Below are 61,026 nucleotides of genomic sequence, written 5' to 3'. Positions count from 1 at the left end.
AAACAACTCTACCTTACATTTATTAAATTACAGGTGGTTTTATAGCTGGAAAATACCTAGAAAAACAGACATTCTGACTGTGAGCAGAGTTGCCGCTTCACAGATCTGACCTGTAACTTGGTCTGGTTTGGTCTTCATGAAGATAGAATGTCATACTGTGAAATGTTCCAAACAAAGTGATAATGTCTCCATGGTGACAGACCCTCCACCAGAAAAGTTACAAAATGCAAGATTAAACTTTTTAAAATGTCTTAATGATTTAAAAATAAAAGTGAAAAATAAAGCTATATCAGATAAACAAAAATGTCATATACTTTCAGGAATTACCCTTGTGTTTGTCTCATATAACAAACAGTCTGTATGAGCTACATTATGCTATTATTTCTGTCTGATTTCCTATAAGGATCCGCCCTGTGCCAGAAAACCAGGGGTACAGTCTGGAGCTTGGAGCAGCCAGTGAGCTGTGTGGAGGGGAGGACTGTTTGTCAAAGCGGCCTCTGATGTTAATGAAGACATTCTGGTACCTGGGTGAGACATAGCTGTCAGCTGAGCAGACTGTGCCTTCTCCGTGCCCTCAGCCTCAGTCATAGTGCGGCCCCACCCATCTGCAAACACCAGCCACAGAAGCACGGCTCTCAAATCAAAGTAGTTTCTTAGAGGCTTTCAAACAATGAACAGTGATACAATGCTAATGTAAAAATCACAAAATCTTTCTAAAGGATGAATTCAGATGATAATAGGATGTCACCAAAAGTAGCTATTTTTTTTTTTTTTAATAAAAAGCTCTTCAAATTGTCTAATAATAATAATTGAAAAATTACTTTGTTTAGATATTTGATTAAGCTTAAACCTGCCTTTACATGCCCCTTTTTGAGTTTAGATATGTGTTAAATATACCTGTGAAGGCAGAATGTAATCAGTAAATTTGTCTCACTACCTATCATTAAACATCAATATGTATCCTACTTTTTAAAGGGCCCGCATTATGCTATTTCATGTTCTGTTTTAATGTTTCCTAGTCAAAAACATATCTAGCGTTGCGTTTTGTTTCATTCACACATATTTAGGCTGAGTTTCTCTCTCGAACTGAAAACACTGTTCCACCTTGTGATGTCATGTGGTAATACAGGAAGAGCTCCACTGTGAGCTCCATATGCCTTCACTGGTTGAATGATTTAGATGGTTTCAGCTCTGGATTTGCCAATCTCTACTAAACTGAAAATAAAAGGTAACATTACAAAGTGGAACAGAACATTTTGTGTGATATAGGACCTTTAAATTACAGACTCCACTGCCTAACAAATTGTTAGATTGAAAGGCCTAGAGTTGGTATTCAAGAAAGAAAAAAAAATCGATTTAAAAAAATAGAACAGCTACTTGAATTATAACAAGCCCTTTTTTTGACACGCTGCTTGAGTGTATATGCATGTGCAAAAATCACTAGTGCCTAGATGAGACAGATGAGTGAGCGGTGTTTTTGAACTACATGAGCCATTTCACACATTAGCAGCACTCACTAGTCTACAGAAGCTAATGCATGTCGGGCCTGGTCTGCACAGTGATGCCGACAGCCTCTCACCAGCCTGACAGGCCAGTCCAGTCAGATGTGGACACTCACGCCAGCCCAAAAGCCTTGTTAGCAAACTGCTCTGCACTGAGGGAGCATTTAGCAGAGGTCCATGAGATCAGTGTGGTCTCAGTGAGAAACAGCCCCTTCCACTCATTGGTAGAAATGTGATGATTGTCTTCAACATTTATCCAACATCCAGAGCGCTGCTGCTCAGATCCTGACTCAAACCAGGAAGCACAAACACATAAGTCCTGTGCTCAGGTCTCTGCACTGACTTCCTGTGTCTCAGTGAATAGACTATAAAGTGGCTCTGCTTGTGTTCATGTCTCTGCATGGCCTAGCAGGTACATCTCTGAGATTTTAGTGCCACATGAACCATGTGGCATGAAGACCTCAGAAACTGGCCTCCTGCTGGTGCCCAGAATCAGAACTACTCAGAGAATCAGGATTTCTGTTTTAAGCAGCTAAAATCTGGAACAGTCTTTAAGTCCAGGCTCAAGATGGTTCTGTTTAGCTGTGCATAACTGATTAATTTACCATTTACCAAGCTTTAATTTTGCACTCTTCTCGTTTAATGTTTATTTTCATAATTACTTGTTTTTATTTGTTTATATTGTGATTTTAATGTCTTTATTATTCTGTTAAGCATTTTAATTAATACAAGTACAACTTGCCTTGCCTTCATACTTAAGTGGAGAGAAGTTGAAAATTTTAAGAATTGATCTGCAATGAATACTGACCAAAATAAATGTAAGCCATTTCAAGCTCTCTCACTGTAAGTGAAATAAAATATGGTTACCATTTACATTTAGCTATCTGAAAAATGTTGTGCTTTCAAATCTGAAAATCAATAACTTAAAAGGCAATAGTGACCCCCAGTGTGCAAAGCCAATCACTGACAGAGATGTGTGAGTTCTAATTTGAATAGACAAAGCCTAATTTAATAATCTTATGAGGATAAAGACTTTAAATCTAACACAAACTTTTTCTCTAAATACAATGACTGATTTAATATTCTTTTATTTAAAAAATCTTTTCAAATATTTAACAGACATGCAAAAGAATATGTTACCACAGTTCTTGGACTAACAATAATAAAGAAATATTAAACTACTCAAGATTAAAGAAATGTGTATGAAGGAGCTAAACCTAAATGTTGGTTTGAATTGAATCTTTGATTTCTAAGCAGCAGAACCGTGAACCTCAGCTGAACTTGGCTTTAGAGAAATCCATCTCAGGGTGCTGCGCCATGAATCTGCATAAGACAAAATATGACTCATAAGTTAGTTAGAAAAATAAAAATTGTTAACCACAAATTAAAGTAACATGAGAACTAACTTTTTGAGGATGTCTTGTTTCTTTTGCTCTTCAGATGTGGGCAGCCCCATTGATTTCTGCCGTTGATCATACATCATTTTCTCTACCATGCCACGTGTCTCTCCATCCAAGTCTGACAGCTGGGCAAAGACCAAAGACAACATGTCAAAAATAAACACTGAACTGATAAAACCACCTTCTATAACAGTAACTAGTTTGCAACAAAATGTTATGCAATGATCTACAACATTCTGAAATTTTTAATTTTTTATTTCAATTTTACACTTGCTTTCTTATACAACCTTGAATCTTATATATCCTATCACAAAAAGAGGCCAGTGATAAACTGTGTTATAAATTTGGACATTTACCTTCGAATTTTCAGGACAGATTTTCTTGGTGTTTATTTCTGGGTCTGTAGTTACCAACTTGCTCCACCATTCCATTGTGTTTATCTGAAACCAGCAGACACACAATTGACAAACTCCAAAATGTAATTAAAAGATCTTCACATGACACTAAAATGTACCTTTTCCAAATGCACACAAACTATTTTCCCGTCATCAAGAAGCCAGGAGCTTTCTTCCACCTTCACCTCATTGTACAACTGCCCTTCGATAATAGGCGGGTGTCCTTTCAGTCCCACCTTAAGGCTACGCCGCTGGATATCCACAACCACGTCGCGACCCTTGATGCGGAACTTCACATCAAAAGGAATGGATATCTATAGAAAACAAGTTATAGACAAAATTTAGATCCAGCTTAAGATGAAATGGTTTATAGGATGCATATGAGACAGCCACTTACGTCCACTTCTGAGAGAGACTGTGTCCACTTGTAGTTAGAAAGGTCTGCTCCATTCCCTGAATTAGGTTTCAATTTATCTTTATCCTTCTCATCCTCTTCTCCTTCTGAGTCAGACTGACAGTAAAGTAAAAGAACAAGATTTCATTACTATCACAGATCTTTCTAAACCATAAAACTTAGTAATGCAAATATCTTATAGGGGTTTCTGCTTTGTTCTCTGGGAGATAACATTTGACATTCCTGGTCATTTTTAATGGTTTGTTATAAATAATATACTTAATAAATAAATCTCTTATCGCTAATTAGATTTTTTATTCTATTAATGACCATTAGACCACGGTCAGTGAGAAATCCAATGGTTAACTGCTATGTGTTAATATGGCATAACGCATAAATCGTTAAATGTGTATGTTACTGCTCTGTGACCATCGCTATGACATCACCATAGCAACAGATAAACAAATGCTCAACTGCTTTTAAATTGAGGATCTAGATTCATTAAAACACAGAAATAAGTGATATTTTAGAGGTTTACACACAGGGAACAGACTTTACAGATTCACTGGTGAGACATTTCAGTTTGTAGCTATAGTATAAGTGCATGAAACAACTTGGAGCTCTGTGCAGCTTTAATGACTCCGTGGTGTGAGTTAAAACTGCATAATGCACGGCTCCTTGTGTAATGCTTACTAAATCTATAATCATTCCACCAATATTTCTGACTCAGTGTAATGAGAAAGTTTAGATTTAGAATTGTTAATACATTTGAATAGACTGGCACACAGGTGTCAACTGCTGGATTAGTACATTATGTTTTCTTGAATCATACACACCTCCTTTTCTTTTTCAGTTTTGTCTAAGGGTTTTGCTTCAACTCCAGCTTGCATCCTCTCCTCCTCCTTTTTTTTCTAAAAAATACAAAGAAAAATGCACGGATTATGAATCATTTTTTAAAACAGAGCAACTACACATGTGTTTAGTGAATACCTTGTCCAGTTCAGACTGAAGCTTCTCTGCCTCTTCATCTGTCAGTTCCTGAATTTTAGGTCCATCATCTTTCTTCTTCTTCAACTCCTCTTCGGCTTTCAACTTGGCAGTTCTCTCTGCCTTTTCCTTCTTTTCCATCTCCTGTTTCTTCAGCTTTTCTTTGTGAGCTTTTAATGCTAACTTGCTATGACGATCAAATGCATCTTTGACCAGCTAATCAAAAAAAGAAAAAAGTATAACATAACAATAAATATAATGTAGAATAAAGGGTGTGCCTTGTCTTGTGTGTCTTGAAATGAATGAAACGGTACCCACCTTCTCTGGCGCTCCTTCTTCACCACCAGTGAAGAAATCTGTTTTCCGTCGAAGGAAGCTGAAAAATGTGTTTACTAGCTGTTTGAAAATCAAGACAGGAAAGCAATCCAGTTACATTTAGTACATGAGTATGATACAGTCTAATGAACCAGGCCATTCTAGAAATTTCTTCAACATGCTAATCAAAGTAAAAGACTTGTACGGGCATAGCTAATTAATGATTCTATTAGAGTTGCCTCATTTCTCATCCATAACACAACGCACATGGACACACAAGATAGCCCAGTCACGTTAGAGCTTTAATACAAATGATAGCTTTAGCATGTTAGCATCATATTTAACATTACCTCGTGTACTCCTCCGTCGTGTTGCTGGGCCATGACAAGCAACATTCCGTCATACTTTTCTTCATCGTCACCCATGTTGTTTAACAAAATGGTTTAATACGCTGTCCGTTAGATAAATATTTTTAATAATGGCAATACAAGTTTATAATATCGGAGATGGAGTAGAGTCGGTGGTGGTGCACTAGTCACGTTAGTCACTTCCGGGAAATACACTCCGCCTTCTTTTGAGTATACCAATAGAAGACGTGTATTTTTAATGTTTTTTTTTCACCAGAAATGATGATCACAAATGAATGTTGTTCTAACCTTTTTTAAAATAAGAACATAACAATATAATAAAATAAAATACATTACATAAACAATTTATTCATCTTTGCAGTGACATCATGCTGGGAGTGTTCTACATGTACCTCTAATGGTGGAACGTTTAGGAGTTACCATGGTGAGACAATGCACACATTTGCAAACAGTCAAGAACGCTTTGAGATTCTATGAAAACTCACGAAAAATCCAAAATTGATTTAAAGGTGTATTGTGGAACTTTTCTAGTGGAGGGTCTGTCAAAAGTTTTGTTTTTTTCATAGAGATGTTATTGTTTTGTCCGGAATCCTTTGCAGTATGGCATTAAACCTTTCAATGTTCATGTAAACCAAATCAGACTAAGCTACAGGTCAGATATGTGGAGAGGCAACATCGCTCATAATCAGAATGCCTGTTTTTCTAGGTATTTTTGAGCTATAAAGCCACCTGTAATTGAATAAATGTAAGGTAGATCAATTTAATGTCATTCTGTAGAACATTCTAAGCAGAGCAACGACATTTTCAGCAGGCTGTGATCAATACAAATGGCCCTACTCACCAAAAATGGTGAGTGTGAGTAATTAAAAAACTGTTGACTAGTTTGTGACTAATTTTATGTGTGAACGACTTTAACAGCATAAGTAAATTCGTTCTGGTCAGATTGTGTTAAAATAAACATCAGATTAAAGTCTAATAAAGCCTCAGACAGACTAGAGCCTAGAGGTCACATCACACCACCAGGGAATGTTGATGAAATCAGCTGCAAAGCATCAATATAAAAAAATCCAACCCTTTCATTTAAATATTTAGTGCATGGTAGCATGTGGGACTAAACCCGTTGATGCTCCCATGCTAAAATGACATTCATAAGCATGGAAAACATATTTCTATTATGTAGGCTGTAGGATAAAAGATAAGATAAAAGCCTTATTCCTAATCATGTCACAAAAATGATCCACAAGGCATACAATATTGTAAGGTTAAACAAACCAAATTAGTAAGGTATCAAGTTGGCTATATAATTTCTAAGTAAAATAAATCTGAAAGCTACAAAGAGTTTATAAAAAAATAAGGAATACAAACTAACTCTAATAGAAGATAAAACATGCAGTCTTTTGTTCCTACAAGCTAGTTTCCAAAATTTGACTCTCACGATATTCAGTTACCATGGCTTTCATGTGAGGACAGGGTTTCCAGTCAGTCCTTCTCAGCAGCTTTTGAGACTTGTCAAGTGGATCAAATCTCGACCTGAAGCCAGAAAGGAACCGTAAGTGTTAGCTACATATAAATATTAAAAATCAATCAATCAATCAATCAGTAAATAAAGCACTTACTTTTTAAGATGTTTTTCAATTGCTTTCCGTTCATAAACATCTTTATATTTTGTTATCACTGGATCAACATAGAGTTTCTTGGTGAGTGGACAGGTGAGTTTTTCTGGTAAAGGCTTCACAGTTTCAACCAATGTCTGTTATCATGAAAAAATATCATATACTACCAGCAATGGAAAGCGTTCTGAAAATTTGTATTCAAGCAAAAGTACAGTTACAGTTACTTGGCTATACTCACTTAGTAAGTTTATGCAAGTAAACATGAAAAATAGTACACATGAAAAATACTACATAATAGTTATGCAATTTTAAAACCATGCTTTAATGCAAAAAAAACAAAACTTCATAGCGCAACCTGTGAACGCTCAATGGAGCCTTGATTAGGTGATCTCCTGAATATTTTTTAGAATTATCCTGTTTGAACTTTAAAACTCCACAAAAAAGTACAACTACCTCCAGACCACACTATCTACATCAGTTACTGGTAATAAGTGGTAAGTTACTGGTAAGTTAGTAAGTTCTTTCCACCTCTGTAAACTACAGAACAATTACAGACAAATAAATCAAGACCATAACATTATAAAGTGTCAAGCAGAAGCTCTTATTACTCCTTTCATTTGCAATTAATATTTTTGTACCTTTTCCATTTCATCCAGTGATTTCCCAGCACTCTTTTGAGTGTGTTTTTTGGCTTCTTCGTCATACTTCTTGGGACTTGTCAGGTACTCCTCAGCCAATATGCTAAAATTTTTTATTGTTGTTATTAGACAAGCTTACATATATTTCTATTTACATCTAACAATGACATATATTATAGTCATTAAATATAGTTAACTTTTTATAGAATATTGATGTTGCTAATGATTCACACCATACCTGTCCAGTGGATCTTGAGGTTCTGGAGCAATCAACAGTCCGTAAACAGCATTAAGGATCTCTCTCATCGTGATGTGTGCGTTGTATCCACGGTCAAATATGTTGTGGCAAATGCGACCCACATTGTTGATATTGCAGTGATATATCTTTGTTCATGTTGAGAAAGTAATTTGAAATCAGACAATTCTAGAAAGTACAGATGGATAACTATGTGTAATAAAGTTTATTTTCAGGATACAGAAGTGATGAAGCGGACTGTTGGTGGTTTCACTGGGTAGTCAGGACCAAATTGACAGAAGAGCTCAAACACTCCAGTCTCATAAGGTGTATCCGGAGGGCCTTCCATAAGAAGTTTCCAAAATGCTGTATGTGAATTATTTAAAGGATTATTGAAAAGTACAGTGTATAAATCTGTGCACATGCCAAATGCATCTTGACTTACTAAAGTCTGTTTCTGATGGGAAGATTTGAAAGAAAGGATGTGGATGACAATGCAGGTTCTTCAGCTCCTCCAAGATCCTTCTGTCCCTCTCCATGAAACGTCCATCTTTGGCCTCATGAATTTTCTTTTTCAGTGCACTATGTCAAAGCTTAAAGTTTACAGCCCTGCACATTCTCATTATAATGGTTAATAAGTTGAAGCTTGAGTATGCTTACTCTTCTGTCACAGTGACTTTATTGGTCACCTCACTGGGCAGAACAGCCTCTGGGATGCCATCATATCCACGAACTGCAAAAAGTCCTTTTAGAAAATCCTATTGAACAAATTATGCTATTATTTTACATTTTAAGAAATATGGTACTTTTAAGTAGATAAAATTTATTAAAGCACCACCACGTGACATTTCATATCCATGAAATGCAAAAAGTCCTTTTAGAAAATCCTATTGAACAAATTATGCTATTATTTTAAATTTTAAGAAGTATGGTATTTTTAAGTAGATAAAATGTATTAAAGCACCACCACGTGACATTTCTGGTGGCGAGTATACCCTCTGTAGTACTTCATGGAGATAGGAACTTAAAGCCATACTTTACAATCTCTGTGGATATTGATACATTTTATGTCATACTGTGGATTGTCCCAGGCAAAGCAATAAACATTTCCATGGAGACAAACAGGTGATGTGCCCACGTCCAGGCAAAACCACTCATAATAAGGATGTATGTTTTTCCATTTTTTAAAGGCAATAAAACACTCACAGTGAAATTAATGCTTTTAATTTTAACTTACATTTTGGAGTAAAATGTTCTGTGGTGGAGCCTAAATATTTTATTACCATGGTAACAGAGGTGATATCTGCTTTGTTCTTCATCTTTCGAATGCTATAAGACAGAACAGTTTCTGTCTCAAATAATTTGAGACCATCTTTGCTTGTGTCAGGTTTAAAACAACAGCCACCTAACAGAAGAAAAGAAAACTATATAGTTAAATGCTGTTGTTTATTTAACTCATAGGTAGAGTTTATTTATGATCAAGGGTACACATAACATATAACATATTTATTGTTTTTGAAAGAAAAAATCTTCCCATAATTGAATCTTATCATTATTTGTAATAATAATTTGCTCCAGAAACGTAATCATCTGGATTGTTGTTCATTACAAAATATTCAAACTGAAGGCGAGCTTACCAGTTGCAATGCTGATTCCGTGAAGCATATGGTTCTCTACTTTTCCAAGAAGAACTGAATCCAGAGTGATGTCACATTTGATCAGACTGACAGCAACATCATCTGGCTTATATTTGGATCTATTTACAAAATATAGCAGAAGAATAGAATATCATATTCTTAATGAAAAAAATTAATATTAAAGCACATCTGATATTATCTGATACATTTGCACCAATGGCAGTAGTTGGCTGCACTTTGCCTATCTGGCTGACACACTGAGCAGCTTTTGAAACAATTTTTTTTTTTTTTTTTTTTTTTAGCTTTTAAGCTGTTTTAACATCATATCCATCTTTATACATTACATTCATTACCCAACATCATTCCCGTCTGTGAGGCACAGAATGCGCAGGACACAATCTGGAAATTTTGCCTTGACTTTTTCTAACTCGAGTCTCCCATGCTCAAGAGCATCATAAAGCAGTGTGCGTCCACTTGGCTGAAGATTCTGAACACTATCCTGAAAACACAAACAACCTTTAGTGCAATCACAGCAGAAAGACAGAATGCAGCTTCATATTATTAACCTTAAATGTTTCAAGTGTTTCTGTGAAGGTCTGAAGAGTTTTCACTGCAGAATCAAATTTCACAAGGCCAATGATGTGATGGAAATCATACGCCATGCTCCGATTGGCAAAGTTATTGAAGAGTTCTTTGACAGCATGAATCTTTTGGATATCCACACTTCCATAGCACTTCTCATTCATAGATGAGCTTGTATCTATTAGCACCTGTCACAAAAACCAAATATTACATATGCATTACAGAGTTCATTTGGTGAATATTCTTGGCCAATCAGTCAATACTATGTTAAAACATTGTGTATGAAGAAAATATAAATAACTTTTAATTTATTTTTTAAAATAGTTGTTTTATATGAATGTGGACATTTAATGTACAGTATACAGAAACATGTACTGTAAAATCACAAGCAAGACATGAAGTAAAGTTCTGATTTTAGCTGTACTTTTTCACATTTTACATCAATAAATAAATTAACAATACAATAAAACAAATACCAAAATAGCTTCTTTTGGGATTCTGATTGTGGCCAGAGATTGATCTTTTCTGTGATCTCCAGATCTGCAAAGAACAAAATTTAAAGGAATATGGTAATTACCAGCTTTAATTTTACAGTCATTGCAATTTATTTACATTTACATTTCATTGCAATCACTGTATCAACTATTATTATGTTTATGTTTACTCACTGTGCAGCCAAAACATCTACATCCACATTTTGTGTTTTGCCAGACAGACAATCATACACAGTTATTATTTCAGGCTTCAACTTGTCTTTGTGCAAATAAACACCAAGGTTATCTGCAAATGAAATAATTCCTTTCTTATAAGTTACAAAAGATGCACAGTTTGTAGGAGTATTTATTATGTAGTCTGCATTATATTTTAATAATCTTCTAAAGTTACCATGACTGATCTAGCCAGCCAATGACAAACAGAGTAAAGAACATAATATTTGTACCTTTGCTAAGGTACACCAAGCGTGTATCTTGTTGTCCCAGATCCTTCAGCAGAAGTGGAGGAGTCACATGGAGCAACGGAAAAGCCTTCATTTCCTCAGTCATAACTTCAAGAGTCTTTTTTGCTTCCAGCTGAAAGCTAGAGTTAAACAGAATAGAATATACATCTTTAACTAAATTATTCTATTCAGAAAGCATTCTTTTTTAGCAAATGACATTCAACATACTTCTGACCAGACACACTGTCATGAGAAATCCACAAGTGATATGTTCGTATTGATGGATGAACACTGAGCAGGATTTTCTCAATGTCAGTGCATCTCTTCAGTGAGGTGGACATCAGTACCTGCTCAGTGCAGAGTGGGATAGTTTCATTGTCTGAAAACAGTAAAAATCATTGATGACTTTGTATGGCTAGAAACGATGCAATCTTCTCTCTAACCCAGTCTCTAACCCAGATGGCTGTGGAGGATGAGATAAATGAATGCCAGACAAACTGTACCTCTGATTATTTGCAGTACATCTGCCCTCTCCATGGTCCCTGGCAGCCCAGGTACAGTGACTGGTTCACAGAAATGCCTGCCATTCTCCGAAAATAGTGACACTGGTGCATAGATTTCATGATGAGAGTGACCTTTCTATTCAACAAAAAGTGTACAAGTTGAAAGAAAACACAAATCCTTTGCTTCAATGATAAGTAATATGTTCCAGTCTTAGACCTTGGTTTCTGACATAATATAAGACCAGCAGAACAGTGAATGCTCAAAGACTTCTTGGTCCTCTATGATCCTGCCTCCATCACAGGATTCCAGTTTTGGGAGGATCTCCCGAAACAGTGTGTACAAGCCTTCAATCACTGCAATCTTATGTATACAAATTGGATGAACATGCATTATGTACTGTGCATTTCAAACAGTGGATCAAACAATTACATTATCTACCTTTTGAGACCTGGACAAACTTTGATTCTTCTGCAGAATCTGATGCAGACTTTGGGCAAGGGGGTTGCATCCAGTCACCTTTCGAATGTAGCCAATGAGGTCGCCATGTTGGACAACAGGAGCATTATTTTTCTAGAAACAAAGAAAGAAAGTGTATATATGCACTTACATATATCATTAGAGGACTTCATAGTGATTAAAACTGTGATATTTACAATGACATAAAGAGAAGCAAAGAAAACACTGATTCCTTTTTTGGTTTGCTGAACCGAGGGTGTAATGTCATTTAAAAATAATGTATTTGGCTCCAGGGGATCCTCAGTAAAGGAGGACAGAGAGAAATTCAGTGTTGCCCCCTCTGTGATGCCAAGTCCAAACAGAGTACTGCCAGAGCCATTGTCACCCCTGTAATCAAAATCCAAAAATGCTTGAGTTTGCTATTGCTACCTACAACTAGTAGATACTCACCTGTAATGAAGAACATTACTTGGAATTCCACTTATCCCACTAAGCTTGTTCTTCAGGTTTGCAACTGTGTCAGATGCCAAATCCACATTAACTTCAAAGTCTCCCTGTAAAATAAAAGTGACAAAATTTTTACTACATTAATTTAGAATTAAATGTTTTCACCAATTAGGCTATATAAAGCAGAATATGAGCATACCTTTAGCATAACATGACAGCGGACAGTATCAGTTCCCAACACTTGGTCCGGACTCTTCAAACTTTTTGTTGATGTCAGTAGATTTTCTTTGGAAGTAAATATGGCATAGATGACATCTCCACCCTTGATATGTCTGTCCTCCAAAGACCCTGTGAGTGATAAAATATAGTATGAGGAATCTAGGCCAAATACAGTTGATCTTTCTAAACAGCTTTACTCACATGTGTTGAAAAAGGGGTCGTCAGTCAGGGGCATTCCATCCACTGTGTAGAGGCAGACTCCTTTAGAAGAACCAATATTCTCTGCATGCCCAATCCTCAGCATCAGATCTTCCACTGTGTTCTGAGCAGGATCCATATCTGCAAGATAAAGAGAAATAGTTGAGTGTCAGTAGCCTCTTTTTATTAGACCTTTGCCACAATTTACAGCACTAAATATTTAGTCGTAGTAGTGACATGTGCTGTGCTTATCTTTATCTGCCGTCCCTATGCAACTTTGCAGTCAACTACAGACTAAGCCAAAGGTAGCCTAATTAAGGACCAACCCCTCCCATCTGATAGGAACTGAATTTTCTCTGGCCCATTTTTATATTAAAGTGACTTGTTTTAATATTTTAAGTAGTATATTTCTTTTTAAGTATCTCTTTTATCAAATAATTGTTAATAAAGTCTAATTCCTGATTTTAGTCTAATTATGTAACAATAGTAAACAATTATGAGTTGTTTTTAGAATACTTTTACATCTTATTTGACATAAGTATATATGTCTATAGAAGTTCTTGTTATTGTTGTCATATAAAAATAATAGAACTCACTCTTGGGTGCAGTATCAACAGTATCAACACACTTCAGGCTATAGATTTTATGGGTAAGTCCGTTAAAAATTATGAAGACACAAACCATAGTTATTTCATACCTGAGATGATCTTTATCTCTGGACACAAGGGATAAGTGTACTTTAAAGAGAATGCTTTCATGGACTTGTGCACACGTAAAGATGTATCTGGTACAGGAGCTCTGAGTCTGCCAATGAACCTCTGCATCTCTCTGAAACGATTCTTCTCCACATGAGTCAGCCCTGCTCACAAATAACACAATGGGTAAACCTGCTGTTAGGTTTATCTAGACATTTAAAACAAATGAACATTTTCATAAAAAATAATAATAAGTAGTTACCAAGGCTGGTCAGGTCTTCTTCAGTGACACTGTCAATAAAATCTTGTTCATCTTTCACTCCTAATTTTTGAAATGATGAATAGTAGGATTCCAGCCTGTGCTTCTCCAGCAAACTGTAAATCTTGTCCATCTGAAACCCCCCCCCCCCAAAAAAAAAAACCACTGTTGTGGTAAAATAAAATGTAACTTAACAGTAATAACTACTAGTAGCAGCTACTTGTAAGAACTTAGTTGAAATGAAAACTTACCTTAGCATTACAGACATAAATTGGGTCATTTGCTTTCTGTTTGTTTAAAGTGTGTCATTTAAGGAAAGTGAAAGTTAAGCAGACCCACGAAAACTACTTTCGAATTAACTATGATAGACTTATTGTTTAAAAGGAAACAACTTACTAAATGTTCAGGTAAGAAGTTTAAGTTAAAGTTAACTTGGTGTGCCAATTTTATATATATATATATATATATATATATATATATATATATATATATATATATATATATATATATATATATATAATATATATATATATATATATATATATATATATATACATACACATACATACACACACACACACACACACACAGTTTTTTAGCACAAAGCTACGCATGAATGAAACTTGGAACATGTTCAGGGCAAAAAGACTTACCTCAAACCTGGACGATGATTCCTGATGACAGACCACGGCCACACCGTTTAAGTAGTAGTAATAGTTGCACTGCACGGGCACTCCCGTTTAAAGTTCCTTATATACAACCTGTTGACTTGCTCAGCCAAAGTGAAAATGAAACTTAAGACTACTTGGACAAGGAAACCACCATGATTTTTTATATTATAATATAAACAAACAACAATACATTAATACAAACAGACAACAACATATGTTTTTATGTTAAAATTCTATTTTGCCATAGAAGTACACCTGAAGTGAAAAACTGAAATGAAAAAGTCTTCCCCTCCAGTGTGAACACATAACTATCAACTGCCCAGGTTTGAGGAGGCTCTTGATGCAGTTGTACAGCTGATTAAGGAATGGACCTCAGCAGTCAAATTGAGGATGAAAGCTCAAATTATGGAGTATCCCAGCAGAAATATGAAGAGGGTGTGAGAATAGACCATAGAAATAAGTTGGAGGCTAAGGAGGGGTAGGGAAGAGGGGGGAAAAGGACAAAAGCAGAGCATGACAAAGAGAAGAGTGATTATGAGTAAGACGAAGAGGAACAGGAGGACAAATACAAGGAAAAAGAAATGAAGAGAAAAGAGGATGGACAGAAGGAGAGTGAAGTGGAAAAAAGGAAGAACTATCTAGGGAAACTACATTATGAAATTACCAAGTCATCAAAACACTGTTTGTACCCCACCTGTTCTAATTCCTGGGGTAAGGAGTTATGGTTTAATCAGAATTAGTTTGCCTGGGTTGATGTGGAGTTTTTTTTTTTTTTTTTTTGGAACTTTATTTTTAAGAAGGTTTTAGGGCATACAAAGAATAATGAAGAAACTTTACAAATCAAGCAAGATTACATGTACAATCAACAGCTCACATATCACGATTCATTGTTCATGGATTGTATGTAACAGTCCCATCTTTTCCAATGTTTTTCTCCCTTGTGTCGTTGTAGGCGAAGACCGAATGTCATGGTTTCCATTGTTCTGATTTGTCCGATAATTTGTCTCAGAAGTCCCATTGTAAGTGCCTCCTTTTTCAGCCAGCATTTTGTAATTGCCTTTTTCCCTGAAACAAGAATTACTCTAAATAGATATGCATCAGATTTACTTAAGATGTGGAGGAGTTTGATGGTCTCTAGGGTTTGTCTGCCAGTGCTTCAGTGTACGTAGTGTTTTCCCATTCAAAACACAATGTAGCCTAAGTGACTGTAGGCCTATTGGTTAAGAGGAGCTGTGGATCTATGCAAAGAGGCTGCATGATCTGTGCAGCCTACAGGCTATAGGACTACTGTCTATCCCCAGCTCTATCAAAGTGGTTATGAATGTATGTATGATAATGAATGAATGAACAAATAAATTTTATTATTGTGTTGTAAGCGAAAGTTAGTTTAGAGTAGTAGAAGTTCAACAGGTAGAGAGATGTTAAGTGATTCAGTGATTACATAAAGTTGGGAAATATCACACAACAAAAGTAACTAAAAAGTAACAGTAACATTTTCTAGACATTATTGTAATACTAACATAAATTTGACATTTTTAGCACTGCATCCAGTAATATATAATACATAAAACATAATGTATTACAATTTTAGAGTAACTTGCTCAACACTACAAGAAATTGCTTGAATATGCATAAGAGAAAAAAAGGCTTTTTTTTTTTTTGGACATTTCAAGAAGCAATGATCACCAACTGTACAAGACTTTACCAAGTAACTAAAACTTCCTTTTTAGAGTCCATTTCTACAAAAGCTTCAAATTATAAACTTTTATAATAAATGTGCACGAATGGTGCCAATACCAAGTAAAACTAAAATGTAATGACGTGTTGACACTAGAGAGTGAAACACAAGATAAGCAAGGCAGGGCTAAACTTTGAAAAGAGCCAAACTATTAAATGAACATTCTACAAAGGAAGAAATGTAGGAATGTGCACTATTTTTTTCCCCTACAAGGTAGTTTCCAAAATTTGACTGCTGCGATACTCCGTAACCATGGCTTTCATGTGAGGACAGGGTTTCCAGTCAGTCCTTCTTAGCAGTTGTTGAGGCTTGGCAAATGGATCATATTTTGATCTGAATCCACAAAGTAAAATATTAAGTGTAGGTTATACAACGAGGCATTAGATTTTAAATTAAAATGGGTACTTACGTTTTGAGATGTTTTTCTATTGCTTTCCGTTCATAAACATTGTTATATTTCGTTATCACTGGATCAACATAGATTTTCTTGGTGAGTGGACAGATAAGTTTTTCTGGTAACAACTTCACATTTTTAACCAGTTTCTGTTGAAAAAGAAAGCAAAATATAATACTATCATATACTATTCAAACACTTAATGATTTCCACCAAATGTAACTACTAACTACTAACTCTAGCACTAAATAACTTTTTGCAGTGAACCTTTTCCATTTCATCCAGTGATTGCCCAGCACTCTTTTCTGTGTGATTTTTTGCCTCTTCTGCATACTTCTGGGGATTTGTCAGGTACTCCTCAGCCAGAATGCTGCAGCAAGTACATTTGTATTTTACCGACTTATTTTTACAAAATGTTGTTGCTAATGATTTACTCTATACCTGTCCAGTGGATCTTGAGGTTCTGGAGCAATCAACAGTCCATAAACAGCATTAAGGATCTCTCTCATCGTGACGTGTGCGTTGTATCCACGGTCAAATATGTTGTGGCAAATGCGACCCACATTGTTGATATTGCAGTGATATATCTTTGTTCATGTTAAGAAAAATACTTAAAACAGACCAAATAAAAACATTAACCACACTAAGTACAGATGAAGAACTATGTGTAATATTAGTCTAATATTAAGTCTATTTTCAGGATACAGAAGTGATGAAGCGGACTGTTGGTGGTTTCACTGGGTAGTCAGGACCAAATTGACAGAAGAGCTCAAACACCCCAGTGTCATAAGGTGTATCCGGAGGGCCTTCCATAAGAAGTTTCCAAAATGCTGTATGTGAATTAGTTACAGGATTAATGAAAAGTACAATGCATAAATCTGTACACATGCTAAATGCATCTTGACTTACTAAAGTCAGTTTCTGATGGGAAGATTTGAAAGAAAGGATGTGGATGACAATGCAGGTTCTTCAGCTCCTCCAAGATTCTTCTGTCCCTCTCCATGAAACGTCCATCTTTGGCCTCACGGATTTTTATTTTCAAAGCACTGCATGAAATATGAGCAAGTTTATTGTTTGGTTCAGCACATTGGATGTAATATATATATATTTTTTTTTAAATAGTCCATCTCCAATTACTACAATCTCTTGAAAAAGTTAAATATGTTTTGTCTCTTGTTCCAGAAAGTCAAAGCTATATATTATATAGACTGAAGAGCCTTTTTGATGATTATGGATACAGATAATGAAAACCCAAAATTCAGTGACACAGAAAATTTGAATATTACATAATATAAATAAAAAAGGATATTTTAAACATAAATGTCAGGCTTATGAAAAGTATGTGAATTTCTATGCACTTAGGGTTAGAGCAATGCCACACGGTGATTGCCTCCATGCCATACTGCACTCGTAGTAATTCATGCCAAAGTAGGCCCAACTAAATACTAAGCGCAGGTTGCTTTGATAGCGGCATTCAGGTCCGCTTTTGGAGACTTTGGCTGTGTGGGCAGGTGCCAAGTCGTGCTGGAAAATGAAATCAGCATCTCCATAAAGCTTGTCAGCAGAAGGAAGCATAAGGTGCTCTAAAATGTCCTGGTAGAGGGCTGTGTTGACTGTGGACTTCAGTAGTACCAGCAGCCAAATCATCACTGACTGAAAACTTCAAACTGAACATCAAGCAACATGGATTCTGTGTCTCTCCACTCTATCTTCTTTTAGATGACATTCTTCTGACATCATAACATGTCCCATATAAGGCTTTGTCTGTGCATAGTGGCTCTTGATGCACTGACTCCAGCCTCAGTCCACTCTTTATGATGCTCCCCAGAACTTCTTGAGAGGACTTGGCTTGACAATCCTCTCAAGGCTACTCAAGGTCTTTCCTTTTGCTATTGTACCCATTTCTACCAGTTTTTTCTTCCACTCAAGTTATTACGAATGTTTGGATATTGCACGCTGTGAACAACCAGCTTCTTTAGCAATGGCCTTCTGTGACCGTTGTCCGGACATCTGTCAAGTCAGCAGCCTTCCCCATGATTGTGTAGCCCCTTGATCCAGACTGAGAGACTTTTAAAGGTTCAGGAAACCTTTGCAGGTGCTTTCAGTTAATTAGCTGATTAAGGTGTGACCCCATGACTTCCCAATATTATGCTTTTTCACAATATTCAAATTTTCAGAGACACAGACTTCTGTATTTTCATTATCTGTAAGGCACAATCATAACAATTCAAGAAATAAACTCTTGAAATGTTTCACTCTGTTTGTTGTAAGTCTATGTAATATATGGGGTTGACTTTCTGAAATGAGTGACAAATATACATTTTTCATGATATTCTGATAATTGGAAATGAAATGTGGTCTTACTCTTCCGTTACAGTCACTTTATCGGACATCTCAGTGGGCAAGACAGCTTCTGGAAGGTCATCATATCCATGAAGTGCAAATAATCCAGTTAAAAAATTCTACAACAAATTAATTTATCAATTTACATTGTATAAGAAATTGTTTTACAATAATTTTTTTATCACCTTAGTAACAGAAGAGGTGTCAGCTTTGTTTTTGGGTTTTCGCATTCCTAAAGACAAAACCGTTTCTGCCTCAAACAGTTTGAGACCGTCTTTGCTTGTCTCAGGTTTGAAACAGCAGCCACCTTAAACATTAATACATGTCTCATTCACAAAGCCTTTCCTTCTACATTAAAACATCGCATTGTATCTTACCAGAGGCAATGCTAATGCCATGGAGCATATTGTTCTCTACTGTTCCAAGAAGAACTGAATCCACAATGATGTCAGATTGGATCAGATTGACAGCAACAACATCTGGTTCAATGGTGGAACTATTTACAAAATATAGCATAAAGCAAATATTTCCTAGTCTTCAAAATTTAAGAATATCAAAGCACATTCTAATCTGATCATCCTAAACAAATAGTCATTGTTACGACCCAGGTGGATCAAACATATTAAGGAGGACACAGGAGGCGAAAAGTATATTTGTTATAAATTATGTTTACCCATCATCATTCCCATCAGTGAGGCACAGAATGCGCAGTACACAGTCTGGAAATTCTGTCTTGACTTTTTTAAACCTGCGTCTTCCAAGCTCAAGAGCATCATAAAGCGTTGTGCATCCATTTGGCTCAAGACTTTGCACACTATCCTAAAAACACAAATAACATCAAATATATTTACAAGCATAAGTACACCCTTGATTTGACATTCATCTCGTTTTTCCAGGGAAGTGCTCTGACTACTTATCCCAGTCTAAATGCAAGTTAAAAAGCCAAATAGCATATGTTCAGGTGCGTCCAGCAATTTTGCATTAGCATTAAAACTTTGAAGCCATAACGGCTAATAAAAACTGCAATGCAACTACAAAAACATGCAATAAGAATTAGGTAGAAAACAATATGATTTATTATAAAAGCCAAACCAATGACCAATTACCTTGAATGTTTCAAGTGTCTCTGTGAAGGTCTGAAGAGTTTTCACTGTAGAATCAAACTTCACAAGGCCAATGATGTGATGGAAATCATATGCCATGGTCCGATTAGCAAAGCTGTTGAAGAGTTCTTTGACAGCATGGATCTTCTGGATATCCACACTTCCATAGCACTTCTCATTCATAGATGAGCTTGTATCTACAAGCACCTGTTAGAAAAAAGATGTGTATCACCAATACTTGGTAATACATTGCAGTAATACACAATGCAAATTTGGTGAATATTCTTGGCCAATCCATACTTGGTTAAACTCTATATAAGGACTCCTTTTGAAAGTTTGCTTGTCCCTAACATATTGTAAAATTTCAATTAATAGTGCACATTTTAAATTACGGCATCTTCAAATACACAATATATAACTACTATGTCACCAGCTAAGAATAGCTCAAGTGCTTGTCCACCAACCTGAAGTGTTGTGACATTTGGCATTTCCAAGACACTTTACTAACCTTGTTTCTGTCTGTCCAGCCCAGGGCAGATCTGGCTGATCTGGTCACCATCCAAATGTGAAGTGAGTGCATAAAGCACAAAATTATGATGAAACTTTAAGTTTAACTTACTAATATAATATAATAATAATAATAATAATAATCATAATCATAATCATAATCATAAGTAAGTAAGTATTCGTCCAATCTGCCCCTGCTCCCAATCATTCACACCACATTATACATAAGCAATGTGGGTGAATTGTCTTGCCCAAGAACACAACAATGGTTGAATGCTCTTTAACCACTAATCCACTGATGAATTCATAAATTTATAGTACCAGGACAGCTTCTTTTGGAGTTCTGGTTGTGGCTACAGATTGGCTGTTTCTGTCATCTCCAGTCCTGCACAGAATAACCCACAAGGCATAAACATTATTGTCCACATTGCATTTTGAATAATCTCAACATGTGGATACAACCACTAAATCAATTACTTTTTGTCAGTACTTTTTGTTTACTCACCGCGCAGCCAAAACATCTACATCAACAGTTTCGGTTTCTCCAGACAGACAGTCATACACATGTATTTTTTTGGGGCTCCCCTTGTCTTTATGAAAGTAAACACCAAGGTTATCTGCAAATGAAATAGAAAAGGCACATTCAAAAGGACAAGTTATTACATTATTGGATTGTTGTTACATTTAAAGTTTGCATTATTGGATGTTATTACAGACAATAGGCGAGTTGTTTTAACATTTTGATTACCATTTTTTGTATGTTTAAGCATCAGATGTAGGGAAAAACTACCTGCTGTGGTAGTGATGGGGAATGTAAACGGATTTTAATTATTCTATGGTGTGGACCACTAGTGAGGAAGCCTCAAGAAGAAGTGCCAGAAAGGCAACCCCCTGTCCATTATAGACCACCCCTGGCTCCTCCTGCACTGCACCTTCACCAGACTTAGACTTAGATAACCTTTATTGATCCACAAGGGAAATTATTTGGATACAGTAGCTCACATATCACAATATAATATAATGATCTAATAACAAACAGAAGAAATATAAATGGTAATAATAAATCCTAAGTAGCAAAAAGAGCAAGAAAACTGGTGTCAAATAAGGTATAATTATATAAATCTATATGTACAAGTAAAGTAAAAAATAGAAAATATAGTATAATCTAAATTCTCTACTCCAAACTCCTCCCATGTGACTGAGCTCCTCACCCTATTTAAGGGAGGGCCCAGCCACTCTGCAGAGCAAACTCATTTTGACCACTTGTATCCACAATCTTGTTCTTTCGGTCATTACCCAAAGCTCATGACATAGGTGAGGGTAGGAACTCTATCAGTTAATCATACACAAAAATGTGAATAGGAAAATTTAATGAGAATTTCCAAGGTTCTTAACTCTGCCTCTACCTCATTTTAATATCTTCTAATTTTTGTTAGCATTACATAACTGATATGACATTTGTACCTTCAGTAAGGTAAACCAAGCATATATCTTGATGTCCCAGGTTCTTCAGCAACAGAGGAGGAGTCACAATGAGCAATGGGAAAGCCTTCATTTCCTCAGTCATAACTTCAAGAGTCTTCTTTGTTTCCAACTGAAAGCTTAAGTTAAAAAGATAAAAGAGTAAAAGCATACCATATTTCAAGTTCTGGACACCACTGCCCCAATGAAGGTTAAAATAGTTCCAACTCTGCTGCTGGCAGAACTAATTGCCACATTTCCACATCAAGTGCAATGTGTTTGGGTTTAGGGCATTAAAAAAAGCTATCAATTGCACAGGGCAAATAATAGCCTTGCACCTGTAACTGACAAAACTGTCCTAAACATGTCAGTGTCAATCCTGGGACCCCTTGGTTAATGAGTCCACAACTATGTAGACAACACTGGGATCTATGTCTCACTGTCAGGTAAATATGGACCAGTGGATTCACTCTGACACTGCATCAAAACAGATGTCAAACAACTTACTCCAGCTAAATTCAGACAAGGCTGGATTCATCGTCTTTGGCCCATCTCTCTCTCCAGTCTGTTTCTCTAAAACCTTCAAATCAGGCTAGAAATGTGTGGGTAATAATCGACTCAGCCACACCAAATCAATAATACCTGCAGATTTTAACCATCTAAAAACATTACAAAAATCACAGGTATACCGTCTAAAGCTACGTTCACACCAAACGCAAATGGCGCAAACAAGGCGAACGATTTACATCTTAACCCTATGTAAAGGCGTGTTGACATGCAAATAAAGTTCTGTGGCATGAACGATGCGAATTGGGGGGCGCGAATAGGTGAAATGAGCGGTGCGAATTTGCAAAACTGGCATTGACGCACAAATTCTTAAAAGGAAAGGATTTGGCGAAATTCACCAAACTTGAAATTTTTGAACTTTCCTGTGAACCTGTGAATATTTGTGTCACATCAATCAGGGTCTGTGCTCTGACAGTAACGTATAATGCTGAGACAGATGTGAATGCTCATTCAACATGGAGGAGACACTTATTGTTCCCGTGAGAAACGAGAGGATATTATACGATATCAGCACGAGCCAAAGACCGGAATAAACTCCACAGAGCAGGACCTACACCAGACTCTGTCCCCCTCTCCTTTATTCTGGCCCCAGACTCAGTCCCGCTCTGGTCCCAGACTCAGTCCTGCTCTGGTCTCGGTCTCAGTGCCGGTCTGGTATTCCAAGTACGCCATTTTTCCAAATGAAAACAGATGCAGAGGACACGCGCAGTTGCACTTGATCCTTCGGGAGCAAATAGAGCGGATTTACTCGCTCAACCAAATTCCCAAACTCGAGCGACCTGGAATGAAGTGAAAGATTCAAAAAAGTCAAGCGGCAAACTAGGGGCGTTAGAGGCGATTTATTCGCGCCATTCATGTTTGGTCTGAACAGGGCTTAAAGGCCGACACACTACAGGAGTGTGTGGTGTCAGTGTGACTCTGAGCTGCTGTCAGATCATAAACCCCAAACATCAGCAATGCTGCGGTAACAACTAATAAAACAGAGCATCAGGCGAAGTGACGGAGATACAAACTCAGCAAATAGTAAAAATAATTATTACTCACTTCTCGTAATTTTTATTACGGCAGCTTCTCATCCATATTATCCACACAATTTATCCTCCACAAATAATGACACCAAGTCCACAAAACATCGCTATTAATGCAGTTTGAAGCGTTCTTTAAAAGTTAAAAAGCGAGAGTAGTTCCTCACGTGTTTCTGTTTACATCCACACAACGCGCATCAAGGTGAAGCTACAGATTAGCAATAGTGACTCTACTTCCTGTGTACTTGTCACCAACCATCTGTGCACTTAAAATCATGAATCTGAAGTTCTGCACCACATTTCACAAATAATAATACAGTTTGCATCTAAACTAGAAGTGCAATGCTTTGATCTTTTTAACACTTATACGTCTCAAAGCGAGTGGTTTTACTGCAGACAGGAAGCAGCTGTTGTGAGCTGCAATCTTAACTTTGTAGCATGTGGTCCACAGCCATATCCCGATGCAGTCTTTGCGATCGGAGATTTATAATCTCATAGGATTCTCCTCGTGTCTGTGGCGTGTGCTTTTTGTTGCATGTTTAAAAATGGTTTAAGACTGAAAAATCCTGTATGGTGGTGACCTTAAACCAGACTTGGGAAGACTTATCCATGCGTTTGTCTCCACTAGGTTAGACTACTGTATCGAGAGAATAGAACTTAAAACAGCTCTGTTTGTTTATATGTCTTTCCATGGCCTGACACCTAAGTATACCTCTATCATCTTAGTGCCATAAGAACCATCTCAAACTCAGAGGACTGGCTAGTACACTAGTAAATTTTCTCTCTCTCAAAGAAATTTAGCAATAAACAATTCACAAAATATTCTATCTTTAGAATGGTTTCTATATGTGCAGAAAATGTATAATTACAGCAAAATGTAACATACTTCTGTCCAGGCACATCGTTGTACGAAATCCATACGTAATATGTTCTGATTAAAGGATGAACACTGAGCAAGATTTTCTCAATATCTGTGCATCTTTTGAGTGATGTGGGACTCAACTCCTTCTCCGTGCAGAGTGGAATAGTTTCACCGTCTGAAAAGAGTGGCAGAGGAAGACAGCAGAGCTGCCTGACACAGACTTCTTTTTCAGGCACATAAACTATAAAACACCTCAACTCAAAAGAAATTGTACTTCTGATTTTTTGCAGCACATCTGCCCGCTCCATGGGGCCTGGTAGCCCAGGTACAGTGACTGGTTCACAGAAACGGTTGCCATTTTCAGAAAATAGTGAAACTGGTGCATAATTATCATGATAGGGGCTCCCTTTCTATAAAATAATGAAAATGAATAAAGTTACATAACACAAACCATTTGTTTCAATAATGTTTGCAGTACTAGACCTTGGCTTCTGACATAATATATGACCAGCAGAACAGTGAATGCTCAAAGACTTTTTGGTCCTCTATGATCTTGTCTCCATCAGCAGATCCAGGTTTTGGCAGTATCTCCCGAAACAGTGTGTACAAGCCTTCAATCACTGCAATCTAAAAAAAAAAACAACACAACATACAATTTAATTGAGATACAGGTACCTGACACAGCCCCAGACCTTTAGCTCTTGCCTTTTGTTATTAATGTATTATATTTTATATTATATAGTATTATATTTAAATTTTGTTATTAATAGATGTTTTGGACATACTGTGTTTTCAGGTAAAACTATTTCTATTCTATTAGCACATTTTATTTGATTTAAGATGTGATATTATTTGTGCATTTGTGATTGGAATGTGAAGAAATTCTTCAATAGACTTAGTTTCATATTCTTCACATTACCTTACACCAACAAAATACAGAAAAATAACAAAAATAGTGTGCATTTGTGTGTTTACGTACAGTATGCTAAGATGGCATCTCAATGAGCAGTAAAACACCTTAAATTGTAATGTTACATTATTCACCCTTTGAGTCTTAGATAAAATTTGACTCTTCTGCAGAAGCTGATGCAGACTTTGGGCTAGAGGATTGCATCCAGTCACTTTTCGTATAAAGCCAATCAGGTCACTATGTCGTACCACAGGGGATTTCCTTTCCTAGAAGAAAAAAAAAAAATTATAAACAGGAAGTGTGTATTGAATAAGCACTATATAGAGAGTTTTAAACTATGACAATTACAATAATATAGAGAGATGCAAGGAAAACACTGGTTCCTTTTTTGGTCTGCTGAACTGAAGGTGTAATGTCTGTAAAGACTTTATTTGCACAAAGATGCATGAATGAGGAGAGAGAGAAATTCAGTGATGTCCCCTCCGTCATCCAAAGTCTTTGCGGAGCATCCTCAAAGCTAGTGTCACATCTGTAATCAAAGTGCACAAACTACTGTTAAAATTACTTTTTAATTGCTCATAGCTATTTAAGAGTAAGCATTCACCTGTAATGAAGAACATCTTTAGGAATTCCACTGATTACACTTAGCTTATTCTGAATGTCTGAAACTGTGTCAACTGCCCAATCAATGCTAACGTCAAAGTCTCCCTGTAAAAGAAAATTAAAAAGCCACGGTCAGTGAGCATTCCAATGGTTAACTGCCATGTGCTAATATTGTATAATGCACAAGCAGTCCGGCAACAGTTATATGTGGGATAAGAGCATTAAACAACTTAGAGCAGTATGTTATGCAGTTTTAACACACTTTGCGTAGGGGTGAAAACAGTGTAACGCATGGTTCCTCGTTGTTTAATAATTAACGCTACATACAAAATTTCTCTGATTCTGGAAACCTTATATGCAGCATTAAATAATTAAATATTTGATTTCCTGCCTTTAAAAAATTATAAATTAATATTTGGAAATTTTATTGTGCACATGCACAATTATGATGAATAAATGTCAGTGCTCAAAACATACCCTTAGCATGACATGGCAGCGGACAGTATCATTTCCTGACAGTGGCACAGTGTTTATTGTGCTATTTGTTGATGTCAGCAGATTCTCTTTAGGAGTAAATATGGCATAGATGAGATCTCCATCCTTGATATGTCTGTCCTGCAGTGACCCTGTGAGTGATAAAACATAGTAAAATATCCCTTTACCCCGGGCTCAGATTACATGCGGTACAGCCCTGGTGGCCGCAAGTATTCTGTATAATTACAAGTAGCAAGAGGAGCTCAGACCGCATGCCATACAGTCTGGTGATGCCAGTGGAAGTGCATCATTTGGATTCTAGTTTTGCCGGATGCTGAAACCCACTACAAGCCTTTTCCCTTAATAAATGAAGAGTTATGTGGTCAATATGTGGTCTCACATGTGCAACCTGCAAAAGCAGTGACTAAATGCACAGCAGAGCTACGGTCCTTGTGCAAGTGTCACACCACAATTAGACTGGTCCGACCCTGGAGCTGCAGCTGGACTGGGTGCAGTCTGAGCAAGGTGTTAATCTTTAGAAACAACTAAGCACATGATGATGACAACACTCATATGTGAATGGTGGACTGTAATATGTGTACCAAAAGTGCAGCTATTATTTTTATTTCTTATTGCAGTCTTTCTAAATAGTAATAGTAATTATACTTTGGTAATGGCTCTTTTGATCTCCTTCTTTTAAACTTTATTTTTCGTCAGACAGGACATACCAGAACTCCATCACCTGGAGCTTATGAGGAAGGCCACAGGTAGTAGCTGAAATATGTGAAGCAGGTAAACAAACACTCTTATCTAACAATAAGGATATTTAAATGTTGTAATTATTAACCAATTACTCATTTTTTAAATTTTATTTTGCATGTCTTCAAAACAAGAACTGCAGTATCATCTACGGTCATTATATCTCCCAGCTTTACTCACATGTGTTAAAGTAGGGATCATCAGTCAGAGGCATTCCATCCACTGTGTAAAGGCAAACTCCTTTAGAAGAACCAATATTCTCTGCATGCCCAATCCTCAGCATCAGATCTTCCACTGTGTTCTGAGCAGGATCCATATCTGCAAGATAAAGAGATGCAGTAAAATATAGATACCATATAGAGTATCTTTGTGTTAAGTGTAAATAATAACACCCCAACTTACTTTTTAGTGTTAAGATATAAAAACAGAGTTCATTTCATACCTGTGATGATCTTTATCTCTGGACACAAGGGGTAAGTGTACTTTAAGGAAAAAGCTTTCATAGACTTGTGCACAGATGAAGATGTATCTGGTACAGGAGCTCTGAGTCTGCCAATGAACCTCTGCATCTCTCTAAAACGATTCTTCTCCACATGAGTCAGCCCTGCTCACAATTGACACAATGAGCAAATCTGCTATTGAACATTCATAAAAATAGTTCCTGTAGTCACCAAGGCTGGTCAAGTCTTCATCGGTGACACTGTCAATAAAATCTTGTTCTTCTTTCACCCCTAAGGTCACAAAGGAGAAGTAGTAGGATTCCAGCCTGTGCCTCTCCAGCAAACTGTAAATCTTGTCCATCTGAATTAAAAAAAAATAAAAAATGTCACCGCTGTATTAAAATAAAATCTAATTTGACACAATAATAATAGCTACTTGTAATAAGCTAGTTGTAATACAAACTTACCTTGGAGTTACTGACAAAAAACTGGGTAACTTTTTTATGGTGTCATTTAAGGAAAGTGAAAGTTAAGTAAGTAGACCTAAGCAGACTAATTTTGAAATAACTATGATAAACTTATTGTGTGTTAAATTTAATAGGAAATAATTTACCAGAAGTTTCACTAAGGTCCAGTTAATATTGTGTCAGTTGTTCATTATTTACCAAATTATTACTGACATACATCTAAAAATGGGGCCTACTTCAAGACTTATTCTATCTCATATAAAAGTGATCAGGCTGTGTATGGTACTGCTGTATTCAGTGAAGTATGAAAACCAATACAGCCTCTCAGAGATATTAGATAATGATAATGATATTACTGCCTGATTTAATGAGGTTTTTCAAAATATCTGATGGAGCTGACAAAAAGATGGGACACTACTTTTAGCAAGCTGAATTTTGAAGAAAAATATTCTCACAAGTTTACCGTAGGCATTTTTACAAACATTTAAAGCCTTTTAATTCAATTCATTCACATGAAGAGTTTTAAAATGTTTTTTAAGCAAATTAACTCAAAACATTACATTGACCTATAAAATTTCACTTACATTTATGTTAAAATTGTTCAAAACTGTCAACAAAATTTTCAAATAAATACCTCCAGTATACAGACCTGCCTTAGATTTAACTTTTTTATGTAACTATTATGATATTCAGAAAATATTTTTCTACAAATTGCTGTGTTTTAGAGAGGACCTGTTTTGTCCTGACACTCAAGAAATCACCGAAATACAATGCATAACCATAGCATAACCATAATATTTCACTAATATTTATCTGTTAAACATATTCTATTTATTTTTTTTTTTTACATATTATCCTATTTTATTTTGTCTATTAGCCCATTAGGCTATAGCTGTTCTGCAGCGTCACTGGATACTATAATGCTAACAGTTTTGGTTTTGTGCTTTTCATATTCCCCCCCAGAACAAATTACGTAGGCCTAGAATATTTATTGTAGGCCTATTTAAGAACTTAGAGCCTACATTTCAGTGCTTGATGTTACCTAGCTGTACTTTCACCCGCTAGGTGAAGCAGACTTGAAAGGCGCAGACTTGAAATAGCGATTACATTAGCGAAACAAAAAATGAACCAAAGCTATGACTGAAACTTGGAACATGTTTAGGACAGAGACTTACTTCAAATCGACGTTCCTGATGACAGACCACGTACACACAATTCAAGGAAGAAGTTGGTTTGCACGGACAGTCCAGTTTCCGTCCGTTTCCTAAAAACGAAACTCAACTCAAGAAATCTGCAGACTAAATGACCTCTAGTGGGGACGTTGCAGAAAACAATAGCCTACAATTAATCCAGAGATAAATAAAACCATATTGCTGGGTTTCAGATGACATCACAACATCTATAGGACAATATTATATAATAGAGATGAGGACAGCAAAACTGTATATTGTCCAGATACAATCCAGGCATTTGTTGCAATACGGTGAGTTGTCCAGTTTAATCACTAATAGAATAGAATAGAATGTCCAACACTTATGAAATTACCTTTTGGATGTTTCATGGTGACATACAATGTAATCAATAGGAAAAAATATCTTTTGTCATACTATGGGCACTGTGACATCTGATGTCACACTCCCACCATCTGGGAGTATGAAAATCATCCATTGCTCACCTGCTTATCCAAATGGAAAGGTTTTGCTTTGCCTGGAATGTTCCACAGTATGACAGCTCTATGTTGAGGTATTCACTAATAACATTTAAAATCTTACAGTGAGTGGAGACCTCTCTATAAATAGGACCTGTAACTTGGCCCCATGGTATCATCTGCATCATCTTATAATAAAAGTGCATGCATGGTATCAATATCAAGTAAAACTAAAATGCAATGACGTGTTGACACTAGAGAATGAACTATGTGAAACAAAAGACAAAGAAAGCAAGCCAAAGCTAAACTTTGAAAAGTGCCAAACTATTAAATGAACATTCTACAAAGAAATGTAGGAATGTGCACTATTTTTTCCCCCTACAAACTAGTTTCCAAAATTTGGCTGCTGCAGTTCTCCGTAACCATGGTTTTCATGTGAGGACAGGGTTTCCAGTCAGTCCTTCATAGCAGTTGTTGAGGCTTGGCAAATAGATCATATTTTGATCTGAATCCACAAAGTAAAATGTTAAGAGTAGGTTATACAAAGAGGCATTAGCTTTCAAATTAATACTTACATTTTGAGGTGGTTTTTCTATTGCTTTCCATTTCATTATCAAAGGATCAATAGATTATTACAGGATCATAGATTTTTACTCACCTTCACTAGAATCATTTGGACAATTTCAGCCCTAAGTTATCTCTACTGAACAAAGGTAAAAGGTAGCTATTATATTTTACATATTGCAGCAGCCAAAACTTGCCCTGTGCAAGGTCCGCTATGGCTGTAGCTGTGTCTCGCACGCGTGTCTTCCATAAAAACAGAGTCCAAATACTGTGTTCCTCAATATTTATTGGGCATTCCTTATAGCCATCCAAAAATACAGATTCGGCACTCGACAGATCACGACGATGACGACGACGGTCAAAAGACTGTATACCTTCACGGTGCAACACCTGTGCGCACATTTTCCTCCCCTTATATAGGGCAGCAAATTACGTAGCAAATTATAAATAGCGCCACACAGAGGCGGGAGGTAGAGAAGCGCAATATGGCTCCAACACACCGGCCCCTTAATTGTGGAAGCCAGTAGCGAAACAATTACATAAAATACAAAAATACATTTGGAGCCATAAATTAACTTAGCTGATCTTTCTATATGTACATGGGAACACAGTTACACATTAATCCAAAAATATCCAATACCATTATCCAATTTCCAAAAATCATTGTTTACATTTAATTCTATCCAGTTAAGTTAAATTAATAAAACTTTTTCCACCTTTTTCTTTTGAAGGTTTTGCAGATTTTTAGTTGAAACAACTTTTGGGCTTGACAAACAAGCAGATACAAAACACAAATCACAAAGGCAACAATACATTTAAAGTGAGAAAAGTTCATTGAGAGACCATAAAGGTGCACGCAGTCCATACCAGCAGCAGTCTTCTCCTGCTCCTCATCCTCTGTGTCACTACTGTCCATGTTGGTCATGATAGGTGGCTCAAATTGGTCCATGGCAGGGGTATCAAAATCCTTCTGGGGTTCAGGTGAAAGAACAGGTTCACTTTGGGATAAATCCATGTCAGTGGTGGTTCCGGCCCCTGTTGACGCAAAAGCACCCACCACTGTGGTGCATATCTCTGGCGCCTCCCAGTTCACTGCATCAAAACCATCATCATCACCGGCCCCTGTTTGATCTTCAAGTAAAACAGAGACACTTGTGGTTTGCTTTAATAAACATGGTTTTGAAGGAAACAGAGTTGACTGAGGCACCTTGGGCTCCAGCAGCAGTGGTCTGGGTTTTACAGTTTTATGTTTATTTGAGGCATTAAAAACTGACAACTTTGCTGTTACCTCAGCCAGTTTAGTCTCAAGCTCCAGTTCATCCAACCTTCTTCTCCTGATTCCTCTTTGCTTTGCTTCAAGTGCATGAATATCCTCCATATATGAAGCTTTAGCCAGTAGTGCAGCCGTTTCAGCCTTTATTTTTACCAATGCTCCAGCTACAGAAGCCTTAATTCTTTTTTTCACTTCTGTGACTGTCTTTATGTGTCCTTTCACAGTTTATTTTTTCCTTTTTCTCAGTTTTTAGTTGAAACCCTTGGTGCACATTTTTACAGTGTTCGTATTTACAACGTACACAAATCCATCCGCGCCCCGTGCCCAAAAGTCAGAGTTCTGTAAATGCGCCATCCTTGTAGACTCTTAAACATTTAGCGTAGGCCTACCAGGTGAATGTTCTGGGCCTGGCCTTTGCGATGCTGCCGGTGACGACACCGAGGTTCTCCGGTGCCGTCCGCCCCCTTCCTTCTCCGTGCTCCCGCCAACAGTCCGCCGGTCCGCCGCGCCTGTCGCGACGAGTCACCGCTACGGTAGTAGGTGGGTCCACTCCTGGAAACCGCGCTGTGCCTATCACAGCCGACGCAACACCTTAACGCCCGGACGGTACCTGAGGTAGTCTTTTGACAATGTAGCGGCCAAAACTTGCCCTGTGCAAGGTCCGCTATGGCTGCAGCGTGTGTGGTGTCTCGGACTCGTGTCTTCCATAAAAACAGAGTCCAAATACTGTGTTCCTCAATATTTATTGGGCGTACCTTATAGCCATCCAAGGGGCAGAGAGGCGCAATATGGCTCCAACACATATTATTACATGTTATTACATACTACTACATACTATTACATACTACTACATACTATTACCATATTATTACATACTATTGCATATTATTGACACCAGAAGATGAAACAGAGCATTTTGAGCTTTAGACATGTAGACAGTCTAATAATAACGGATTATCCAAACAAGTGAATGAAACAAACTGCAGCTCCAAGTATGTTTTTGATGAGGTAACAACATTCTAACATGGCTTAATAGGGATGGGCATTCGGTGAAATTTTCTTAATCGATCGTCGGAAGAATTAACGATCGATTATCGATTAATCATTAACGTTTTTATATTAAAATGATCATCATTATTATTACTATCTGCACTACTAATCTGCATAAATAAATTCAACTTTATGACATATAAACCGTAACGATTCTAGAGCCACATCAATCCGTTTTAGATTATAATGTGTTTAATTCAGTTTTGGGCAACTCTCACAGAAACAAAACTTAAAACCGCATCGGTCATTTGCATAAACTAAGCGAAGATAAAACTACAGCTCTTGTGTCGCTGATGCGGTCAATTTCTGTCGGATTAAAAGACATGACTCAGGTGAATACAGGTTAGTGTGACCATATTTGCGTTTGTCAAAACCAGGACACCGTACGGCAGGTGGGAGGTGAGGACTCGTCATCGACATTGCGCGACTCTCAGCTGGCAAAGCTTTTTCCCACTGGACACCGAAACATATGTGCTGCTTTGTACACTGTGCACATGGACTCACACTTGTCCCGAACGGAAAGCGTGGACTTTCTTGTACAAATCATCGTTGCACATCGTTCGCATTTGCACTTCGGTACATTGCAGCCTGACCGACTGTTTGTGTCTCGCTCCTTCTGAGTGCAGAGCGCTACATGTACGGACTCCTGTTTGGTCACGCTACACACAGCAACCTACATTCGGTTTGTCGATTAAAATGAACGTAATCGATGAAATTCTTAATGATCAGTTATCGATTAATCGACTAATTATGCCCATCCCTACTTAAAACTCACATACATATTATGTAATATAGCACCTTTAAAACAGATTAAAATTAAACATAAACCATATCAAGTACAGATGGACTACTATAGAGTAATAATGTACATTTTCAGAATACAAAAGTGATGAAGCGGACTGCTGGTGATTTCATTGGGTAGTTAGGACCAAACTGGCAGAAGAGCTCAAATGCTCTACTCTCATAAGGTGTATCTGGATGGCCGTCCATGAGAAGGATGATGAGCTTTAGCTCTGGACACAAGGGGTAAGTGTACTTTAAAAAGAAAGCTTTCATGGAATTGTGCACAGATGAAGATGTAACAAGAGTCTGCTAATGAACCTCTGCATCTCTCTGAATTGATTCTTCAACACGAGTCAATCCTGCTCACAATGTATGTTAACTAAACTTAAATAGGCTAATAGAAAATTGAGAAGGTTGCTGTACTTGCCAAGGCTGCTCAAGTGTTCATCAGTGACACTCTCAAACATTTTACTCATCTTTTACCTCTAACTTCTGAAATGAGAAGTAGTAGAGCCTGAGCATCTCTAGCAAACTGAAAATCTTGTCAATCTGAAAAAAATGCAGTACTAAAATACATTCTAACTAGAATTAACCCTACCTTATAACAAAAGTACAAATCAAATGTTCCAGCTGTAAATGTGTATGGTATTGCAGTCCTGAACTAAAGTTTTTATAGTGTTTATATACACAAAGTATCACATTATTACAGTATTACTATCACGCCCTAAGTAAGAGAAACAAGCGCCAAAGTCTAAGACAAAATGCACTGTTTTAAATAATGGATCAGTTAAATAAAATGAATGGATAATGCCTAGAATAGCCTAATATTAGTAGTAATAGTCTAGAACAAATAGTAAAAGTAATAGGCTACTGTTAATCTATATATTTCTATAAAATTAATTACCTCAGATCTGGATGATGCGGACGAACACAACAATGTCAGCTATCGGTGGGTTTTCTAATTTATTTTCCAAACGGCTTGAATAATCCAGTCTGAGTTTTTAAAACCTGGTATAACCAGATAATAACGTCCTTTAATATGAAACGTAATGCAACCCTTAGACTGCTGGACCACAGTTAAAAAAACAAAAACAAAACAACAACTTTACTGCCCCCTAGTGGCGCTATCGAACGGTAAAACAATTGTCATTAGGTACCATTTACAGTGAGCTGCAGAGGGTTTAGGTTTGAATCTGGCAACTCAAATCAACAATTTCAACAAGCCTGCAGTAGGCCCACAATAATGTTTTTACAGAAGGACAGGGGTGGGTGATATGGGAAAGAAATGATCATGATATAGATTTTTCATTAAATTCTATTTATTCTTTTCTAAAACAAAATTACAATGGTTGATAGTATTGATTTCATTAACACTAGACCTCCCTGTTAACCGGGGATAGTCCCAATTAGGAGCCCTGTATCTCCTGTCCCAGCAGATTTGTCCAAAACCACTGATTTGTTATGTGTCCCAGGTATTTTTACAGGTTATTTTACTGACAGAAGTTTGGCTATGCACCTCTTGATCCAGAAACTCCAACTATATCATTGACAATTAGACATGGCTGAATCTCGAGCTCTTGATCTTTCAGTTAATTACTCAGCAACCTTACAATTGTTATCAGTAAAAACTATTTTGGATTATTAGGTTACTTCTTAAGTAGAGGGAGTAATTTTGTATGCAGTTTCAAATAAACATACATTTCTTTGACCGAATAGCCAAAGCACTATTCTTTTAGATCCTTAACTCATACATAAGTAAAAAACTTGTTGACTCAGCAATCCAGACACAATAAATAATGGCAAAATAAATGTTCCAACCAGAATAACTAGTTTCATAATGGTTTATTACAAGCATTAGCAGCATTTTTAACACACATATACCAGCCTAAGAAAGTACTAAACGATTAAAAATTTAGTTTAAAAGTCAGTTTATACATAAATGATAAGAACACACCGGCTAATGAAAAATAAGAACATGTGTCAGCTGAACAAATTCCCACGTGAGGCACACAATAAACAGCATTGAGAAACATTTTTCATTTCAACTTCAACATAGGTAACAAACTGAAGGCATAATATTATAGTCTAGCTAGCCATATCTCTATTTCTCGCTAATCAAAGAAGACAATAAAAGGCATCCATACAATCAAGTATCCTTACATTTGATTAACAAAGTATATGTTTTTCACACAACAATGCAGCAGTTTCTGAAGAATCACATTTTCTGAGACAAACTATCTACAGATTTTATTTAGCACACAGCAAATGCAAAAAACAGGGCATGTGCTTTTTGGCGTTGACTTCAGTCTGCCATAGCAAACTAGTGCTCCTCTCTTATGTCTGACCTCAATTGTTCATGATTACGGCATGACAAGATCTATAAATGTTTGTTGTATACAATGAATTAATGTTTTTATTTGTGTTTCATATCTAAAATAATTTGATGGTCATACAATTGAACATTAAGAGTCTGGTGATACCTCTATTGCACTCTTGGCATTCGACCACCTTACCAGTCATTACATTTAAATTACGTAAGCATTTAATTTAAAAAGGAAATACATATAATAAATTATAAATATACAACATATTTTAAAGGTGTAGCTGTATAAAACAAAGCACTATAGGCACTTAATTGTTTAATTGTTTGACTTAAAAGTAAAACTTAAAAAGTAGTTTTTGGTTCCTTCAGTAAAAGAGGAGGACGGTCACAAAAAGAAGCATCAAATTCAATCCTTCAAATCCACACAGTTGCACCACACATAAACTTCTACACACTAGGCCCTGAGTTTGTCCACATACTTCTTCTAAATACAAGACTTCACATTCCTCCTACAGCAACGATAAATGTCCTCTCTCCATTATGTTACCATGGAGACCAGGTGTGGTGTCCTAGAGTAGTGTCCTCATGTCCTCACAGCAGAGCGGATGAGAGGGACACCTGAGGAGGTCTCTGTAGTGGACGGTGAGTAAGAGGTTGGAGAAACAGGCGAATGACCTGTGACGACATGAGCACAGATTTAGACTTAATTTTTATACATACATATATACATACATACATTATATGTATGTATATGTATATGTATATATATATATATATATATATATATATATATATATATATATATATATATACATATATATATATATATATACATACACACACATACACACACATACATATATATTATACATACATGCATACGTACGTACGTATGTACATATGTAGGTAAGAAGAATATATAATAGAAGTTTTGAGTCAAGATTCTGATGGCCAAAACTGCAATTCACAATAATATCATGATGATTATTATAATTAGTAACTTTTTATTTATGAATTAATCATGAATACATTAATTACATTAATTAGTTTAATCTTAAAACAACATTTATAGTATTGTACTTTGTTATCTGTGAAAATAACAATAATCTAGAAGATATCATTACGGTTAAGTAACTTTTCTCTGAGTATTCTGGTGAAACAATTGCAATTATCATGATTATACAAAATTGTCAATTCTTTTTTATCATGATAAACAATATTATTGTTTATTGTCCCATCCCTATTTGCTTGAGAACCAATTCAGATGTACACCTACAACAAGGTCAAGAGGCAGCAGCACAAGGAAAACGCAAAGAACTGAACACTAAATACTAAGTCTGCAATGTTAACACATTTTCAAGTGTGATATATTGCTAAAAATATACATTATAAACAATAATATTGAAATTACCCCAAAAAACTACTGTAAAAGCAAAATATTGTTTAAAAATGTATAAATATAAATAAACAGGAATGGAAAGAAACACTTTAGTATTTCATAAGGCTTTATAATGAGTCGTACGTTGTTTATGCAACCCTCTACAGCTCAATTCTATAATAGTGCAGAAAAATAACAAAAGGTTCCCCACTAGTACAAAGAGAAAGTACTAATAAGTATAGACAAAAATGGGATGAAAAGTTAAGTAGGCCTAATGCAGAAAATATCTCCATTAGGGATGGGCATTCGAAGAAATTTTCTTAATCGATCGTCGGAAGAATTAACGATCGATTATCGATTAATCATTAACGTTTTTATATTAAAATGATCATCATTATTATTACTATCTGTACTACTAATCTGCATAAATAAATTCAACTTTACGCATATAAACCGTAACGACTTGAGCACATCAATCCGTTTGAGATTATAATGTGTTTAATTCAGTTTTGCGCAACTCTCACAGAAACGAAGCATCGAATTTGCATAAACTCAGCGAAAATAAAACTACAGCTCTTTCTGTTGGATTAGAAGACATGATTCAGTGGAATACAGGTTAGTGTGACCATATTTGCGTTTGTCAAAACCACACATTTAGGCATGTCTAAATTATTTGTATCAAGTAGTGTCCTCTGTACATGATGTCTGATGCTGATTTTATCTGTCTCTGTATTCTTCAATGTCTCTTTTGCTCAAACACAACAGAGCGAGAAGGAAAAAGGTTGTGAAGGAAAAGATGCAAAATGCATACAGTCTCAAGTTATTTGTATTTAATAAATTGTTATTTAAGAGTTGTCTCATGTGGAACCTTTATGTGGTCACAAGTTGAATGCTTGTAGAAACTTTCAAACTTAAATATATAACCATTATCTTGTAATGTAATGAGTGATTTTTACTTAAACACAAGAATTACATGCATGCGACTGTTTAGACATATGAAGGTGAAGGCAAATGAAAATTTAGATTACAGATGCCAAAATAAGGAAAATCTGTCAGCATAAACAAAGTGTCCACACTACTAAATATGCAGTAGTGGTACAGTAGTGGTACAGTTGTTGTCACACAATCCTGGCATGCACCTGCAAAGCCCATACTGGCAGTGGTTGCAGCACAGAATTCTCATATAAACTAACTGCATTGGTCGTAATTAACTAACTTTCTTGAAGTTTCAGAGATTGTGAATGTGGCAGAAAAAAGCCTGAGTCTTTTACCGGATTTAGAAAGCTCCATATTGGCAGTAGAAGTGGATTTATTTAGTTGAACGAGGTTGCAGCTAATCAAAACTGAGCATTAATTACGATTCAAAAACTGTAAATTTGTGTATTGTAGATTAGCATTATAGTGTATTATTATGCAGAAAGGAAGTAGTTTGAAGAGAAATTATCATGAATGCTTTTTGCTAGACACTGTTAATTTGCCTTAACATGAATTGCCTGCTTAGAAATATCGATTTTAGAAAATAAAATCACAAACTTCACAAATTTCAGGTGGGTGCAGAAGCTCTACAGAATTGCTGGGGAAAAAAGACCCTGCTGTACCACTAGTAGATGCTGTTTTTAATTAAGTTGAGCTGGCCTAAAAGAAGTAAACACCTCTCACCTTCATTGTTCCTCCACATCTCCCTGGCGTACTTATCAGATGAAGTCAGATCAGATATTTGAATGTTTAGGCTGGATTTGTAGTCATCTAAAAGAAACATATGCAAAGTTACTCCTCAACACAATACATAAATAACAAATAAAATGTTATATTTTTTTTTAAAGCAGAGATAATAATCTAGTCATCAAGATTTTTAGTAAAAAAGACAAAACTAGGACCACCAAGCTGTGTGACAGATAAAGCTTTTTCCTATAAAGCTCATGATCAAATCTGCCAAGTTTGTAGTAGCAATGCAAAATGTCCCTACAAATGCATTAGCCAAAACAATATAAAAAAAGTAAACAAAAGAGCTGTGGAACAACCTGATAAGCTACAGGTTTGCTACTGGCAAATCCATTTATCACACCTAAGTGTCAGAATACTTTTGAATAAAGACTGACCGATATGGGTTTATCGTAGGTTCATGACTCCACAGAAACTGATGGCTGGTCTTTATTATTTTCCCAAATTCTATAATTAAAATTTACTACAAACTTACTCACAGCCCTTTTTGACCACAAACCTATAAAAGAGCAGTGTAATCAGGTTTTGTGCAGTTATCTTTGCTCATTAAAGTGTTCAAATAAAGCATTATGTCTCTTGTTTAGGCAACAGCAAATCGACTAAACATTGACCTCTGCTTGAGATTCAAGGCTGACAGCCTATGTGTTAAAAAGTATCAGCTTGATATATTGGCCAGCCAATATAATAAGTTAGAAATAATAAGTCTAGTATGAATTAATAAAATGCCACACACTGTTGTTGCTGAATGAGGTGGATCCGCTCTCCTTCATGGTCTCATGGCCACTGTCAGACAGGGTCCTCTCCCGCTTGGAGATGTGGGGCTTCTTTTTGCTCTTGCGGGTGCTGATGCGGATGATGCCCCTCACCAGGCGGCACTCTGCCTCCTGCTCGTCCATCTGGTGCTCTTCAGCCAGGGAGTTGATGAGCTGGTTGATGTCTTTGGTCTTCCTCAGAAACACAGAGTCCGTGGTGCAGCGAGCCAGCTCTTCAATCTGATACTCCGAGTACAGCTCCAGTAGCTTCTTTGTGATGAGAGAGTCCACATTCTCTACGTCCTCCTCCTCCCAGTCGTCAAATACCATGGACTGATGCAGAGACGAGTGGCTGAAGTGAGTGACCGCTCCAGTGGAGGACACACAAGAGGACAGGGGTCGAGGCTCATCCGGGTACTCAATGGACTTTTCTATTCTGATCCCACCAATGTGCACGTCATTTAGCCAGTCCTTACCATCCTCTTCGACATCTTTTGTCTTGGTGTTTCTGAGACTTATTTTTTCTGGCTCATCTGGAGAACTCTCATTAGGCGCGATGCAGGGAGTGAGGGTGGAGCTCTGGCAGAAACGGTACAGGCCACAAGTCAGGACTGTGCAGAAGACACTGCGGCAGCGTTTGGGTGAGGTGCAGGGGTTGCAGCTTGGTGACACGGAGGTGGGTTCAGCAGAACCAGGGATGAAGCCGATGGTTTCACACTTGTTGCCATTGGCATCCCTCGGGTCGGCCTTATGTGTGGACTTGGGCTCTTGAGAGTAAGGTAAAGTTTCAACTGGGTCCACGCAGCGCTCCTCATAGGATGACCTCTGGCTGATGCTGTGGCTGAAGGCATGCCTGGAATTGCCTGACCCAGAGGACCGGACACCACCACCGGCACTGCCCACTGACATGGCTCTGACAAAACACAACAAACAGGCACTTAACAACTCTGAATGAAACACTGTTGTACATTTGATATGTGTTGTACATTCTAAATCATATATTTTATGTCACATTTTATTTATTTATTTACTTTATTTTACTTTTATGAAACTTGTCTCTCTGTCTCTGTCTCTCTCTCTCTGTCTTTTTTTTTTTTTTTTTTTTTAAACAAAACCAGAACTAACTTGCTACAACCTGAGGGTGCCTCTCTGGTAAACAAACATAGCCCATGAAACAGCTATCTGCAGGTGGCATGAAAAGCAGCCCAGCTGGTTCTCCCATTTATAAGTCAGATGAAAATTCGGGGATTTCTTAAATAAAACAGGTGTTCAGCAATAGAAGACATAATTCAGTGACCAAAATAAATATGTGGCTCTGCTGGTACTTTTAAAAACATTTAGGAAAATGCGCTGTTGCTCCACAGTGACGTCATGGTGGCAGGTCGGGTCTGTTTACAGTGCGCTACTTGTTCGTCTACTGCATTGTTGATCAAAGAAAACAAATGTCAAGGAGAAGGTTAGCCTAATGCGGTCCGTCACTTAAAGTTAGTCTACTCACGTGTGAGTGAAAGCTGACGCGTTTAAAATAGTCAGCCCTTAAGAGCTTAATTATTTTCACTTTCATGGCGACATGTCATTGTTACTCTTCCTCCATTAGAGGACCTACATATTTCTGACCAAACGTGACTCACCGTCGAACAGCTTGCCCACACCGCAGACGCACTGCTCTTCAGGGTGATACAGGCTTATTTTAATCCATCTTTGCCTTTGTGAGAAGTCTCTTTGCGAAACGACACTTAAACCAAAGTTTTTAACCTAAATCCGTGCTACCTGCGCGTCAAGGTGGAGACGCGCACCAGGTAGTGAAGACGGTCAACTTCCGTTGTAATGCCTCAAAAACAGGTTTCAAAATAAAACGCCATGCTTATTTATTGTATTTATTATTAATGTTATTTTTTATGAGCAACTCATTACAATTGTTTCTTGATAATACACCAGAGGATAAAATGTACGCTATCTTCTTTTAGGAAAACGGCCACTGGTAACAAAGTTGCAAGAGGCTACTGGTAGGCGTATTTTATTTTGGATAGAAGTTAAACCTATAGCTCTGCTTCCGGAGATACCATACAGACACACGCACGCACTCACGCACGCACGCACACACACACACACACACACACACACACACACACACACACACACACACACACACACACACACACACACACACACACACACACACACACACACACACACACACACACACACACACAAATTGTTACCTGACAGGCTACCTGTTGCACGTGCAGTAGGCAACTCAGGGTAGTAGAATCATTTTCAGTTTAAATAAGCCTATTGTCCACCTTTATACTTGAAGCCCATGCTTGTGGTATTTGAAGTCTTCTGAGGACTCCTCAGGGAGTCCAGAAGGCCACTATGTGTTGAATGGGGTACTGTGGGGTAAGTTGATCTTGGTCTCATAAGAAACAGACTAAACAAATATTGACAATTATATTTCATAAATAGACATGCAATACATTCTTAAAGGCTATCGTTTTCATGGGATGCCTGGGTTTATAAGAACAATGTAATTTTCTTTTCGGTGCTTTAGGCCCAGGTATAGGTCTGTATGGATAAAAACTAATAATAATAATAATAATAATAATAAGGTAGACTATATTTTACTTTGAGCTGCATATTTACAAATAAATAAACAAACAAATAAATAAAAATAGATGGGCTATTAAACCCTAGAATTAACTGTTTTTGTTAACGCCAACATAAAATGTAACGAGAATGTTTATCATGTTTTATCTGCCACCAGGGGGCATGTAGGAACTGTTTTTTTTTTTTTTTTTTTTTAAGATAAAGCTCAAGCGTTTTTACTTCGGTTTTTCAAAAAAAAAATAAAAAATCTCGTACTTTAAAATCTTATCCTTCCTCCGCAGCGAAATGACTATATCAGCATTGTTTCTCTAGGCCTATATACTCATAGTCGAACTTTTGATTATTGTTCTTTCAATTCTATTTTAGTAGTCAGATCTACTAACGCTGTATTTACTGAGTATTTATTAATTTATGTATTTATCCATCCATTCAATCAATCATTCAAAAGCCAATTAAAGCACACATTGGTAGTTTGTGGCTTATTTATTTTAAATGAATACGGCTTGTTTTTCTTCTAACCAACCTCTTCAGAGCATATGATTTAGCATGAATAACTCAATTACAAATGTCCTTATCAATAATCTATTGTGAAAGGGCAGCGGAACAGCTTCTCCTGCCGTACCTCGTGAGCTGTGTAGGATGCTGACCATAGATGATGCTGACGGATACAGAACAGATGTAGAGACACAGATCTAGTTTGTGACAATAGAAACTTCCAGATAGCGTTAGTAAATTGACAGTTTGATTGCTTATAACATACCGTGACTTTACATAGCAAGTTAAACTAAATGTACCCGGATTACACAGCTAACTAGCTAACCACGGTAAGGATGCTTTAACCGTGCGCATCTGGACAATCCAATCTGATGCCAAACCTGAAACGTTGTTTTCTTTACGCGTGACTTGTCTGAGAGTGGGTGAAAATGGAAACCAAAATAAACCAGAATTTTAGTTTACGTGGGAAATAAGGAGATGCTACCGATCGTGGGATATTTTTGGTGTTCACTGCTCAATGACTTGTGCAGCATTAGCTTGTATTCTCATCGGAGTTGCGACATTTGCTCCCCTAATCCCTCATAAACACGGCTGTCGGTGATGCTGCTGCTGGGACAAAGAAACCAAAGTACGTGACAGGAGGGGAAAAAAAACGACATGAAAAACGATTATCAGCAAATAGACCCAAAGACACTTCCGATGCCCGCTCCGAGTCATCCTCCATCCGAGCGCGAAGCCCGGGAGGAGGACGAGAGGCAGCCCGAGAAGCAGAGGAGGAAACCCCGAAGGAAGTGGCAGGTGTTCCCCGGGAGGAACCGCTTCTTCTGCGATGGACGCATCGTTATGGCTCGGAAAAGTGGTGTCCTGCCTCTTACTCTAGGGCTGATCCTCGTCACCAGTGGACTTTTCTTTGTGTTTGAGTAAGGTTTAACGATTTCTATTGTTGCATCAGTGGCCTTGTTCATAGACAGTCTGATTTCTGGACCTTTGACATTACTTGACGGTCCCATATTTTGTTATTTTCAGTGCTGATTCCTCGTCACAAACATTTCTAGAGTTGTGTTTTGTTTCACTCACACATTCACACAGCCCTGCACAGTTACGGTGCGTTCTTCTCTCAGACAGAAAACACTCTGTTCCACCTTGTGATGTCATGTGGCAATACAGGAAGTGCTCCACTGTGTTTTTAAAGTCCATGCAACTTCACGAGAATAATTTGGATCATTTCAGATTTGGAATTGCCAATCTGCTGAACAAAAGGTAACTTGAAAACTACCACTTCGTGAGATCACAAGGTGGAGCAGAGCATTTTGAGCTTTGTAGGTGTAGACTTTAATAATAAAGACTAACTCAAATGTGTGAAGGAAAAACTAAACGCTACTCCAAGTATACTTCTGTGGAGTTAACATTCAAACATGGCTTAAAGCTCACAAGAGTCAAATTTACTTAATATAGGACCTTTAAATGGCATCTAATCTGTAAAATCTGATGTGAGTAATCAAAGGGAACATGATCAGAAAGTAATTTATATATACTGTACATAGAGAGAAATACTGCAATAAACGATAACATGTCACTGACATAATAACAATAATGCAAGATAATCCCAGTGAACCATTTTTAAATAGACCGTTCCATTCAATAAACCTGAGCTGCAACAAGTAGAAAGAATATATTAGCCTTATAAGTGACTTATTCAACCCTTTACACCTAAAATAATATTGTATTACCACAAAAATACCCCATATTTCCCTACTTTTACAAAGAAAATGTACACACGAAAAATATTCAGCCCTAAAATATATTGTTCTTTAGCTTTCATATATTGAACGATAAATCAATAGTAATTATCATGACAGGCCTATATCTAACTGAGACTCTTGAACTGTTAGTTGGAGAATTTTTAGTCTGCTCTTTCTTAACCAAATTCTTCACAATTGCAACATACTGCCTATGAAAGTGTGCTCTGTCTCCTGGGACTAGTCACAATTACAGCAGTGCATGTTAATTAAAATGTCTCTCTGGGCTTTTTTAGTTTCAACTGTTAATGCTATAACTGCACATTACCCAGCACTTATGTTCCTATTTTATGTCTGTATTACAGCTGCCCCTTCTTGGTCCAACATCTGACCATGTGTGTACCAGTTATAGGAGGGCTCCTTTTTGTCTTTGTTCTCATCACACTACTGCAGACAACTCTGAGTGATCCAGGAATCCTGCCCAGAGCCACACCAGACGAGGCTGCGGACATCGAGAAGCAAATCGGTATAACTGACCAGTTTAATGCTAATATCTGGCACTGTAAAACTTTTATGGCATACTAAGAAATTTATCACCATAGAACTTTAAACGGCATTATGTTACCTTTTTAATTTCCTGTAAAGAATGTGATCCCCCAAAGCTGACTGTCCAAGGCTTTTCTTCTGTCTTCACTCAAAGGAACTGACACATAATGAATTTGATCTAAACACAAGGTCCCTTACAATGTTACCCCATAATATTGAGGTAAATAAAAGTAAAAAAAAAATAAAAGGAAACATACATTTAAAGAAATTAATTATACTTTTCTATATTACAAATACTGATTAAAGAAAAAAATATTACGTATGTTTTCATCATTGTTATTAATGCATTTCATCTATAAAATGTCCCACAACTGCACATATTAACAGCATTCAAGTGTGAAAAAAATGTTAGGTCCAGTTATACTGACAATATTTACAATTTAGAGTCATATTACGCTGTTTTCTGATTTATGTTATGATGATGTTTCCTCATCAAAAACACACATTTTTAACACAACACTCTGCATATTTAGTCTGTGTTCTTCTCTAAAATGAAAACATTGTTTCACCTTGTGAAGTCTTTTGGTAGTACAGGAAGAGCTCCACTGTGTCTCCACTCCATACACCTTCACCAGGATTTGGATGATTTCAATCTTGAAATTGCCTATCTCTGCTAAACAAAAGGCAAAAGATAGCTGATAACTTGAAAAATACCTCTTCATGATATCACAACAGATCATTTTCATCTTTAGAGATACAGACAGACTAACAATAAAGGATTACTCACATGTGTGAATGAATCACAGCACAACTCCAGGTATGTTTTTGATGAGGTAACAGCATTTTAACATGGCTTAAAGCTCACAAGAGTCATTTTTTGTAATATAGGACCTTTGAAGTATTATTGGAGTTAAAAACTCAGCCTAGAAATGAAGACATCAACAAATCATTCAGTAAAACATGTGCAAATTGTATTGTCAATCAGTGACACCAATGCAGCCATTTTCAACAAAACTGTATGGATGCTGTGTGAGGTGGGCATTCATTGGTTTCAGTTTCCCATTACATGTAACATTTTAAGAACTTTTCGCATTCAAAAGATATAGCATTTTGTTTTAAATAGTTCATCAGTGTGACAACAGTCACTAATTGCTATAGCCATCAAACTGCATGTGGACTTTTTAAAGATTGTTCCATGGGAGGAATAAAAAGTGGTGATGGACAATAACATTTTTCTATTGTATTTTGAGAGGCACAAGATGAAAATAGTCTCAGCCCACATTCAACCCACTAAACAATAGCACTGTCAAAAGTTGGATTCTTGAACATTTTATTTTATGAGACACCCACTCCCATCCTAAGTTTAGACTGCAGTAATACAAAGTACAATCCCTGTTATCTTGTATGTTTTGAAGGCACTGACAGAACCAGTACATATTTACCACAGCAACCACTAATGAGCTGTCTTTTCTCTTGCTATTTTTCAAGAAGTTTAAAGTGCATCTTCATAATAATTACACAACGTCAAAGATGAAAAGAACAAAAATTTGGAGAGCTGCTGTTGCATTGGAATTGTTGTTGGCTGAGAAAAATAGCTAAAAATGTATTGCTACAAAACTGTGATGAGCTGTGAATAAAAAAACAAAACAAAACTGTTATATGATGATTTATTTTAGTCAGCCTAGATAGAGTGATTTGTTTCGTCAAAAGGCAAAAAAAAAAGATTTAAACCACAATTGTTTTGGCAATTTTGTTCATATGAAAGGTTCATATGAAATTGTTTGTCTTGTTAATTAAGATTGGGGTTGAGGGTTTATCAAATAGGATCAAGCAGCAAGTTAGATTTTTTTGACCAACAACCTGTAACAACCTGTACCTTCTATATACATAAATCATAATAATATCATTCCTCTCCCCTCAGATGAGTCCAGAAACAGCAGCTACCAGTCCCCACCACGCACTCGGGAGGTTGAGATCAACGGGCAGGTGGTTAAGCTCAAGTACTGCCCCACGTGTAAGATGTTCCGCCCGCCTCGCACCTCTCACTGCAGAGTGTGTGACAACTGTGTGGGTGAGCCAACTCCGGCCTCTGCTCCCACACCCATGACATTTATACAGCTTAAATAATGAACCACGACTCCATAGGGTGACATTTAGCATGGCCATTACTGCTGTCTAAACACTAGACAGTGTGGTGTGTTGTTAGGGAAGACTTGCTATGCTAACAAGGCAGTATTTTAGCTTTTAAGGGTCCTAATTTACACAAAATGGATTTTTGTGAGCTTTAAACCTTGTTATAAAGCTCTTACCTCCTCAAAAACATGCCTGGATTTGGGTTTAGATTCATTCACACAACCCTGAGTAACCTTGGGTTATTAGTCTTTCTACATCCCCAAAGCTCAAAATTCTCCGTTGTACCTTGTGATGTCATGACGCGGTAGTTTTCAAATTAACAGCTACCTTTTCCCTTTAGTTCAGTAGAGATTAGCCATTCCCGATCTGAAATTATCCAAATGTCTCTAGTGAAAGTGTATGAAGTTTAAAAACACAGTGGAGCTCTTCCTGTATTGCCACATGACATCACAAGGTGGAGTGTTTGAGAGAAGAAATAAGTGAAAATGCAAGGCTTGTGTGTTAAACGTGTGAAAGAAACAAAACAAAATTCCCCATATGTTTTTGATGAAGCATCTTTTTATGTCAAATTAACATACCTTTGGAAAGTGACTGAATGAACACAGTATTTCACAATTTTTGGGTCATTTTGTCAATTATTGTACACAGTCTTGTGTAATCTTTTCATAATAAATGTAACACTAAAATCTTACATTGAGGCATCTGTACAAAAGAAAAAACAGATTATTTTTGGAAAAGTTATCTTATAAATTGCTCTTTTTGTCCACAGAGCGTTTCGACCATCACTGCCCGTGGGTGGGGAACTGTGTGGGAAAACGAAACTACAGATTCTTCTATTCCTTCATCGTGTCTCTGTCCTTCCACACAGCCTTTATTTTTGGCTGTGTGACCACACATCTTGCTCTCAGTACGTTATTGTTCCATATATTTTAGGATTCTGTTACCTTGGCTAGCATGGTTGAATCCAGAGATTAAAATAGTTCTTACATATTCACATGAGCTTTTTCTTTTTAATTATAGTGTATAGTCAATTTGGTGTTTTCAGTATTTTCTGAAAATATGTGTTACATTATCGGGTGATGCATTTACATTATAACACTGGAGAAAGAGAAAGAAAAGCACTGTAACAGAAATTAATACATTTTGTACATAGTTCCCACAAAATTAAGAATATGATTTTTGATGTTTGTGTAGTTTGTAGTAATAATTTGATTTCATTCTTTTTAAAATTTTCCTCCAGGGGCTCAGGGTGGCAAGGGACTTGTGTTTGCACTTCAAGAGAGTCCGGGCAGATATCCTTTACATAACAAGCTCTCCATCAGCTTCAGTAGTAATGGCTTTATGTCTTATCACATTGATCACACTGTCGATGTCCTTGACTGTGCCTTTCACTGCAGTGGAGCTGGTTGTGTGTTTCTTCTCTGTTTGGTCCATTGTGGGCCTCTCAGGCTTCCATACTTACCTTGTAGCTTCCAACCGGACCACCAATGAAGATGTAAGAACTGCAAGATATGCTGCGATTCACAGATTTAATTTGCTGATACCCTTTTAAAATTATATATATATATATGTGTATATATATAGTATATATATATATATATATATATATATATATATATATATACTTTTTTTTTTTTTTTTTTTTTTTTACTCAGATTAAAGGCTCATGGTCGGGGAAGAGTGGAGGGGAACCGGTAACAAACCCATACAGCCACAGAAACATCTGTACAAACTGTTGCTCCATCCTCTGTGGACCTATGCCCCCCAGGTACACCCCACTTTCCTAACAGACTGTGTGTAAATAATGTATTGGTAGTGGTGGCTTTTCACTATCCATAGGAGGTGTCAACAACTGTGTAGCTCTTTCTTGTGATGATGTTTATGGTGATGGGCACTGCAATTTTCACATAGATGACTTGTTTCTTTTATTATGTTGTTTTAGAAGAAAATGTCAAAATTATAACAGGTGTCATAGATATAACTATATAACAGAGACAAGCACAATATGTCTTTTTGAAGTATTGGGAAAGCAGTTAAATTTGTGATTTATGTTAAAGTAGGATTCTGTTCAGAGAGCAAACTGTAAACAGCTCCAGGAGCATTAACATTTCAAAAAAGATCGGTGTAAGAACTGCTAAACTATTATAACAATTTCAGAGCATGTTTGTTAGTCTAAACTACAGACATAACAAGATTTTTCAATAAAAAGACACAATATTATGTTCTTTGCAGAGGACATTCTATTATCCAAATGATTTTTGCAGTTGTGTTTTGATGATTGTGCCAGTTCAAATTGTGATTACAGTTAAAATGCAATATATTTAATAGGCCTAGTCCCGTCATACCAGAGTGATTTTGGAGTCAGTTTAGAAAAGTCCTAGTAGTAATATTTTTGAGTGAATTCGTCGACACCTTTCTACTGTGTCCCTGTCTGATTTTGACGGACTGCTGTCTGTCTAATGAGGTTGTCTGTTGTCCTAGTTTGATCGACAGACGAGGTTTCCTGCCTGAAGACAAATATGTGCAGACAGGAGCTGGTGGGGACATGGAGCTGCCTGCACTGACCACTAAGAATGAGATAAATGTGGTAGGAAAGCATGCCTGCCCGTCTCTCTGTCCGTCCTGCTGTCTGACCTATGTGTCCGACCCCTGCTTGCCCCGTACAAACTGTTCCTGCATCAACATTGGTCTTCCTGCATGCTTTTTCTCTCTGCCGAATGCCTGAATAGTTCAATAGTACAGTGTTAGTGCTAGTGTAATTTATATATCGATTGATCCACATATTTGGGTCTTGCAACCATATAGCAATATATATCTGCATAGATGCATGGACAATGTGGAGTGTGGTCAACTTATAGGAGAGCGTGTGTATAGTTGGCTTATTCATGAGGTGTAAGTGATAAAAAGTACATAACAATTTACTCAATAAAGACAATATTCTGTCTATTGAAGCTTGAAAAGTCCACAATATGGTGCCCATAAGAGGATTTTTTTTGTATGATGAACATATTTATACCCTAGAAGACAGAAGACAAATCACAATGCAACTGAGTTGTAGTGATGATCCATTAGGGGGAAAAACAAAAATGTTCAAGGTTAAACTATCTAGAGCTTTATGTATCACTAAATGTACAACGATTTGAATATAATTTAATTCCTATTTGGTTTACATACCATTTCCATGTTTTCCGTTCTCATACTGTAATGTGTTCAATACATCAACATTCATTGCACTCAAATTTTTGTCCTTTATCCGTTTAAGTTTATTTTGTATTCATGCCATGTCAGATTTGGAAGAGCTCTGTCCCAGGCGTCTTGCATTGTGTGCGGGTGCAGCCAGTCCTAACCTGCTCTTCTGTCTGTGGTCTGTCTCTCTGCCTGTGTCCTTCGCTGACACCAGGAGGAGAAGTGTCTCGACTTTGCTGCGGTCTGCACGGCCTGATTAGCTGCATTTAGAGCAGGAAAAAACAAAAGCCCTGAGTGTGGTAAGCCCGGGTTCCAGTGAGGGATGCAGTGTGCAGACTCACTGTCTCCTCTGCTCCTCTTGGCTGCTCCTCTGCATGGCTTTATTCTTAGTGTAGTGTGGCACAGTGCATCATGTAGCACAGCATGGATGCACAAAGTGTCCACACTGCAAATTTGTCAGAGTAGCTTATTTGCGTTATGTTATCTGCCACTTACTCTACCAGAAGCAGTTTTCATGTCACTGATCCGCACAAAACCTCAACACTCAACACTCAGTACAGACCAAATATTTATGTTCTGTTCTTTTGGTTGAGAATTTTGGCAATAATAATAATTCTCTTTTCCAAGTTTATCCTCAGAATTGACCAGACTCTTTGAAACCTATTGTTCATCAACTTGTCTGGGTGACTAAAGGACCTCAGGTTATTTTATTGTAATCCATCTATTATAGTTACACTTCAGCAAAAAGTGACAGTTAGTAAAGTCTGGAAAACATGTTGCGAGAAACATGTAGACATTTATAAGCTACAGTTTTAGTTATTTTCTATTATTTGCATGGGATATTCCATTTCTTTCTGACACACAAAGAGTATAGTGGTTCTCGATCCTCCATGGCCAAGTGTGGAAGTGGTTTCTTTTAAAATAAATTCTGTATTCATTCACAATTATAAGATGATGAAGCTTCCTCATCTATGTGTAAATTAATGCATAGATATGTCTAACATCAAACCCTTGTTAACCATCTGCTGGCTTTACTTCCACCTTTTGTATCCTATCTCACTACATGTCTCCTCTCTTCCAGTGCACACAGGGCACTAAAGTCCTTCTGGAGTCTGCCGCTCGCTCGCCGCTCCTGTCCAGCTCGTGTCCTCAGGGAAAATCTCAGTCAGTCCACACCTGCTCGGACAACCACCTCACCGTGCACGCTGACCCTGCTCCAGAGCTATCCAACATTTCTCCCGTTCCTGCTCAGGCCTCTCCCCCGCGCCAAATCAAAACTCACACTTCTCCACCACAACGAACCAAAACTCATTCATCAAAGAGGAAAAAACACACAGCTTTGCACATGCCCAACTCTAGCCTTGAAGATCCAGCGCCCCCTACCTCTGTGGAAGTAGACCACCACCACCATCACCACCGGCATCATCATCGCTCCAAACGAGGTCCACGGCACTGATTGAATCACAGCTCTGTGCTTGCAACCTCTGAAATGCATGCTATATACTTATGTTCTCCCAACACTGTTTCACAAGGCAAATTAATTGTAAAAGTTACGTTTCCAGAAAAGAAGAATATTAAGAATTCAAAGGTCTTCCAAAAATTGCTGCATAGCATATCGAGATATTAATACCTTGCCTCCATGGCGATTTTATTGCTTTGCCCTGGAATGTTCCACAATATGGCATTCAGTTATTATTATATATTGCATTTTTTTTTTTACTTGCTATTTTTATTGCCCAAACATACACGCATTCTTACTGTGAGAGGGGTGACTTCACCAGTGACTTGGCCTAGTGGTGTCATCTATTTGTGTACATGGAGATAGATAATTTTAATGCCATACTGAGGACCATCCTAGACAAGGCAATGACATGTATAAATCAGACCCTCTGATAGAAAAATGTACCTTTAAATTTAAATGGGCCTAATTAGTAAGAACATAATTATAGGCTAGAATTTACTGAAGTAAATCTTGTAATTTTAGGTAAGAATAGCCGTAATAATTAAAACTTTTGACAGAAAAAAAAAAAATCAACAGTCAAATATAATAAGTGATTCAAGATCCTGAATGCCAAAAATAATCTAACGTCCTTATCCAGAAACTATAGGTCTTAACCAACCAAACAAGTCTTCCTTTTATCAACAGCCCCACAGAAATCTGCTCTAAACCGCCTTAAGATGGGGTAGAATCGTCCAAGAGTTGAACCCACCACCTCTTATCTATTATTATGTCTTGAGCTGGAAACATAACCATGCAATTCCAGAGACTGTCCTTTTCTTCCTTGTCCTTTCTCTGGGAATGGCAATCACTTAAATGTGGTTTTAAAAAACACCAAAGGAAAACAATATTTTTTGTTTAGGTTTGCATTAGCTGTAGAATGGAAATTTTCTCTTTAGGGTCACATATGCTTCTAACCGTTGATGTGAACTTATCAGCATGTCAGCACGGGTTATTATCTTGACTGTGATCTTGGAGATTGTTGTTGTCTTTGCGGTTGTCAGTGCATTGCGAGGTAAAAGTCCCAATATGGAATTCACATCAGTGGCATCTCCATTATAAAGCGATGAAGGTTAGCCAGAGCTGAAGCACAGAAGGACAGTTTGTGGGGATGAGGTCATCTAGACATGTGCAGTAGGATTTGGGGATTTGGAAAGCAGATTTAATACACTATAGGGACATTTTACAGCTTAACCAGTATCAGTCTGGTGCACAACTGTCACTCTTACCAGACATTGATGTTATGTTTGAAAAATGAGTCAGTTCTGCTACACAGCTTTATTCGAACACAACAGAAGAGAGAAACCAATATTTAGTGAGAGTGGAAAATTCATACCTGCACTTGTCAACTTTTGAAAGAATACTTGTTTTCCTGGCAGTATGTCGGAATAAGGATTGCTGCCCTTTTTCCTTTGATTTGACTTTGGTTTTCAAATTAGTTACACTTATCATGTCAAAGGTATATGCCAAAGCTAACAGGTGGCTAGCAACATCTTGACATATTGCTATAATTAAATCAAAACATTGTAACACAACCTACTGAGGCACTTAATTATACATTTTTTACTGATGTTATGTTTGTCTCTTCTAGCTTGTTTCACTCGATTAAATTAATCAGCATTGGTGAGTCTTAAGAACAGTCTAAGACTGAAATCAAATAGACTAGCTATTGGGTGGATTTCAGGCCTGTGATGTCAGCTACTCTGCGTTCGTAAACCTAGAGCTTGTCTTTAACTTTACCAATTTATGTTCCTTTCTTATTATGAATACTTCATTTTTCTTCTAACCAAGTTATGCCTATTGACACTTACAACATTTTTTCACTCTTTGACACACTGAAATATTCTGGATGGACACTGAAAATTACAACTGAACAAAATTACGATAGTATTGTTATGGAACATTTCCTCTCTACATGCACTTTAATATCCTCATGCCAGTGTTGCAATAAACATTACCTCATGTATTTTGTCTATTGTGTCGCTTTTATCATCTCTGTAGCAGAGGGCACATGGCCATTTTTCTTTTTTTCAAGAGATAAACATCTTTGTTTATCTAGATATTTGGAAGAAAACTAAGATAAGTATTGTAATAAACATGCACTCACTGGAAATGTTTTTGTTTACTTAAAGCATATCTATCTATCATGGAGACATCTAAGCAGCTGATTTCCCCAGGTCAAGCTACAGGTTAGATCTGTGGAGAGGCTACAGTACGGAATGACGTTTTTTTCCAGATATTTTTGAGCGATTCCATGATACAAGCAGAAAAGTTACACAGTACTCCTTTTAAACTTAAATCTTATTGAATAACCAATGTTTGTATTGCTAAAGACATAACTTGAAAAGTATTTGAATTGAAGTAGTAGGTGGTTGTAATGTTGTAATGCAAAATACATTTTCTTCACCTGTGATCAAGTGTGTAAATGGCCACTAGGTGACAGTGATGAGCCACTATCGCGGCTCATTCAAGTCACACTGGCAGAAACATACACTAACTCAGAATCATTTAAAAACGCACTATGTCAACTTTTCTGCTGAGGGAGCACATCTCCTTCTTGTCTCTATAGAGATGATATTGCTGTGCCTGAAATGTTCCACATTATAGCATTACAGTTACCTAGTTTCAGTATGGCTGTTTTTGTATAGCACAAAATACCTGAAATCCTAACTAACTAATCCTAACTTTGAGCGAGGTTGCTTGATCTAGACACATCACCTATCTATCTCTGTGGACTTAAGTATAATGCTACACTGCAGAGCATTCCAAGCAAAGTAAGTAATAACATCTCCATGGAAACAAGCAGAAAAGTTACATATTGTTCCTTTAACATTATCTAATCTGCAGTAGCCCAAAGTGATTTTAATGAATGATAAGGCAATTTTAGGCCTTAACCTTTCAGGGATTGTGGGTTAATACAAGAACAAAATTCTTAAAATAATCTGTACTATATGCTAGGTTTAAGATTGATCATCAAGAATTCAAATGTTATCTGGCTATGGCGATATACAATGTGAATATTTTCCCCCCTACCAATCACTCAAGAGCACACCAGCAAGTCTTGCCTAAGGACACGACATTAGCCTACACACTAGTCCAAGCAGGGTTCGAACCACGGGCCCTTGCATTGGTAAGGAGCTTCAGCCGACCTGATTCTTACTGTCTTTAACTGTGAAAAGCAAAACTAATTCATTTTAGACTGTTTGGTCCAATCATACTGCTCACTTTCACATGTTTTAAACTTTAAAGTGGAGTTTTGTGGTCATGGTAATGTTAACAACAACTAACATGGTAATAGTGCATCAGCCTCATTAAAAAAATTGTATAGAGTAAATCCTGTTGCACCCATTCTAACAACTGAGCTTTCTACTGCTATAATTATGAGCTGTCCAAAAACAAACATCCAAATCTGTTTGTAGACCCTTATCATTTTACAAGCACTATATCATTGTTGATCAAATTGCCCACTTTTCAAGATAATGGGGCAATTTTCAGTTCTGCATTAATATGTCACCCTCAATCACACAGTGCGTCTGTCATCATGAATAAATGTGTCAGCCAGTGGTTTCACTTTAGAACTCTTAATTACAGCCTACACATGGCGGCTGCTGAGCTCTGCATCTGAGTAATTGCTTTTTCTCCTTAAAGACACTTAGAGGCTGCGTATAAACTTCACACTAATCCCTGTTTAGGATGATGCCATTGTCGTAAACACACATCCTATAGATTTTAGTGGGAAAGTGGAGCCGTGTGACGTCAGCACTTACGCCATTTGTTGACATGACGAAAGTGTTGGAGATTAGCTTTGGTTTTCTGGACGGAGCCATGGAATTTTAAGGATTGCCGTTGGTCAGCTGGATATTTTCAGTTTGGGCAGCTGGGACTTGACCTGTCTGCCCGCCTGTTGTGCATATGGGGCTTTTGGGAGGGAAGTGGGGCTCCCCTCCTCCTGCGTAGGCTCTTTGGAATGTCAAGACAAATTACGTATAGCTCAGGGCCAAAAGGAGTCTGCCATGTTTAATGAGTTCCTCACAAGAGTAAATACATGTTTGGGGGAGCAGTGGCAGTTAGCAGATCTCCTCTTCCAGGTCGGCTGCCTGCATCATAAAAAAAAAGGAGGCTATGTTATGTAGTATGGTTGCCAAGGAGATTCCCCCTCCCCTGCTGTGAGGGGGCTTTAGGTTTTCAACACCGTTTACTATCCTGGTGGTATAGCTCTGGAGTTCTGAGCACCTCACAAGACAAATGAGGTTACGTGTCTTGTAGCAAAGTCATGATCAAGGGCATGGTAGTAACATGGGGGTTCAATACACAACTGTTTTACATTACATTAGAACTATCAGTGAGAATTATTAAATGAATATGGTACAAAGTTATAAATCTGAAGCTCTGTTCTGGTACACATTCAGTTTTGAGGAAATTTTACAGGAAGATAACAGTGAGCACATAACAACTACACGTTTAAAGCTACCATATGTACGTTTATTTTATTTACTAGTAGACGGCAGATGAAAACTGGTGTTGTGTGAGAATACAGCTCATGTTAATAAACTATTAGTTTGTCATGAATGATGTCTTTGTCCATGAGTTATAAAGGCTAAATAAGGCATTACTATAAAGTCATACCAAGAGTTGGTTAATTGAAATATGACCAGCTGTTTTACTACACCGCCAAAAAAAAATGTGTTGGTGTGTAGACTGTAGGGAACAATTAACCATGTTCAGCAAGATGGATTCTCATGATATTTGTGAGTTCACAGACTCACGAGAATCCATCTTGCCATGCCACTGCTGGTGAGACAGGGCCCGCCAGGTGGTTGGTGTACCAATGACAGAGCAGCATTGAGGCTTGTGTGGAAGCCAAAGGCAAAGTGCTCAAATGAACCAAAACAAACATGGCAACGCCTCCAGACGTACTTTTGCCTATTTTAGTGTCAATACAGACATATTTGTTTGTGAAAACATGTGAAAGGTAAGAGTTTTGTGCATTTATGGACAGGGAATATGTCTGTGCTTTTTTCTCTCAACTAGCTGTGACAAAAGTTAGATTTTTCAGCTTGTTCTCCTGTCCAATCAGATTCAAATAGTCGCCATGCCATTCTGTCTTTTCTGATAATTTTCAGCCCTCCCAGACTGATCAGAGTAGAACTCAATTCAGAGTGACACTCACATTAATCTGGCACAAGCCAGGTTAGAGAACAGTGCCTTAATTAATAATTTTGGCACTAAATAGTAAATTCTAAAAGTTCCAAAGAAGAAAAGCCTCCCAGTCCTGGCCTGCTACTTCTTTCCTCTCTTTCTTCCCGCCATTGTCCTTCTGCACCGCAGCAGCAAAACCATGTTTTTCTCAACTACATTTTCACTGTATACAGTATATGTTCAAATGCAAATGTTGTCTAGAAGATAAGTGGAATTTCTAATGGAAAGGATGTAGCTGATTGTAAGTCTGAACAAGGTTAAAAACGAGGATGCTTCCAGATTGTATTTGTTGTGTCTTGTTCAGTCTCTGCTCATTTATCTTCTGTGCGTCTGAGAGGTTTCACCTGTTCAAATCAAAGAAAAGAAAATGTTCTTCGATTTAACAGATGTGACATACACAGATTTAAAACTATATGATATTGGCCACATTTTTGGTTACAAAATTACTTTAAACAACATGGCTTTGACAACCGAGTTTCTTGTGTATTGTCACTGATATGGTAAGGCAGGGTCCCCAACTACCAGTCCAGAGCCCGATGCCCATGGATCATCTGGATTAAATATAATATATATTTCTAGTCTACCACAATATTTATGTGTTTTAGACTGAAAATATAGTGCAAATGAACCTGGTAAACAACAAACATGAGTATTAAGAAAAAACACTGGTCCCATGTATTTAAGCAACATTTGTGCCCCAGTACATATATATTGTATAAGTAGCTCTTGAGGTCAAACTCAACATTGTGAATATGCTCAGACTGCATAAAGTGAGTGTGGAATAACTTTGGACCAGTGCAAACCATTTTAAACCTTTTTCCACATTTTAAAGACAGCAAAACACAGATAGAGCATCTTTAACAAATAGAGACCTGAGCAATGCAGGCCCAGTTCCTTAAGATTGTCAACTGGTGCCTTGTTTTGCATATGCTGTGACCAAATTGCAGTGTCAGGATTTTGCGTCGTACAATTAGTTTAAACTGGGGCCAGTTTTACAATGTGGGCTGGCACATAGTCGCCACATTTTGCTAGGACTCTTAGACTGTGTGGGGTCTAGCAGTGTGAACCCAGTGAAATGTAAGGAGCCTGTAGAATATGGAGTGTAAATGTGCATTGTGGTTGGTTAACTTGCACTTTTATGGGTTTTACGTTACAGCTAGGGTAATGAAATGCATTCAGCACAAACAAAGCTGACTAAAGTGTGAAAGATAGGTTTAGTATTTTTGGAATATGACAAAAGTAAAATGTAAGTTCATAATTGGCTGTCTAACAATCCCAATCCCAAGTAGAAAAACATGAGAGTTTGTTACTAAGATGCACTGTGGTGCCAGTTTACTGAGAAAAAACTTGTATGTGTCCTTCATATATAGGTTAAGGCATTGGCAACCCAGGCTCAGTTGTGACTGAGCGTAAGCTAGGACTACACTGTGTATCAGGAAAATATCTATATTGTAAGAAAGGCTGATGCACTTATCATTATTGTTATTTGTCTCTTTGCTTATAGTTTTTATTTTGACCCATTTTGACTTGTAAATGAAGGCAGATTTAAACAAACTTATTGTGCAAAAAATATATTAAAATAATACAATAATATTGTTGAAATACAAAACATAGTTCCGGAATACCTTTATCTCATATCGTGCAGCCTTAGCACAGGCCATGTACAGTTTCTTAAATAATTTAATAGGACTCACACATTAAAGCTTAAATATGTACAAAATATACAATAAATCACATTTAAAAGCAATTCATGTCAAGAGGAACGACTACTGGCCCTGACTATGCTGACTATGCCAACTGCCTCACAGGACCCAGAAAATAAGAGGCTGCAAATACAGGAAAAGGACTGCAATTCTGTCAATGAGCCGTGTTGTTTGAGCAAAAATATTCCAGTGGGAAATTATAATCAAAGGGCTCTCTAATCCAGTTTTCATTCAAGTTCAAAATACAGCAGCACTCAAGGAAAACCATGCATATTCCGAAACCGTGCCAACTCAGGGACACACACGCTGCTGACATATCCAAGAAAACGTCCAGCAATGATCTGAGGAAACAGCTCATTTACAATATGAAACTTGTGACAAACAAAATATAGCTTTACAAATAAGAAAAATACGTCTTTCTTTGCTGAAAACCAGGGCAAACACAGGAAGTCTGTGACATTTCTGTCATTACAATGCCAACTGTAAGAACTGTGGCTAGGTTGGTGTACATACTAGCCCTTTAATTCAGCTCCCTTACCAAAATACCCTGCTAAAGTTCGATTTTAATTTCAAGCTAGGACTCCTTCTGTTGCCGTCAGCCCTAGCCTCTCCCAAAGCCATGGTAAAAACTGTTTTCATTGCCTAACCTAACCACAGGCCTCACCTAACCAGAAGAATATAGTTGTTTTATATACACAGAGTTAGCCTAAACCCTAGCCATACTTACAAACCTAGCTTTCTTGTCTCTGGCTAGGTATGAAGGGTAAATGATAATTTTTATGCATGCAAGCAGATACGCAGATATTCAAGCAGATTAAGTATGACTGTTGTCTGTGTCCACACAATATTAAAATGTGAAAAATACTTGTAGAATGTACTTATAGAATACCTTTAAATGTATTTTTTGCAAATACTTATAATACTTTTCAAGCAGCAAGTCACATTTAAATTATATGCAATTAAGTGCAAAAACACAACATAGAATTAAAACCATCTTAATGTTTGTTTCACTGTTTGTTCTGTATTTCCTGTCACTAACTGGAGAAGGCAAAATCACACAGGCATTCACAACAAGAGCAGTGTGTTTATGTTTTGTGTTTTTCTCACTAATCATGCACAGTTTCAAGCCTAAATTGTGTGACTAAGTAATGCCTTGTATTCCTTTGATTTTAGGAAATTGTACTGGAATACAGTTACTCAAACTTAGTTTTCTGAATACGTTTTCTCTGTATATGTATTCAGTTACTTCTCAACACTGGCTGTTTTATTTTTTATGACAGTTGGTGTCCAGTGCATGCTTTCATTTGTTAAGGGTGTGAAAATGCTGCAGGCTAAGACTGTGACTCTGGCCTCTAAAAATAACATTTAGAACGTCATAAGCCAGGCTAGCGTCACTAAGTAAAAGGAAATGCTTACCTTATTATGTTCATTATCCTTCTAATAATTTCAAGCATGCAAAACGCTTGCTTGAAAGTAGCAATGAGCTGAAACTAGGTAACATAGGCTAATTGTTCTGAATTTGCACAAAAATCTTTGTCTCTCTGACACCCATCCAAGACCAAACTTCATTCCATGGAGGTCAGGTCAGAACCTTCTCTGTAGGCTAAATTACACCTGCACTACCTGTTTTTTTTTTGTTTTTTTTCCCATTGCTATTAGTGATTAGTAGTTTTCTAGTATATAAATCCAGTGGCAGAACGTAACAAAGTAAAAGTTGTAAAATACTGTAGGTATCTGTACACAAGTGAAAACTTTTTAATTTTACTTCACTACATTTGGGATCAGGTGACTGTACTTTCTACTCCAGTACATTTTTGAAAAGGACTGAAAAGTAAAAGTATTTTTATTTTTGTCTAAGACTTGCTGATGGGTTTATTTTTAACAAACAAGTCTTATAAGTCCTCAGAATCTGCACCAAAAACCTTTGCTGTTTACTCTTTAAGTACATTTTTAAACAAGTTCTTTAATATGTTTACTTAAAGGTTGTATAGAGGATTTTCCAAGGAACGAGAAATCCAGCGACTGTTTGTCCTTTTTGTGCGCATGCGTGAAACCACCCCCCCCTCCCCTACAGCTCCCTACGTAGAAACGCCTCCTCCCGCCTCCTCTTTACGCCAGAAACAGGTTTGTTTACAGCCGGTGCACTGCACATGACTTGTAAACAACTAACTACAGTGTTGGTTAGGCAAGGAGGAGAAGTGAGAAGCGGGGGGAGCGGGTGTGCGGACATTTCGTTCGCGGACGAGAAGTGAGGAGCAGGGAGAAGAGCGGAGCAGGGAGAGGAGAGAGGAGAGGGGAGCGGTGCGCGGAGATTCCATGCCC

General features: G+C 37.2%; 5 protein-coding genes across 9 annotated transcripts; 1 reads left to right on the top strand and 4 right to left on the bottom strand.

Annotated features, from left to right (window-relative positions):
• Window positions 1-2,572: 2,572 nt before the first annotated feature.
• Window positions 2,573-5,572, bottom strand: nudc (nudC nuclear distribution protein). The gene is made up of 9 exons (XM_020932759.2): window positions 5,344-5,572; window positions 4,997-5,074; window positions 4,682-4,894; window positions 4,528-4,602; window positions 3,695-3,808; window positions 3,417-3,611; window positions 3,259-3,342; window positions 2,909-3,027; window positions 2,573-2,825 (listed from the first exon to the last, which is right to left on the bottom strand). The coding sequence occupies exons 1-9, from the start codon at window positions 5,416-5,418 to the stop codon at window positions 2,774-2,776; spliced, it is 1,005 nt and encodes a 334-aa protein (XP_020788418.1). The 5' UTR covers window positions 5,419-5,572; the 3' UTR covers window positions 2,573-2,773.
• Window positions 5,573-5,689: 117 nt separating this feature from the next.
• On the bottom strand, window positions 5,690-14,551 carry LOC110167301 (uncharacterized). The gene is made up of 25 exons (XM_055157381.1): window positions 14,435-14,551; window positions 13,785-13,914; window positions 13,525-13,686; window positions 12,831-12,968; window positions 12,610-12,758; window positions 12,414-12,517; window positions 12,161-12,350; window positions 11,946-12,077; window positions 11,724-11,867; window positions 11,507-11,642; window positions 11,232-11,382; window positions 11,007-11,143; window positions 10,735-10,846; window positions 10,543-10,606; window positions 10,051-10,254; window positions 9,838-9,983; window positions 9,485-9,603; window positions 9,131-9,252; window positions 8,508-8,605; window positions 8,293-8,429; window positions 8,089-8,213; window positions 7,851-7,996; window positions 7,613-7,715; window positions 6,978-7,111; window positions 5,690-6,891 (listed from the first exon to the last, which is right to left on the bottom strand). Exons 2-25 carry the CDS (start codon window positions 13,912-13,914, stop codon window positions 6,765-6,767), a joined length of 3,210 nt encoding a protein of 1,069 aa, XP_055013356.1. The 5' UTR covers window positions 14,435-14,551; the 3' UTR covers window positions 5,690-6,764.
• A 1,237-nt stretch (window positions 14,552-15,788) lies between these two features.
• On the bottom strand, window positions 15,789-30,657 carry LOC110167158 (uncharacterized). Of its 5 annotated transcripts, none has more exons than XM_055157372.1 (26): window positions 30,617-30,657; window positions 29,281-29,371; window positions 27,870-27,999; window positions 27,641-27,802; window positions 27,379-27,516; window positions 26,443-26,591; window positions 25,967-26,070; window positions 25,711-25,891; window positions 25,497-25,628; window positions 24,936-25,079; window positions 24,727-24,862; window positions 24,477-24,627; window positions 22,002-22,138; window positions 21,043-21,154; window positions 20,859-20,922; window positions 20,034-20,237; window positions 19,601-19,746; window positions 19,305-19,423; window positions 19,113-19,234; window positions 18,949-19,046; window positions 17,494-17,630; window positions 17,290-17,414; window positions 17,026-17,171; window positions 16,822-16,954; window positions 16,600-16,733; window positions 15,789-16,523 (listed from the first exon to the last, which is right to left on the bottom strand). In XM_055157372.1, exons 3-26 carry the CDS (start codon window positions 27,997-27,999, stop codon window positions 16,397-16,399), a joined length of 3,231 nt encoding a protein of 1,076 aa, XP_055013347.1. In that variant the 5' UTR covers window positions 29,281-29,371; window positions 30,617-30,657; the 3' UTR covers window positions 15,789-16,396. The 5 variants fall into 5 exon arrangements, with proteins under 5 accessions (XP_055013347.1, XP_055013346.1, XP_055013349.1 ...); XM_055157371.1 differs by lacking the exon at window positions 30,617-30,657 and adding an exon at window positions 30,412-30,438 and having other exon boundaries at window positions 29,281-29,369; XM_055157374.1 differs by lacking the exon at window positions 30,617-30,657 and adding an exon at window positions 30,412-30,432 and having other exon boundaries at window positions 16,852-16,954; window positions 29,281-29,369.
• Window positions 30,658-35,250: 4,593 nt separating this feature from the next.
• Window positions 35,251-41,385, bottom strand: kdf1b (keratinocyte differentiation factor 1b). The gene is made up of 4 exons (XM_020932632.2): window positions 41,230-41,385; window positions 39,580-40,511; window positions 38,784-38,870; window positions 35,251-36,421 (listed from the first exon to the last, which is right to left on the bottom strand). Exons 2-4 carry the CDS (start codon window positions 40,505-40,507, stop codon window positions 36,330-36,332), a joined length of 1,107 nt encoding a protein of 368 aa, XP_020788291.2. The 5' UTR covers window positions 40,508-40,511; window positions 41,230-41,385; the 3' UTR covers window positions 35,251-36,329.
• Window positions 41,386-43,357: 1,972 nt separating this feature from the next.
• On the top strand, window positions 43,358-51,760 carry LOC110167299 (palmitoyltransferase ZDHHC18-B-like). The gene is made up of 9 exons (XM_055157612.1): window positions 43,358-43,620; window positions 44,805-44,965; window positions 46,907-47,056; window positions 47,888-48,025; window positions 48,359-48,410; window positions 48,511-48,613; window positions 48,774-48,886; window positions 49,600-49,705; window positions 51,386-51,760. Exons 1-9 carry the CDS (start codon window positions 43,358-43,360, stop codon window positions 51,758-51,760), a joined length of 1,461 nt encoding a protein of 486 aa, XP_055013587.1.
• The last annotated feature ends 9,266 nt before the right edge of the window (window positions 51,761-61,026 follow it).

The sequence above is a fragment of the Boleophthalmus pectinirostris genome, unplaced genomic scaffold (assembly GCF_026225935.1).
Source record: "Boleophthalmus pectinirostris isolate CB_2022bp ecotype Guang Dong unplaced genomic scaffold, ASM2622593v1 HiC_scaffold_21, whole genome shotgun sequence".
Taxonomy (NCBI): domain Eukaryota; kingdom Metazoa; phylum Chordata; class Actinopteri; order Gobiiformes; family Gobiidae; genus Boleophthalmus; species Boleophthalmus pectinirostris.
Note: the sequence above shows the minus strand (reverse complement) of the source record. Positions and strands in the feature narration are given on the sequence as shown.

Excerpts from the sequence above, each read along its gene's own strand:
- nudc (XM_020932759.2), bottom strand. The coding sequence starts at position 5,418 with ATGGGTGACGATGAAGAAAAGTATGACGGAATGTTGCTTGTCATGGCC. Across the intron at positions 3,343-3,416 it reads TTTGTGTGCATTTGGAAAAG|ATAAACACAATGGAATGGTG; the intron begins GTACATTTTAGT and ends TGCTGGTTTCAG. Across the intron at positions 2,826-2,908 it reads AAACAAGACATCCTCAAAAA|ATTCATGGCGCAGCACCCTG; the intron begins GTTAGTTCTCAT and ends TGTCTTATGCAG.
- LOC110167301 (XM_055157381.1), bottom strand. The coding sequence starts at position 13,914 with ATGGACAAGATTTACAGTTTGCTGGAGAAGCACAGGCTGGAATCCTAC. Across the intron at positions 7,997-8,088 it reads CAGTCCGCTTCATCACTTCT|ATATATCACTGCAATATCAA; the intron begins GTATCCTGAAAA and ends ACATGAACAAAG. Across the intron at positions 7,112-7,612 it reads CACTGGATGAAATGGAAAAG|ACATTGGTTGAAACTGTGAA; the intron begins GTACAAAAATAT and ends TCATGATAACAG.
- LOC110167158 (XM_055157372.1), bottom strand. The coding sequence starts at position 27,999 with ATGGACAAGATTTACAGTTTGCTGGAGAGGCACAGGCTGGAATCCTAC. Across the intron at positions 27,517-27,640 it reads AGAGATAAAGATCATCACAG|ATATGGATCCTGCTCAGAAC; the intron begins GTATGAAATGAA and ends TTTATCTTGCAG. Across the intron at positions 25,080-25,496 it reads TTTTATCTAAGACTCAAAGG|ATTGCAGTGATTGAAGGCTT; the intron begins GTGAATAATGTA and ends TTTTTTTTTTAG.
- kdf1b (XM_020932632.2), bottom strand. The coding sequence starts at position 40,507 with ATGTCAGTGGGCAGTGCCGGTGGTGGTGTCCGGTCCTCTGGGTCAGGC. Across the intron at positions 38,871-39,579 it reads CACCTCATTCAGCAACAACA|ATGACTACAAATCCAGCCTA; the intron begins GTGTGTGGCATT and ends TGTTTCTTTTAG. Across the intron at positions 36,422-38,783 it reads GATGTGGAGGAACAATGAAG|GTCATTCGCCTGTTTCTCCA; the intron begins GTGAGAGGTGTT and ends ATGTCGTCACAG.
- LOC110167299 (XM_055157612.1), top strand. The coding sequence starts at position 43,358 with ATGAAAAACGATTATCAGCAAATAGACCCAAAGACACTTCCGATGCCC. Across the intron at positions 48,026-48,358 it reads GACCACACATCTTGCTCTCA|GGGCTCAGGGTGGCAAGGGA; the intron begins GTACGTTATTGT and ends ATTTTCCTCCAG. Across the intron at positions 48,411-48,510 it reads CTTCAAGAGAGTCCGGGCAG|TGCAGTGGAGCTGGTTGTGT; the intron begins ATATCCTTTACA and ends TGTGCCTTTCAC.